Genomic DNA, 72,089 nt, shown 5'->3' on the forward strand with positions numbered 1-72,089 from the left:
CCCAGTACATAGGGAGCACCATAGAAATGATAGCTGCCGTTATTAATAGGAAGCCACTGAGATAGCTCAGGCAGAATTCATGAGTGATGCCTTTGTGAACAGGGATGGATAAGAAAAATGTGGGTATAGAACTAACCAGAGGTCAAAGACACGAGGCGGGGAAAATAAATATGAAAGAAAGAGCGTCTTGTTTTTGAACATCACTCGTTAAATTATTTCCATATAAAAACAGTACAAAAAGCATTATCATCTTCCCAGTCACCAAAAGAATCAGAATCAAAAGCCACTCAGAATCATCTTTGACTCTTAGTCCTCCTTTACTCCCCCCCAACCCCACCCCTCCAAAATCCAATAGAATCCTAAGTCCTGGCAATTCCATTTCCACAATCTCTTTCAAATCTGCTTCTTCCTTTCCATTCCCAGGGCAACCATATTAGTTCAAGCTCTCGCCTCGTTCTCATCCTAGGGTCCAAGAATGTCAGAGAGTCTGAAAACTAAGGTGAGGAAAAATAATTATATTTTTATTTTCATTAACTTTTGGTTTACTTTAGAATCTTATGTATTTTATGCCATTTCATGCTATTTTTCATGCTATTATGCTAAAAAGGTCCATGACTAAAAAAAAGGGAAGAACTCTTTTCCATAAGCATTTGCTTTGGTTGTTCCCAAACCCAGAGCAGACTCTTCCACCTCCCCAACCATGCACTGTCTGTTAAAGTCTGTCCTTCCTTCAAAATCCAGTTCAGATTCCAAGTTCCCCAGGAGCCTATCCTGGCTACACCATGTAAATGCTCTCTTTCCCTCTTCAAATTTCTCAAGATCCCCTAGGCTTTTTTGAGTTTCCCTCGTTCCATAGTTATTTGTGTGTTTTCCCCATTAGATTGTAAACACCCTTAGACTAGGGTCCTCATATCCATCTTGGTATGTTCACCACCTAGCAAATAAGTGCGAAGTAAATGTTTAGACTAATTTAAGAATATAACTGCACCTTTCTTCTGAGAAGCTGAAACAATGATGCCTAGGATTAAATGACTATTCTCTAACCAAACCCATCGCACAGACTGGAAACAATGCCCTGGAGGTTTTTAGCTCGTTCATCTCTTGAACTTATTGCCTTAACCTAATTATTTCATGCAATACTCTTTGCCATCTTCTCAATAGCCGCCTTTCCATACCGACATACCGACCCCTCCCCCATCTCCCAGTTCTGGAACCCTGATCAAGTCAATTCTGCCATTTTTCTTGGAAGAGGTTTGCCCGTCTACTGTCCTGTGGCCCCATTCTTCATCCTGGTCTTCATTCTACTAAGTGTATTTTCTACCTCGCTAGAATAGAATGCAAGCTCCTTGAGGGCCTATGGGCATTCTTTCTGTTCTTTCCCCTCAGCCTCTGCTTGGTCTTTACATTTGAATATGTGCTAGTGTAGAGGTCCTCGATTAACGTAACTGCAAATCTCCAACGTACAGGGTGGAACAGCTGTGGGAGTCAATAACACCCTCCCCAATTTTTTGCTCCCCACAATAGAAACTTTGAGAACCAAATTAGAGAGTGGGCAGATAAATAATAAAGTAAGAACAACCACACTTATATAGCACTTGATCTGTGTCAGGCATTGTGCAAAGTGCTTTATAATTATGATCTTATTTAAGCCTCACAACAACTCTGTGAGGTAAGTGCTATTACTGTCCCCATTTACAGATAAGGAAACTGAGGCAAACTGGGTGAAGTTACTTGCCCAGGGTCATATGGGTAGTAAGTGTCTGTGGCTGAATTTGAACTCAGGGGAAGATGAATCTTCTTGACTCCAGGCCTGGAACTCTATCCACTGAGCCATCTAGCTGCCCTGGGTATACAACTTGTAACTGTCAAAAGTAAGATTCAAACCCAGGACCTCCTGATTCTAGACCTAACCCTCTATCCGATACCTCTCACTGCCTCTAATATTATTGATAATTAGTTTGAGCAAATATAATCGAACTTCCATTAACAGGAAACAGTTGCTGAACACTTGCGTGTAAACTTGTGTATAAGCCCTATAGTCAACACCAAGGATACAAAAGCATATAGGATATAGTCCGTGCTCTCAGTGGACAGTCTAACAGGAGAGATGAACCGTAGCTCTAAAAATAATTAATAAAATCCTAGGATGACAGAAGTCATGTGTAGTGAGTAGTACAGGCAGTAGGTGACCGTGACTGAGGATGTTGAAGGAGGCATTGTGGGAAAAGTAGGATCTATCTGGACCTCCCAAAAAGGGTGAGCTGTAGACGAGCAGGATGTCTGGGACAGCTTTTCAAGCAGGAGGCTGAATATGGACAAAGGCATGGCATCCAAACAGAATAATGAGAAAGTTAACTAGTTTAGTTGGAGCAAAAAGTCCTTTTAAGAGAAAGACTAAAAAGGCAATTTCATGCCATGTTGCAGAGAGAGCTGTGAAGGTCAGGGTAAGTAAATTTAGATTTTGTCTTGCAGGCAACATGAAACCACTAAAGGTTTCTGGGAAGACAGCGACATTTACAAAGTGGCAAAAATGCTACTTAAGGGGCAGCTAGGTGGTACTGTGAGTAGAGCACCAGCCTTGGAGTCAGGAGGACCTGAGTTCAAAATCCAGCCTCAGACGCTTGATACTTACTAGCAAGTCACTTAACCCAGATTGCCTTGCTTTCCCCTCCAAAACCAAACAAAATAAATACAATGCCACTTAAATTAATCTGGTGGGAATATATTTCATTTTTGTTTTTAATTTATTTTTAGCATTCATTTTTTTTTAATTTTGAGTTCCAAATTTTCTCCCTCCAGTCCCTCCTCCACCTATTGAGAAGGCAAATAATATAAGATCAATTATACATGTGAGATCATGCCAAACATTTTTGTATTAGCCATGTTGGAAAAAAAAAAAAACAAATAAATAAAGTGAAAAAAGTCTGCTTCCAACTACGTTCAGAGTTAGCTCTCTCTGGAGATGCAGAGCATCGTGAGTCCTTCAGAATTGTCTTGGGTCATTGCATTGATTAGAGTAGCTAAGTCTTTCACAGTGAATCATCATTACAACATTGCTGCTCCTGTGCATGGCGTTCTCCTGGTTCTTCTTTCTTCACTTTATATCAGCTCATATAAGGCTTCCCAGGTTTTTCTGAAACCATCCTGCTCATTATTTCAACCAGCCTAATAATATTCTATCACAATCATAAAACATGACTTGTTCAACCATTCCCCAATTGATGGGCATCTCCTCAATTTCCAATTCTTTGCCACCACAAAAGGAGTTGCTGTTGTGGTATATGTGTCCTTTTCGTTTTCTTTGATCTCTTTGGGATACAGACCTAAAAGTGGTATTCCTGGGTCAAAGAGTTTATAGCCCTTTGTTCCAAATTGTTCTCCAAATGGCTGGACCAGTTCACAACTCCACCAACATTGAATTAGTTTTCCTATTTTTTCCACATCCCCTCCAGCATTCATTCTTTTCCTTTTCATCATATTAATGATCTGATAGGTGTGAAGCGGTATCTCAGAGTGGTTTTAATTTGCATTTCTCTAATTAATTTAGAGCATTTTATATGACTATTTTCTTTGATTTCTTCTTCCAAAAAAATGCTGTTTACATACTTTGACCATTTATCAGTTGGGGAATAGCTCTTATTTTTACTAATTTGGCTCAGTTCTTGATATATTTGAGAAATGAGGCAGAGCCTCATTTCGTTTAGGCTGCATTCAAATGAGGATATAAGGACTAAACCCATGGTAGGAAAAGAGACCTCAAGCTTTTATTTCTCCACTGTGGCCATGCAGTTTGAGAACCGATGCCCCTGCCATTACTGTTTTCTCTGCTGTGCCTATTCTCTCTTGCACTTAAATAAGAGATTGAAGATGGTAACGAGTTTTCAAAGTCCCAGAGAGCAAGCCACCAGGGGTCTGGAAGTTGAATCCATGCCAGAATATGCCAGAAGCCAGACAGTGAGAAGAGAGGTCTCAAACAATTTGCCTGACCCAGCCCAGTAGCAGCAGAGATGTAGTAGACTCATGCATCCATTGGCCATGATAGATTTGGAAATGAACTTGTGAAGGTGAATATTGTATAGAAACTATGTTACTTTTAAGCTCTCTCTCCTGAGGGACTGAAGTTATATAAGGGAGAGTATACTCCCAGTTGATGAAGTAACTGTTTGCACTTCTGGTCTTATATCTTTGAAATTAATACACTTTTATAAAAGCTGTTTGGGGTTTTTTTTCCAGAGAGCATATTGAATGCCTTAGGGGGTGGGGGGTAGGAGGGGGCAGGAATACCAGAGTTAAGGAAAGTACTGCAAAAGGATTTTAGATTTAGATCTGAAAGGGATCCTAGAGGCTTAGAAAGCCAATCTCCTCATTTTAGTGATGACAAAACTTTGGCTTATAGAGGCTAAGTAAGTGACTTGCCCAGGATCACATAGTTAATAAGTGTCTGAAGAAGGATTTGAAATGATTATTCTTGACTCCAAACATGTTATCAATGCACCATCTAACTAGGGAAGTCAAGGTGAAAGATGCAAGTGGATCCAGAGCTTGGAGAGCACTTGAGAGTACTGAGCATGTAAATGGTTAATTGAGATTAAAACAAGGCAAAAAAAAAAAGTTTTCAGAGGTTACAAGCTACAGGCTACCTTGACACACCATTCTCTTTCTCCAGAGTAAGCCTATGTCCTCTCCATTCTACTCATCTCCTTTTAAAACCCAGCAATTCAGCAAGTATTTGCCCTTCTGCAATTCTCCAAAGGAACTGATGGGTCACCTCCCTTCCACTGACCTTCCCCTTGTCCGACTCCATCAACATAGCTCCTTAGAAGCTAAGGGTTCTCTTCAGTTCCAGGAGAGATGTTAGAATCCAGTCAAAATGCTATCTTTGGAAGCAGTCTGTATCCACCCACTCTGTTTCCACATAAAACCAGCCCTGATAAACACTTGGGGATGAAATTCTAGTGCCGTTCATTGTAAAAATAATAAATTGAAATTACAGTGAAGCCAGAAGGAAAAACAACAGCAATTGTGTCTTCAGAGTTGCTCTAGTCTATTTCTTAAGTGTCTGTCATAAACTTATGAAAATTACTATTTTCACTATCCATAAATAGTTAATATTTACCTATAACATAGATATTACTGCATACCCTCGTTGTCAGAATGTGTAGTATTCAGAGTTTCTTCAAAATATCAAGGTGGCAATATTTTTGTTAATGTTTTTGAGATAAATTATTTTATAGATGTACTTAAAATTCACTTTTGCTATTCACCATCCTCTGTAGCAACCACAGTTCACTAGACTATGGTATCAGGAGGGCAACATAGCACCTTACATAGATGGCATCCCATCCAGTACAGATAGAGATATACAACAACTATTCCACTTGCATTTATTAAGCACCTACTTTGTACCAGTCACCGACGATACAGAGAAAGACAAAAGACAATCCCTGACCTCAAGGAGCTCAGAGTCTAATAGGGGAGACAATATGAAAATAAGATATAGACAAGATAAATTGAAAATAATCAGAAGGAAGGCACTAGCAATGGTGGGGGGGAGGTCAGGAAAGGCTTCTTGTAGAAGACAGGGTTTAGTCTGAAATTTGAAGGAAGCCAGGAAGCAGACATGAGGAGGGAGAGAATTCCAGGTGTGAGATTCAGTCACTGATACAGTGATATATTAGATGGATGGATGGATGGGTGGATAAGTGGACAGATTAGTTAGACAGACAGACTTGGATGCTTCATATTGACTGAAGAGATTGTCGTAACTTAGGGGTGGATGGTGTTTGTATTTTCTGCCACCCCTTAAGGACAATACGTTGTGCTAGGGAAGACCCTGGCTGGTACCCCCTGCTTGTGTAAACAAGTGTTTTGCGGAATGCTACTAAATAATGTTATACTTAAGGGTGTTGCTATGAATGTTATGGTTTAGTTTATTATTTATTATTCTGAGAAATGCTGTAAGATATACTGAATGATATGTTTTATTTAAGACTATGTGGCTACCTTATTAATACGTTATTATGTTATGGGATCTCAAAATATAGTGCCTCTATTTATTCCAGGATCCATGGCCATTTAGATTGTAAGGCCAAGGATCCTAGAGGGGTGAAATGTAAGGGCCAGCAAAGTGGGACTTTTTACTTTTTTTTTTCTTTCAGAGTGCTTCTCAGTACTAAGGCAATCAAGTGCCTTTGGTTGAGTCTTGTCTTTGTTTGTAGGAAAGCCCACACCCTTTTGCTAATTAAGTCACAAGAGGTGTGAAGCCCTTGAGAGGTGTGAAGCCCTAGGAACCTGAAGAAGTATATATATACTGGAGGTTAGCACTTTGTTTGGGGCTCACTCACTGGAAGAGTGTCATGTGATTTGACCAGACAAGATTCTGGGTAGCCATTGGAGCCCTCCCTGACCCCGGGCTTTGAAAACACAGATGTTAGTGCTTCTCTCTCTGGAAACTGTGTATGTATAGCTATGGCCAGACAGATAGAAGCCTGTCTGTTGATTTGTGTTATTTGCTCTGTTTATATAATTTCAGCTTGTAATTTCTGTTTGTGCTTTCTCTGAAGTTCAGGGTGCTGACTTTTCCCCCTGAACTAAGTGAATGATACATGCATGTTTAATTAAAGTGAGATTGTAAACCCCTTAAAGCGGCTTTCCTTAGAAAAGCATATCAAAGAACCTGTGCTAGCAGCCCTCCTGTATGCTGGTGTTATTAGCCTTACATAGCCACAGTAGTTACAAGTAACATTGTTTTTACAATGAGAAAAACAGATGAATACTTAAAGACCTATGCTCTCAAACCTTGCAAACCTTAAAGCAGTCTGCCATATGCATGCATTGAGGTTTAGTATCTGCCCACCCACCCAGGGCCAAAAACTGTTGCACTTTCATATTGTGTTGTGGTGGAACCATCTCAAAAAATTCAGAGTCAGACCACCTCTACTCCAAGTATAGGCATTTATAGAGATTGACACCTCTCATGAAGCAGGCTAAGTTCCAAGAGGAACCAGCAACTTCAGAGAAAGCAGGATGGATTTGTATAGGGTAAAGATGTTGATTACACAATCAAAATTTATGTAGAATATAGGAATATGATTAATATCAAAAAGGCAGGAGGAGTTTGTTAAGGGATTAAGTAATGGAGGAGGGGTCCCTTCTATGGTTCGGTGGTTAAACATTCCGGGCATGCTGCCCTGCAATTGACTAGCTATTGTGGTCCTGTCTGGTCAAGATAGATGGTGTGATTGTAGTTTGAGTACTAAAGCACACCCGTTCAAATATGTGGAATGGGTCTTGGAGGCAGTGGCTAGGTTCCCATCACGTGGACATGCTTGCTGTTTCTGTGGAAACTAAGAGTTCAAGGACACAGCTGTTGTTCTAGTGCGCAATGAGACATATAAAAAGAAGTTAGGACATGGCAGGGATGGGGAGTGGCTTGGATAGGTACAGTGGGCCTATACTGAAGTTAGAATATTGGGGCTGGGGGCAACTCTATTAGGACTCTGTCAGTACATACATCTTTAGTAATACAAGAGTTTACATTTATGCAGCTGTAAGGATTGCAAAGTGTTTTCCATCTGTTGTCATGGGTAACCCTTGAAACAACCCTGTGATATAAGCACTACTTTTATTCCTGTTTTCACAGATAAGGACATTGAGGCACAGAGTTACTGCCAGAGTAGAATTTCCCCAGTTACATACAATTAAGTATTTAAAGCAAGATGAGACTGTCCCTTATTAGACTGAGAAAAATAAAACTGACCTTCCTGGCCACCCAATGGTGTTGAATCTCCTTCACTTAGTACTGATCAACCAACACATCCCCCATCTTATGGCTAATGAAGTTCCATCGCCCGTTTCTCTAATCTCTTTTGTTTAGAGTCACCATTTGTGAAGACAGAAACCCCACTACAACTTCCTTTTCCCACACTCTCATCCCTTTCCATCTCAGTTGTACCTCTCCGTAAAAGCTAGGTTCCTCTGCTTTCCCCTTCCACTAAAATAAGAATAAGAATAAATAGCTAACATGTATATAGTGCTTACTATATTCTAGGCACTGTCCTCAGCAGTTTACAAATACTATCTCAATTGACCCTCAGAACAACCCTGAGAGGTGCTATCATTATCCCCATTTTTACAGAAAAGGAAACTGAGGTTTCTTATTCCCAGAATAAGTTTTCCCTGAGTCACATGTGATTAAGTATTTAAAGCAAGAAGAGACTGTCTCTTATCAATAGACTAAGAAAAATGATGCTTACTTTCCTAGCCACCAACTGGTGTTGAATCTCCTTCTTACTCTGTTTCACTCAGTGCTGACCAACTAGCACATCCTCTGTGGCTAACAAACTTCCATCTCCATCTCTAATAAAGCTCCAGATGAGTAAACTGAGGCACACAGAGGGTAAATAACTTGCCCAGGGTCACACAGCTAGTAAGTGTCTGAGGTCATATTTGAACTCAGGTCTTCCTTATTCCAGGCCCAGTTCACTATACCTAGAACCCACAACTTTGTTACTTAACCTTTCATCCTAGATCTCCTTCCATTTAAAGAAACTTGTATTCTTCCAGGAAACATCTCATCCCTTGCTGCTCTCTCTAGTACTAGCCACTTCTCTAATGCCTCTAACACATTGGGCTCTTTGATCCCTGCTGCCATTTTCTGATCCTCCATCTGTTGCCATAACTCAACAACTTCTTTTTGGTTCCCTCCATCCATATGTATCAACCCTGTCTGTGTCTTTTTGCTGTCATCTGTTGGCATCTAGATCATTTTCTTTTCTCAAGAAGTCCATACCTGAATCACAATATCTCTTGCTACCCCCAATCCTTGCCCTTCTCTTTTGATGATTTCTACACTCTAGTTCAGTGTTCAAATGCATTTTTCAGCAGTTGCATGTTACTACCTGACATAAAAACCCATTTTGTAACACTAACATTCGCCTAATGCTACCACATGGATATATTATATGTAATAAAAATAAAATCACCATAGAAACAAATTCTGGGGGACCCAAAGGACAAGAGCATTTATAATGGATTTTTAATGTTAACAATAGGGGCTCTATATGATCATAATAGTCTCCAATTAACTAATAAATCAACAAGCATTTATTAAGCACTTACTGTGTGCCAAACATAATAATAATTCATAGATTGCATTATGTATTGCATACTCCATTGTGATATGAATATAAATTAGTTATATTATATGTACATTGTATATAATAAAATAATAACTAATAATACTGGTAGAGTGCACACCACACTGGTGAAGCTGCACATATTCACATTTTTTAACTGCCTTCATATAGCAGCCAGAACCTGGAAGACGAAATAAGACCATAAAGATCATCTAGGAAAAAAAAAATACCAACAAACAAAGCTAAATGCTATGCAATATTATACTGTTTTATATTATGCTGCATTATATTATTACATTGTCTTGTATTGTGAAATATTATATCACATTATAGAATACTATATTATATTGCATTGTGTCACTTTTATTATGCTATATTATGTTAATTATATTATAACCAGCTAGGTGGTACAATGGATAGAGCCCTGGGTCTCAAGTCAGGAAGAATTGAGTGCAAATCTAGCCTTAGATACTTACCAGCTATGTGACCCTGGAAAAGTCACTTAACCTCTGGCTCAGTTTCCCCATCTACAAAATGGGTATGATAATAGCACCTACCTCCCAAGGCTGTTGTAAGGATCGAATGAGGCAATAACTGCAAAGCATTTAGCACAGTGTCTGGTATACAGTAAACACTACATAAATGTTAGCTATCATGTCCATGAAGAATTTTTAAAATTTATCTCCCCCACCACTTTTGAAGAGATGGGGTGGGGGAGGAGACACTATGGTATGGAATATTTCCTATACTCTCACAACTGATTATGTCAATTAGTGTTGGTGAATGATTTTCCCCCTCTTTTTCTTTTAATATTTGTTACAAATATTGATTCACTGGGTAGCTATGAGACAGAGATCTGTTCAGAAGTTAAGCTGATGTAAAAACAAAAGACATTAATAAAAATATTTTTTAAGAAAGTAAAGAAAAAACAAGTCATCTAGTCCAACTTCCTCAATCTACAGATATGAAAACTAAGGCCAAGAGAAATTCAGCCACTTGCCCAAGGTCACACAGCTAGTGGGACTAGAAGGAGCTCCTGATGCCTAATTCATCTCACTTTCTGTCCCATGTAGCTTTAACCACCACTCTGATGTTTACCCCGACTTCTATGTCCCCTTCTCTAACTGACGTTATCAACAAGTTCCTTTCAGAACATTATGGCGTTCTGGTAGGCTTGGAACCCTCATTCATTTTCAATCAACCTTTATCCACCATAGCTTCTGAAATGAACTGTTACTAATGACTAGTCATATGTCAGCCTAATGGATGGGATGCAGACTTCCATTAAAATAATGAAATTAGCTGGTTTGGAATCTGGTTACATTCACATGGCATGCAGCCTCAGGTAATTACAGCCCCTAGCTATTTCTCTTGAATTAAAGTCAGTTTATTTATTTAAGGATTTTATATGAGGCATCACAATGGAGCTCACATCATTATTTTCTTCTTAATGAGGATAAGGCTGCTCATCTAATTAGGGTAGGTATTGGATCTGTGATTTCATTAATATAGAGAACTCCCTCTACCAGTCCAAGTTGGCACCTTTTCTACAGCTTTGGTCTTAGACAGTTGTCTAAACTCTAGATCAATGAGACATTAAATTGACTTGCCCAGGGTCACACATACAGTATTGATCAAAGGTAAGACTTGGACCCAAGTTTTCTGGATTTTAAGACCCACTCCCTATCCCCAGATCTCTACTGATTGTGCCACATTGCCTCTTATACTTAGCTGATTAGAAAATATAATATAATACTGAATACTGTAGGATTCATTTGATGCATTGGTTAATTTTTCTGAGCTGCCTTTTTTTAAAAAAAATTTTCCTCTTTGTTATAAAGGATGGCTGTGGTGTTGGGGAGGGAGATTTTGGAAAATGAAGGCAGAATAAAAATAAAAGATATCAATTACCCCATTTCAGAAAAAAAAATTGAGCTAGCCATCAATGAACTCCCTAGGAAACGTCTCCAGGGCCACATGGTTTTACATGTGAATTCCATCAAACATTTACAGAACAATTAATACCCATACTTTATAGACTATTTGGGAAAATAGGCAAAGAAGGAGTCCTACAAATTCCTTTTTTGACACAAATATGGTGCTAATACCTAAACCAAGAAGAACCAAAATAGAGAAATAAAATTATAGACCAATTTCCCTAATGAATATTGATAGCAAAAAGATTGCAGCAACTTATAACAAGAATAATACACTATGACCAGGTAGGATTTATTCCAGGAATGCAAGGCTGGTTCAATATTAGGAAAACTATCAGCATGATTGATTATATCAACAATAAAACTAACAGAAACGATATGATTATCTCAACAGATACAGAAAAAGTTTTTGACAAAATACAACATCCATTCCTATTAAAAACATGAGAAAGCATAGGAATAAATAGAGTCTTCCTTAAAATTATAAGTAGCATCTACCTAAAACCATCAGCAAGGATTATATGTACTGAGGAGAAGTTAGATCCACTCCCAATAAGATCAGGGGTGAAATAAAGATGTCCACTATCACCTCTATTATTCAATTTGATACTAGAAATGTTAGCTTTAGCAATAAGAGAAGAAAAAGAAATTGAAGGAATTAGAATAGGCAAAGAAGAAACAAAGTTATCCCTTTTTGTAAATGATATGATGATTTATTTAGAGAATCAAGTAAAAAACTACTTGAAATAATAAACAACTTTACCAAAGTTGCAGGATATAAAATAAACCCACATAACTCCTCAGCATTCTTATATATTACGAACAAAGTCCAACAGCAAGAGATAGAAAGAAAAATTCCACTTACAGTTACTGTAGACACTATAAAATATTGGGGAGTCTACCTGCCAAGACACACACAGGGCATATATGAACATAATTACGAAACACTTTTCACACAAATAAAGTCAGATCTAAATAAATGGAAAAACATCAGTTACTCATGGTTAGGCCAAGCTAATATAATAAAAATGACAATTTTACCTAAATTAATTTACTTATTCAGTGCCATACAATCGAACTACCAAAAATTATTTTACAGGGCTGGATAAAATAATAACAAAATTCACCTGGAAGAACAAAGCGTCCAGAATATCAAGGGAAGTGATGAAAAGAAATGCTAGAAAAGGTTGCCTAGCCATACCAGATATGGAATTATACTATAAAGCAGCAGTCATCAAAACTACTTGGTACTGGCTAAGAAACAGAGTGGATCAGTGGAATAGTTAGCAACGCAAGACGCAGTAGTCAACGACTATAGCAATCTACCCTTTGATAAACACAAAGAATCCAGCTTCTGGGCTAAGAATTCACTTTTTCACAAAAGCTGCTGGGAAAACTGGAAATTACTATAACAGAAACTGGGCATAGACCCATATCTTACACAATATACCAAAATAAAGTCAAAACGGGCTCATGATTTAGGAATAAAGGCTAATACTATAAGCATTTTGGGAGAGCAAGAAATACTTTACCTGTCAGATTTATGGGAAAGGAAAAATTCATGACCCAACAAGAGATAGAGAGCATTACAAAATGCAAAATGGATAATTTTGATTATGTTAAATTGAAATGTTTTTGTATAAAAAAGCTAATGCAGCAAAGATTAGGAGGAAAGCAGAAAATGGGGAGAAAATCTTTACAACCAGTGTCTCTGATAAAGGCCTCATCTCTAAAATATACAGGAACTGAATCAAATTTATAGGAATACAAGTCATTCCCCAATTGAGAAATGGTCAAAGGATATGAATAGACAGCTTTCAGAGGAAAAAATTAAAGATATCTATAGGCATATCAAAAAATGCTCGAAATCACTACTGATTAGAGAAATGCAAATCAAAACAATTCTTAGGTATCACATCTCTCCTGTCAGATTGGCTAAAATGACAAAACAGGAAAATGATAAATGCTGGAGAGGATGTGGGAAAGTTGGAACTTTGTTACATTACTGGTGGAGTTGTGAACTGATCCAGCCATTCTGGAGAGCAATTTGGAACTACGCCCAAAGGGCTATAAAGATGGGCATACCCTTTGACCCAACAATACCACTTCAAGGGCTGTATCCCAAAGAGATCACACAAGTGGGAAAGGGACCCACACATACAAAAATATAGCAGCTCTTTTTTGTGGTACCAAAGAACTGGAAATCAAGGGGATGCCCATCAATTGGGGAATGGCTAAACAAGTTGTGGTATGTGAATGTAGTGGAATATTATTATGCTGTAAGAAATGTGGAAGACACGGACTTCATAATAACCTGGAAAAACCTACATGATATGATGCTGAGTGAGAGGAGCAGAACCAGGAGAACATTGTGCACAACCCCAAACATATTGTTCTATGATGACTAACTTTGATAGACTTGGCTCTTCTCAGTGATACAAGGTTCAAAGACAGCTCCAGAGGACCCATGATAGAAAGAGCTATCCACATTCAGATAAAGAGTTATGGAGTCTGGATGCAGATTGAGGCAAACCATTTGCTCTCTTTTTTTGGTTTTGTTTCTTCGTTCTCATGATTCCTTCCATTGGCTATAATTCTTCTTTACAACTTAACTTTTGTGTAAATAAGTTTAATGCAAAGCTATATGTAGAACATATATTGAATTCCATGCTGTCTTGGGGAGGTGGGGGGAGGGGAGGGAAGGGAAGAAAATTTGGAACTCAAAAACTTGTGCAACTGAGTGTTGTAAACTAAAAATTAAAAATCTAAAAAAAGAAAAGAAAGCAAAAAGAGATATCAATTAAAACCTTTTTGAATGACTTAAAAGCCCAAGCTGCCTGATTGTTTGCTGAAAAACATGTTGTATGTCTGTGATTTGGAGCCCAGATGCCCTTCACTAGAAAATCAACCCTGAGTTTTGAGGCTACGTCCAGCTGCCTTCCTTCTTCCTAGGCTAGGTCCTCATGGGACTCCCTGGCAGCTTGACAAAAGTATATGACTTCATTGTGCTTTATGTCTGGGACCTTTCTGCTGAATACATTATAACCTAGTGGCCTCTGAGGCTCTAAATCTATAATGCTATGGAGGTTAAAGGTCCCTTTTGTGTCTTGAAACATAGAAGGCAAGGGGTGTCTGGATGTGTGTGGATCGATGAGAGACAAGAATAGGCATTTCTAGTGTTTATTCCTTCCATCCATCTCCAAGGGACACTTTAATTCCTTCCAGAAAGGGAAGAAGAAAATTAGGGATGGAATCCATATGCTGTCCTCAGAGAGAATACCAGGCTAGAATTGTAACTATCTATTCCCCAAAGGGCAGCTAGGTGACAAAATAGAACACTGGGCCTGGAGGCAGGAAGATCTGAGTTCAAATCTAGCCTCAGACACTTGCTAGCTGTGTGACCCTGGGCAAGTCACTTAAACTTGTTTGCCTCAGTTTCTCATCTGTAAAGTGATCTGGGGAAGGAAATGGCCAACCACTCCAGTATAATTGCTAAGAACATCCCAAATGGAGTCACAAAGAATTGGACATGACTGAAACAATTGAACAACAATAACATTTCTCTTAAACGTTATTAGTCTAAGGGATGCAATTTTTAGGTTCAAGCTAATGGGGAAAGGAGGGTCCAAGCTTTATATCTAAGGCTTGACTTCCTTCCCACCAAATACTAGTAGCACACAGCAAATAGCAAAGAAACCTTTTTATCCAAGTCAACAGCAAAATAGAAATTAGAGAAAGTATATATAAGGATATGTTGTGGTTTCATGATGTGTTGTCGTGGAACCGTCTCAAAGAATTCAGAGTCAGACCAGCTCTAATCCAAGTATAGGCATTTATTGAGATTGATGCCTCTCATGAGGCAGGCTAAGTTCGAAGAGGAACCAGCAACTTCAGAGAAAGCAAGATGGATTTTGTGGGGTAAAGATGCAACTATATAACAGAAATTAGGAGTTTTAAAAAGGCAGGAGGGGTTTGTTAAGGGATTAGGTAATGGGGAGGGGGTCCCAGCTATAGCGGAACTGTGCGTGCTATTACCCACAATGCATACAGAAAAACCCATTGAGGGGGTATGTATGTGTGCATGATGATGATATTATAATAAGCCTCTCTATGTCATAAGTTTACTCTAGGTCAGTTCTTTAGTCTTACTGTGCAAATGCCACTTAGGGAAAATCCCTTCTATTGTTTTGGGGTCCAGATCATGCTTGGGCATCCTGGTGGTGATGCTTTCTGATTGGCTGAGTATTGTGGTCCTGTCTGAAATTAATGTGCTCCTGGTTGAGTGCATGGACACACCTGCTGTTTCTGTGGGAAATATGAGGAATAGGTCTGGGAACAGTGGCTAACTAGAGGCAGTGGTTGGGATACCATCACGTGGACGCCTGATGTTCTGTGAGAAATATGAGTTCACAGACACACTTGTTGTTCTAGTGAGCAGTGAGGTATGTACGAAGAAGTTAGGATATTGAATGGTAGGGAGGGGATGAGTGGCTAGGTAGGGGCAGTGAGCCTGCTGTTCAGTGGGGCCTATAAGGAAGTTAGAATATTGGAGCCAGGGGCAGCTTTATCAGGATTCCATTCTATATATATAGACCAGAGAATATGGATTGAAGGAGCTTTTCCATTGAGAGGGAGATAGCTCACCTAAAAGAGAGAGTCCCAGATCTCATCCAAGGGAGAATTTCCAGAAGTCTCCAATGCAACAAGCTAGGAATGGGACCACGATTGATGCCAGCTTCTTTCCAGAGTTATTCTCTCCCTGGAGTGACCTAACGATATTTTGGCATCACAAATCTTTAAGATCAAAGCTGGAAACCAGAAGAACCAAAAGACATTGATGAGACCAGATATCTCTGCTCCCCCGTATTCTTGCCAAATCTGCTCCTCATGAAGGCATATGGAATTGATCTCCACCAATGAGGAAGGAGTCCCATACCAATAGGTTTGGGGGCTCCAGTTTCTTTCAGCTATTGGAAGTCACCAGAAACACCACCTGAATCTTTGACTTACTTAGTGGTAGAGGAAACTGGTCAACAGAGTCAAATATGTTTTAGGTAAGAAAATGCAGAAAGCAGGCTAGTTTGGTAGTGTAAAACCTTCCCTAAAACTTCTCTTCTTTGCTTCTCCCTTCCCCCCAAAAAAGTTCCAAGTATGTTTAGGGCAATGACAACCTCCCAAGAAGACAGTGTTTTATTATTTTCACAGTTCTCCACATCCCAGCTCTGGGAGATAGCTAATTTGAATATTTTTATCCCCAGTCCTGGCATCTCTGAATTATATTGCCTGTTATACAGCACCATCACCATCAGGTAAGACTAGCTAATGTACCCAAAGGTTTGGGTTCACTCTCTTCTCAACCACATGCAGTTAAGTAGTATAAATATTATTTTTGCTATTTTTAATAGACTGGCAATTTTATCGGTGTGGAGAACTCTTGATGAGAAAATCCCTTCCACCAACGCAAATGAGAAACCTTCTGTAACTCAGGGTCTTTGTGAGCTTCCTAGGGCACGGAGAGATTTAGGAGTTTGCCACTGTCACACAGTGGTAGAACATGTCAGGGGTAGGATATGAATGAATAAACAAGTGCGTGAAAATGGAGCTATTCAGCACTTACTACAGACTGTGAGCCCCCTGAGAGCATGCACTTTCTATGCATCCCCAACACTTAGTGCAGTGCCTGGTGTGTAACATTTATTAGTGTTTATTGACTGACTTCCAGGCCCCATGCTAAATATGGGATGGAAATACAAAAAGGCAAAGGAATGCTTGCCCTAAAGGAACTTACAATCCGAAAGGACCTGGAAAAGTCACTTAACCTCTGTTTGCCTCAGTTTCTTCATCCGTAGAGTGGGGGTAATAATAGCACCTACTTCACAGGGTCATTGTGAGGTTCAAATGAGATAACAATTGTAAAGCACTTAGCACAGTACCTGGCACATGGTTAGTGCTGTATACATGTTAGCTATCATCATCATCATCACCATCATCATCATCACCATCATCATTATTAGGAGAAGACTACAGACATTGGGGAGTTGCCAGCAAGGAGACATATTATGTTAAGGGAACTCATAGAAAGATGATAAAGGCAATGATCGGCACATCTGTGCAAGGAATAAGAATATTCATTTAATTGTTCTGAGAGATAAAGTAGGTGAGTGGGTTAGATGGGGTACATGTACCATGACAAGGGACCAGCAGCATGGTGGGGCTGAGTCTGGCTAGAAATTGAGAAGTCTGACCGACATCAGATGAGACAATATTTGTACTTAGCACAGGGTTAAGTGCTAGCACACAGTAGGTACTTAATAAGTACTTGTTCCCTCCCCCTCCCAATAAGAAGCCCACAGACTCATGGTAGCAGCTCAAATGGCAGATTGGAGGTGGAGTCTGGAGGGAAGTAATATGGAATAAAAATGAACACAGGTCTTGAGGATACCAAGGATGACTGTCCATCCACTACCCCAGTCTGCCTCTGCTAAGGAGTATCCCACATTTATGACTGAGGGAATTGAGACCTAGGAATATTAATTGACTGGTTTATGATCATATTAGAGCAATTAGCGACCCTGTGGGTAGAACCCTGGGCCTTGAGTCAAGAAGACCTTTGTTCAAATCCTGCCTCTGATACTTGTGTAACCGAGGGCAAGGCGATTAACCTCTGTCTGTCTCAGTTTCCTTAAGTGTTTTGTTGGTCTTTCATTCTCAAGGAGGACCAATGACATCAGCAGGATGATGTCTTGACTTACAAGTATTTAAGTTAGGCAAGCTGTGCAGAGTCGTCAGCCTCATTCTCTCCTCCAGAGTCATCGGAGTCCCATGTCAACACAGGTCAAGACAATCCACAATGGTCCTGGAAACATCAGGAGACCTTGGCCTTTTTAAGCTAAGGTCTTTCCCAGATCTGTTTTATCTGAGACAATGCCCAATCGGTAGCTAAAAGCTAGATAAGAGTTGTGGCACAAGATGGCCTCGTTTTTGTGATTTCTTGAAATACAGCCAGTAATAGGTCCAGCCCAAACCTCACTTGCTCACTGTTTCAGTTTTGATGGCTCAGAGTGAGTGTAAATAGCCATTGTTTCCACTCTGGCCAGAACTCTGAGGGTCTTCCCCTCCCAGATTGATTCTTTTGTGAAAGCAAACTAGGTCTTAACTGTAAGAGGGGGATAATAAGAGCACTTACCTCCCAAGGTTGTTGTATCCAAATGGGATATCTGTAAAGTGCTTAGCACAGTGCCTGTACGTAGCTTAACAGATGCTTATTCCCTCCCTCATGGGAAGGGACTGGCCCTCTAAGGTCCCTTCTAGCTTTAAATCTCTGATCTTATGATCTCCAAAGTGAGGCTTAAAGCAATTAACTTTCCTATCATCTCATGACTACTAAGTGACAGATCTGGGATTCAAACCTGAGCTTCCTGTCTTCAGGTGCAGGGTTCAATTCATTACACCATATTTTGTGAATTTTGAGGATGAACTAGGTGTCACATAGGATGATTCTGGTTTTTGCCCAAAAAGACATTGCCGGTATGTGATGGCTGTTTTTAATCTTCTCATTACCCTGAGCAGAGAAAGGGGAGAGATCAAGATAGCCATATGATTATGGAGGAATACGAATAGAATACTGAAAGCCAGAAATCAGAAGAAAAAATAAAGAATGGAATGAAGGCCCTTCCCCATACTGATTGCTTGTATCAATATAGTCTCTAGCTTATTTTCAATGCCAGGTCTAAAAGGTAGTTCCCAAAACAAAACACAACATTCCTAAAGTAACCTGAGGAGAATACAATCAAATAATCATAGCATTTCCCAAAGCTATATTTCTTTCAATATAGCTCAAAGCAGCATTGGGATTTGTTTGTTCATTTAGGTGCAGATACATCACCCTGCTTTCTCTGATAAACCACTATCAACCTTTACCTCATCCACCTTGACTTGTTAAGTAGCTATCTTAATCAAATGAAAGTCTACATTTATACCCATTATATTTCATCTTATCCAGTTCAGCTGAATGTTCTATCCTGACTCTTTGGTCCACTGCATTAGGTGTTCCTCCAAATTTTACGTCATCTGCAAATTCGATCAGGATGCCATCCATAATTTTGTCCAAATCATCAATAGAAATGTTAAATAGTACAGATACCAAAAGTACTCTACTGCAGACCTCCTTTAAAACTGAAGTGCACTTTGAACTCTAAGGAAAAAAATCTCTAAATCAAAGCCTAGGCATGGCTTGTGACTAGCATCTCCCCAAAAAGTAGGTTAGAAAAAGCACCCAAAAATCCTTAAAAATTAGAATTGGGCAAGTGGAAGCTAATGACTCCATGAAACAAGAACGAATCCATGAAACCAAGAAACAATGAAAACAAAATCTAAAGAATGAAAAAATAAAAGAAAATGTGAAATATCTTCTTGCGGAAAACAACTAACCTGGAAAATAGATCCAGGAGAGTTAATTTAAGAGTTATTTGGTAGATGGCCACTTATTCTGCCTATGCTCAAGTTTGGCTCCACTTTCAGCTATGTACTTGTGTTTCCTGACATAGAGCCCAGGGGTACAGGAAGCATGCTACATTGGTCACCCACTGCATCCTGGGCCATTGCCAATCATCTTGACTTTTGTCCTGCAACTGAACTTCAATGACTCTGGAGGACAGAAGGAGGTCAACAACTTTATGCAACTCTACCTCACTTAAATCCAATTCTCACCAAGTCAAAACATCACCCATGTGTAGTAACAATCTTGCTAGCAGCTACTGTGGCTGTGTAAAGCCAACAACAAACAGCCCAGAGGGCTGCCAACACAGGTCCTTTTGATCTGCTTTACTAAGGAAAGTAACGTTAAGGGGTTAACAATCTCACTTAAATCCAACATACAAATATCATTCACTTAGTTCAGGAGGAAAAGCCAGCAACGTGAACTTCAGAGTAAATAGAAATTATAAACATACACAATATAAGCAGACCAAATCACAATTCATAGTGACCAGGAAAGCATCAACATCTGGGTTTTACAAGCCAGGGGCTCTTAAAATGGCTGCCCAGAGTCCCACGCCACTCTTCCAGTGACTGAGAGCCCTAGACAGAATACTAACCTTTGAGCTTTTATACTCTGTTCAGGGCTCAAAGGATTCACACCTAATCAGCAAATGGGTGTGAGCCTGGTGCTTTAAATTTAGTTAGCAAAAGAGTGTGTGCCTGGAGCTTTGCACCTAGCAAGACTTAATCAAAGACACTTAATTTAGCATTCTAAAACAGTAAGAAAGTCCCACCTTAATTACCACTACACCATGATGTCATTTGTCCTCTTCAAAAATGAAGGATAAACACAATAACAAGCCCCCATTTAAGTTCTGATCCTAAGAGAGTTTCCTCTTTTCCCAAACTGGGGAAGAAAAGAGCTCTATAGAGGTTGAAGAATATTGGACTTCCCATCAGAGTCCTAGCAGCATCCCCACATCAGCTAATCCCCACATTGCTGTGTTCATTGGAAGCCAAGGACAGAGAGCCCAGCAAAGAAACTGCCCCATGCCTGAGAGAAACTTCCAAAACACTCCCCAAGTTGGAGGGGGAAAATATTCTAGCAACTAAGATCTATACTCAATAAACTTAAGCCCACTTTCTTCTGGACTCCATATGTAATTGTGAGACTTTGGGAGGATATTTTATACCAACTTTTCTTCCTATACCAACTTAATACTCCTTCCTAAAATCTTAAGGCTGGCCAACTAAAATGATTCTCAATTGATAATTTTGATGTAAAAGGGGAAGCACACAAGAGGAGGCTCAAGCTGCTAGCATCAGAGAATCATCCTCCACTCCTCAGTGGAACCTCTAAAATCCTGTTAGGGAGGTGTTGCCTTGCTCCAGGACCCCAAGACGAATAAATGAAAGTGAGAATTAGGAAAAGGATCTGGGGTCCATGTGGAGCTTCACCTGGGATAAACATTGTACCTTTATGATAAGTATATACAAGATATATCTGAAGTGGATAAAATGTAACCTTAGAGAGAAAGGTACTAAAAGGCAACTAAGTGGTACAGTGGATAGAGTGTCAGGCCTGAAGTTAGGGGAACCTGGGTTCAGGTACAGCCTCATATTTGCTGGCTGTGTGATCTCAGGCAGGTCACTCAACTTCTCTTTACCTTGGGTTCTTCAACTGTAAAAATGGTGATGGTAAGGGCATTGTATTAGGAGGGCAGAGTTTATAATCTCAAAGAGGATCATAAACATGTCTGAAAGGTTCAGAACCACCGGATATAAGAAACTCTCAAAGTAGAAGGTAGAAGAATCAAAACATATATTTAGGCTCCACAGTAACCAACCCATGAACCAGCAACCCCATTTTGATATATTGATCAAAAGCTTCCAGGCCCAATAAGTACGCCTGGAAAGAGTAACCAGGAGGCATGATTGCGTAAAGCAAAATCATGCTTCCCCCTCTATGGTAAAAAGATTACCCACTGGCCTGAAGTCTTTGTTCAGCTTCCTCCCGTAGGTCAGCTCTGCTACTGGCAGCTCCTGCTTCAGCTGTGGCTGTGACTGTGGCTGTGGCTGTGGCTGTGGCTGTAGCTGCGGCTGTAGCTCTGGCTCCAACGGGAGCTGCTTTTAACCATCCAGCTTCTGCGGGGGTGTAAGGTACGCCGGGGAAAGCACAGGTTCTTTCAATCTGCTTAAGCAAGGGAAGCAAGGTGAAGGGGCCGACAAGCTTACTCCAGTCCAACATACAAACAGCATTCAGTTCAGGGGAAAAAGCCAAACTAGTCAAGGGCACTTGTTGACTAAGTGCTAAGGAGCCCATTTTTGGTTGCCAATACAGGCATCTACCTCCCAGAGCTGTTGTGAGGATCAAATGAAATAATATTTGTGAAGTGCTGTAATGCCCAGCACATATAAATATATAGCAACTATATAAATGCTAGCTAGTAGTAGTAGTAGTAGTAGTAGTAGTAGTAGTAGTAGTAGTAGTAGCATTTGTTAACAGCTTGAGGAGAGGGCGGGATACCAGGACAGGTCTCCTCAAGACCAGAGATTCTAAGAGGTGGCAAGTGAGGAGAGAGAGGAATCTAGATATAGGGGGATAGCCGCTACAAAGGCTATGATGGTAAAGGGGTGCTGTGTATGAGGTATAGCAAGAAGGCCAGTATAGTTCAAACATAGATTGCATGCCATGGAATAACATGTAAGAGTAGTTGAAAGGTAAGAAGGGGGCTTGTTGTGAATCCTAAACAGAGAACTTTGATCCTAGAGGTAATAGGGAGTTACTTCAGTTTGCTGGGTAGGGTAGCCTGACCTATGTTTTAGAAAAATCATTTTGGCAGCTATGTAGAGAACAAATTGAAGAGGGCGGAGACTTGAGGCAGGGAGATCATTTAGGAGTCTATTGCAATAGTTCAGGCAAAAGGTAATGCGGTTCTAGGCTAGGAAGATAGCATTGTGATCAGAGAGGAGAGATCATGAAAGGGAGATTCATACCAGGGGAGTTTCATCCTTCGTGAAACCTAAATTTGCCTACTTTTGACTTCTACCCACTATTGCTAATTCTGCCCTCTAGGGCCAAGTAGAACAATCTCTCTTACACTTGATAGGTCTTCAACTTCTCAAAGACAGCTATAAGATCCCTTTTAACTAATAATAACAGCTAACATTTATATAGCACTTACTACGTGCCAGGCACTGTGTAAGCAAGCACTTTATACAATTATCATTTCATTTGATCCTTGCAACAATCCTGGGAGATAGATGCTGTTGTTATCCCCATCTTAAAGAGGAGAAAACTGAGGTTTTGATGACCTGTCCAAGATCACACAGTTGGTGAGTGTCTGGGGCTGCATTTGAACTCGGGTCTTCCTGACTCCAGGCCTGGCACTCTATCCACTGTGCTACCTAGCTACCCCTAACCCTTTGCTCTCCTTCAGGTTAAAAATCTCTAGTTCCTTAAGCAAATTCTTATCTAGCAACTAAAATGACAATTTAGCCAATCAAAAAGCATTAATTAGTACACTGTGCTAAGTGTTTGTGATATAAATTTTGCAGTTAAAGGAGAGGCCTGCCTTAATAAGTGGATGCAGAAGGCTACAGAAGACACAAGTAACAACTCCAAAATTATGTAAGCTGTTTGCAAAAACAAATAGAGGAGGCATGCTACCAAAATTCCTTCTAAGTGACAAATATAGGGCTAGTCTCCAGACCATGGAAAGATAAAGCAGAGAAAGAAAACTTTTGACTAATAACTCCAATCAATATAGATATAAAAATATTGAATAAAATATTAATAAAGAGACTACAGCAATATATTTAAAAGATCATACATTATGACCAGGTTAAATTTGGTCCAGGAACTCAGGGATTGGTTCAACCTAAGAAAAATCATAAATATTCCAAAAATTCCTAAAGTCTGGACACATAGGCAAAAATGCTTATTTTCAAGAAATGAAAATGAATGAAATTTTTGACAACATTTTATTTAATTGGGATATTAACAGATAACATCTTCAATATGATTTCCATCATTTGTGATGCAAAGGTTGATGTGCTTTGCAAGATTCACATGAACTCGATGCATTAACTCCACATTTCCTATGTGTCCAGACTTTAGGAACACCCTGTATAACGGATCATATTAATAGCAAGAACAAAAGTCATGTTTATGTTGCTAGATAAATGAAAAGCTTCTGAAAAATGCTTATTCTGAAATTCTAAAAAGGATGATGATGATGATGATGATGGTGATGATGATAGCTAGCATTTGAACAGTGCTTTAAGCTTTGCAAAGCCCTTTAGAGTGTTATATCATTTTATTCTCAAAACAACCCTGGGAAGTAGGTGCTATCATTGTCTTCTTTTTACAGATGAAGAAACTGAGTCAAATAGACATTAAAGTGATTTGCCCAGAGTCACATAGCCAGTAAAAGTATAGGAGGCTGGATTTTAACTCTACATCCTCTGCTTTCCATATAATAAATTCCATTTACCCTAAACAAAAAGCTAATGTTTCCTATAATTGAGAAATGTTAGAGGCCTTTCCAATAAAATCTAAAGTAAAGCAAGAATGTTCATTGTCACTGCCATTATCTAACAAAGTTCTCAAAATGTTGCAATAAGCCAAGATAAAGTAAATGAGGGAATAGATAATGGAGAAGAAACAAAATTATCATTATTTGCAGATGATGTGATGGTTTACTTAGAGAACACTAGAGGTTTAACTAAAAATAAACTGAAATAAATAATAACCAATAAATTAGCAGGATATAAAATAAACACAAACATAATCAGCCTTTCTGTATATCACTAGCAAAACCCAGCAACAAGAAATACAAAAAGAAATTCCATTCAGAATCACCACATAATGTACAAAATACTTCTGAGTTCCCTTATCAAAACCCACTTAAGACCTCCAGACATATAACTACAAAGCATTCGTTATAGAAATAAAGATTTTTTTAAATAAAAAAAAGAATTATTGGACTACCTGAAAGCCATGATCAAAAAAAACAGCCTAGACATCATCTTTCAAAAAATTATCAAGGAAAACTGTCCTGATATTCTAGAAGCAGAGGGTAAAATAGAAATTAAAAGAATCCACTAATCACTTCCTGAAAGAGATCCTAAAATGAAAATTCCCAGGAATATTATAACCAAATTCCAGAGCCCCCAGGTCAAGGAGAAAATATTGCAAGTAGCCAGAAAGAAACAATTCAAATATTATGGAGCCACAGTCAGGACAACACAAGATTTAGCAGCTCCTAGCAGCTTGAAATATGATATTCCAAAAATCAAAGGAGCTAAGATAAAACCAAAAATCACCTACCCAGCAAAACTGAGTATAATTCATCAAGGTTAAAATTGGATATTTAATGAAATAGAGGACTTTCAAGCATTGCTGATAAAAAGACCAGAACTGATAGAAAAATTGACTTTCAAATATAAGACTCAAGAGAAGCATTAAAAACATAGACAGGAAAGAGAAATCATAAGGGATTCAATAAGTTTAGACTGTTTACATTCCTACATGGGAAGACTATACTTGTAACTCCTGAGAACTTTATCATTATTAGGGCAGTTAGAAGGAGCATACATAGACAGAGGGCACAGGTGTGAGTTGAATATGATGGGATGATGTCTAAAAAAATAATAAAATTAAGAGGTGAGAAAGAGGAGTGCACTAGAAGAAAGGGAGAGGGAGAGGTAGAATGGGGTAAGTTATCTCACATAAAAGAGCTTTTACAATGGAAGAGAAGGTAGAGGACATAGTGGAGAAGTGCTTGAACCTTACTCTCATCGGAATTGCCTTAAAGAGGGAATAACAGTCGGATATAGAAATCTATCTTATTCTACAGAAAAGTAGGAGGAGGAGAAGAGAAGTGGAGGGCCGATCAAAGGGAGGGCAAATTGGGGGAGGCAGTAGTCAGAAGCAAAACTCTTTTGAAGGTGGACAGGGTGAAAGGAGAGAGAAAGTAGGATAAACAGGGGGAAATAGGATGGAAAGAAACACACTGTTAGTAATCATAAGTGTGAAAAAATTCACAGCAAGTTTCTCTGATGAAGGCATTGTTTCTTAAACATATAGAGAACTGAGCCAATATCTATTCCACAAATGGTAAATGGTCAAAATTTATGAACAAGCAGTGAGATATGTAAATTAAAACAATTCTGAGATACCACTCCACACCTATCAGATGGGCTAATAAGACAGAAAAGGAAAATTACAAATGGTGGAAGAGATACAGAAAAATTGAGACACTATCTGTAACAAAGAGCTATAAAAATATGCCCTATAAAACTTTGACCCAGCAAGATCACTACTAGGTTTGTATCCCAAAGAGATAAAAGAATAAAAAGGAAAAGGACCTATATGTACAAAAATATTTGTAGCAGCTCTTTTTGTGGTGCCAAAGACCTGGAAATCAAGGGGATGTCCACCAATTGGGGAAGGGCTGAACAAGTTATGGTATGTGACTGTGATGGAATGTTATTGTGCTATAAGAAATGAGGAAGAGGATGCTCTCAGAAAAATCTGGAAAGACTTATATGAACTGAAGCAAACTGAAATGAACAGAGCTGTAAGATTGTAAGACAATCAGCTGTGAATGACTTAGCTATTCTCAGCAACTCATTGATGTAACACAATTTTGGAGAACTTATGATGAAAAATGCTATCCATCTCTAGAGAAAGAATTGATGGAGTCTGAATGCAGATTGAAAAATACTTTTTTTTACTTTATTTTGGGGTGGGGGGTTGGTCTGTATTTTATTTCACAACATGACTAATATGGAAATGTGTTTTGAATGACTGCACATGTATAATCTATACCAAATTGCTTGCCTTCTCAGTGAGTGAAAAGGGGAAGGATAAAATTTGGAACTCAATTTTTTAAAAGAAAGTTAAAAATTGTTTTTATATATAATTAGGGAAAATAAAATATAAATAAATATATCTTTAAAAAAGAAAAAAAAGATACCCAATGCACAAAGTAGATGTCAGATATTGGACAGCTATTTATTTTTTCCACCACAAAAAATTCTCAAAACATCAAATACTCATAAATGTGTGTTCACAAATATTTAAAATATAAACAGTAATCCATCATACCTATTATTCTTTCATTGGAATTAAATGAAACTTTGTAGGAAAGCTGAACAAATTTCACATTCAACCTGAAAATGTAATGTCTGAGCAACTCATAAGTTCCAAATTCCTCTGGATAGTCAGCAAATCGCTGAGGCTTTTTTAGTCCTTTTTGTTGTAGCATCTTCCTGGTAATAGTCATCTTCACTTCAAAGATATATAGCTAAAGTAAGCACCTTCTTCTCAGCAACCAACACTACCTCAGGAACTTCTGATCCTTCACACCACAAGATGTGATATGTCCATTTCTTGGGATAACTATTTGGAGACAATATAAACTAAAACAAACAAGTAACAACAACAAAATTTTGTTGTTCTTTGCTTTCCTTGCTAGTTTCAACTCATTTTGAGATTTAGCCTTACTGAAATTATTCTTTCAGAATTTTATTATACAGTTTTATTTGTCCTCTGTTAACTTCCTTTCCTTTCAGTATAGTACACATAATTTCTAAATAACTACAGAACTTTACTTGTTTTCTTAGCTCTCTTATAACTTTCTTAGCTCTTCAGTGAGTTCTCTGTGAATCTTTTCAAAAAACTCCTGTTTTTCCTTTTTAATGAAATTATTGGCATGTTTGTCTTCAGAATTTCATTCTTAAGAGCTTCCTATCCTTCCTGTGCTTACTTAACGTGTAGAATTTTAACTCATGAGATCCAATTTAGCCTTACTCTCAACCCTTTGAAATCTGTCTTCCCAAAACTTAGAAATTATATTATGTTATGTTATGTTATGTTATGTTATGTTATGTTATGTTATGTTATGTTATATCTGACTTTCCTCTCTTCTATCATAAATTCCTTGAGGCAAAGATCACTTACCTACAAGGTTCTCATTATTTCTACCTCAACAACTAGTTCCTCTTCCCATTGGTGAAAATCATATCCATGGAAACCAACAAAGTGTGGAAGACTTACATGAACTGATGCAAAGGAAAATGAGCAGAACCAGGAGAATATTGTACACTGATCAACAGTGAATGACATAGCTAGCTCAGCAATATAAGAATCTAAGACAACTACAAAGAACTTATGATGCAAAATGCTATCCATCTCCAGAAAAAAAGAACTGATGGAGCCTGAATGCAGATTGAAGCATACTTTTTTAACTTTATTATTCTTGGTTTGTTTGTTTTTTTTCCTTTTAGTCTTCATTTCCTTTTGTAACATGGATTACATGGAAATGTTTTGCATGACTGCACATATATTATCTATATCAAATTGCTTGCCTTCTCAGGGAGGGGGAAAGGGAGGAAAGGAGGGAGAGAATACAGATCATAACATTTTTAAATGGATATCAGAAATTTTTGTTTACATGTAACTGAGAAAAACAAAATTAAGTTAAATGTTAAAAAAAAGATGGCAGTGTAGCAGGAAGCAATACAACTACCTTTATCCCACAGGTACTCCAACAAAGACTGAAGTAGAGTACCAGCCTAAGTGCTGATCAGGAAATCCAAGAAGAAAACATAGTGGGTCAGTTTCTCCAACCCAATGTTACATATTTGGCCCATAAACAAGTGACAAGGGATCAACCTGCAATTCATATCAAGTCAAACAGCTGTTAGCTACATTATAACACTTTCACTAATTCCCCTTGCCTCCCCACCCATAAAAAGAAAGAAATCCTTGTAACAAAGAAGCCAAGCAAAATATACCCACACATCTGTCAATAACTGTATGTTCTCCGCCTAAGATCCATCACCCATTTGTCAAAGGGTGGGTGCATTATCTCTTTGCTGGTCCTCTAAAGTTGTGTTCCCAATGGTTTTTCTTTACAATGTTGTTGCTTCTGTATAAATTGTTCTCCAAGTTCTGCTCACTTCACTCTGTATCAGTTCATACAAGTCTTCCCAGGCTTCTTTGAAATCATTCTTTTCATCCTTTCAAGGTATAATTTCATCCAGATTGCTTTCCAGTTCTCCTGTGGAGTACTTAACCCAATAACTGCTGTCTTTGAATTCACTGAACATTGTTTGACTATGTTCATTTCCTTCTGTATGTTGTGAACCTAATCTGTTCAAATGATCAACTTTTCTATTTTTTAGCCAGGACCAAATAGTTTTGATGATTACAGCTTTACAGCATAATTTGAGATCTGGTACTGTGAGACCCATTTTCTTCCCACATTTTCATTACTTCTCTTAAGAATCTTGACCTTTTGTTCCTCCAGAATTTTGTTATTATTATCTTTTAACAGATACCATCTTTTTAACCATCTGTTCACCTCATAAATCAACTTTTCTCTTCAGTATCCCTTGTATTCAGTGGGCAGCAGTGATAAAAAATATTATTCATCCCCCTATGGTTTTCAGTTTCTTGCCCAAGAACACATAATATTTGGCAATGCTTTCTCAGTTCCCTCTGGCAGTATAATTTGTTTCTATGTGAATCACAAGAAGTGGGTAGTAGTCATCTGTCTCACCAGTCTTGTGAGATTCTCTTTTATGGATACATACCCTTGAAAGATGACACACCTCTCTACTATTATCAGGTCAACAAATAACTCTCTCACATCCCATCAGCAGGAAATCAGCAAACACCAGTGGTCTTATTTAATTTCCCTAACCTGCTGGTACTCATAGTGTGGTTCTCACACCCATGGGGGTACCTGAGACCCTTTCAGGGGGTCCTCAAGGTCAAAACTATTTTTGTAATAATACTAAGATACTATTTACCTTTTTGAATATTCCTCCCTTTTTAAACTACATATCTGTGGGAGTATTTCTTTGCTTCAGATGTTCACTAGGGCTTCTTCTTCCCCTCACGTGACATTCTTCCATACTCCAACCTCTAGATACCAACCAGGATTCCCTGCTCACTCTTTCAATCCTTTCTCTCCCTGGTTTTCACACTGGAAAATCTTTTTTCCATTTTGGGAGGGACATTTTATTGTCCCTCAAAATTCTGAGTATGGAGTGGCCACCATGAATCTCCTCTCTTCTAGGAGGAGGAGCAGCCTAAATTTTCTGCATAAAAAACAATCACGTAGGCCTTGACAAAGATATAAACATTTCCCATTCAATGCAAGTCACCGCAAAAATCCTCCCTGATTTCCATAGTTACAAGTAGTTTTTACCTTTTTGTCACCCCCATTATACCTTTACTTCCTTTTAAGCCCTTTTATTCCATTTTTCTCTCTTTAGCCACTTGTCCCCTTAACAGCTTGAGATCTACATGCAATTTTCTTTTTTTTCTTATCAAACTCTTACAGCTATTTTATTGTCTTTTATATTTACCTCACCTTACCAACTACTTTCTCTTTCTCTTTGAAGTCTTTTCTTTTTCCTCAATCTTTTTCCTCTTTCCAATTCATTCCTCCTTTAGCTCGAATTGCAGTATATAGAACACTACACCTGGTGTCAGGAAAATCTCTGGGCAAGTCACATAGCCTCTCTCTCTCTCCTCTCTCTCTCTCTCTCTCTCTCTCTCTCTCTCTCTCTCTCTCTCTCTGTGTGTGTGTGTGTGTTTGTGTCTGTCTGTCTGTCTCTCTCTGTCTCTCTCTCTCTCTCTCTGTCTCTCTCCTCTCTTTGTCTCCATCTCTCTCTCTGTCTCTCTGTCTGTCTCTCCGTCTTTCTCTCTCTGTGTCTCTCTCTCTGTCTCTCTCTCTCTCTCTCTCTCTGTCTCTCCTCTCTCTCTCTCTCCCTCTCTCTGTCTCTTCTCTGTCTCTCTGTATTTCTCTCTGTCTCTCCCCCCCCTCTCTCTCTCTGTCTCTCTGTCTCTCTGTCTCTCTGTCTCTCTCCCTTCTCCTCTCTCTGTCTCTCTCTCTGTCTCTCTCTCTCTCTCAGCCACCATTCTCTTGCCTGCAAAATGGTGATCATAATGGCACCTACCTCCCAGAGTTGTGAGAGTAAAATGAGATCATATTTGTCAAGTACTTTTCAAAGCTTAAAACTCTAGATAAATGCCATTATCACTATTTATTATTATTATCCCATTTTTCCTCAAGTGCTTCCAAATTCCTCAGATGTTTCTCCTTCACTCAATGTTAGTCTTTGGCCTCCTCAACAATCCAAAGCCCTCCACAATGTTCTTCTTCTTATTCACCTTTAGTCCATCTTTCTTCTCCTATTCCTCCCATGGAAGATGGAAGCTGTCTGTCTACACTCTGCACTGGCACATTTGGTGATCTCATCCAACAACAACAGCAAGCATATAGAAAGCACTTTACATATGTTAACTCCTTGGAATCCGACATTAATTCTGGAAAACAGGTGCTATTGTAATCCCATTTTCCAGATGAGGAAACTGGGGAGTGTAGAGGCTAATTGACTTAATGTCATACAACTTTCAAGCATCTGGGACAAGATTTTAAACTCAGTTCTTCCTGATTCCAAGTTCTCCTGCTATTCACTGTGACACCTAATTGCCCTATTATTTACCATTTATTTGGCTTCAATCATCACTTCAAAAAACATGACTATCAAATCTATGTATCCAGCCCTAATCTGCCCTCTGAGCTCTATTTCCAGATCTCCAACTGATGCTGGACAGCTCCACCCGAATCTACCACCAGCACTTCAGATTCAAATGTTTAGAACTGATGCATCCCCCTCCCACAAAAGCTAAGTCTCCTCCATAGTTTCCTGTTTCTATTGATGGCAACATCATCCTTCCAGTAATCAGGCTCAATTCTGACTTACCGGTGACCTTCCCACTCCTTCACCGCACCCCCCATCGGTTGCCAAGGTTCATTGATCTTACTTCTACAAAATCCCCTACTTTATAAACAAGTAACAGTTGCATGGTATTTTAAGTTTTGAGAAGTAGTTTGGTTATATATGTATATACATACACATATATGTGTACATATAGAAATATGTATATATACATATACATCTATGGCCTGTATATAATGCATATGTGTGTATATATGTATGTGTGTGAATAATTCATATGAGTGTGCGTTATCCCAAATGTCTTGGTGAAGTTTTAAGTTTTATTTTCTCATTTGAACTTCACAACGTCCCTGTGAAGTAAGTACTATCACTCACTTAACAGATGAGGAAATTGAGACTGAGAGACATTAATTGACTTGCCCAATGTCAGAGGCAGGATTGGAAATAAAATCTCCAAACTCCAGACCCATTTTTTAAAAACTGTATCATGTTGCCTCTTTAACATCCCAGATTTTTTCTGCCTCTGTATTCTAGGCCCACACCTCCACTTACAAATCAATTCGGACACTTTTGCCTGAACAACTGAAATAGCCTCATAACTGATCTTCCTGGCTCCATTCTCCTTTCTTTTGAAGCCATTCAGTGGTGTTTGGGCAAATATTTAATGATGAAAGAAAAAGAAAGAAAGAAAGAAGGAAAGAGAAATAAGGGAAGGAAGGAAAGAAGGAAGGAAGAAAAAAGGAAGGAAGAAAGGAAGAAAAGAAAGAGAAAGAAAGAAAGAAAGAAAGAAAGAAAGAAAGAAAGAAAGAAAGAGAAAGAAGGAAGGAAGGAAAGAAGGAAGGAAGAAGGAAGGAAGAAGAGAGGAAGGAAGGAAGGAGGGGGGGAGGGAAGGAGAGAAGGAAGGCAAAAGGGGAGAAAGGAAGGAAGGAAATGTGTATCTGATACACTTTTAAGTTTAATTTGCACTATTACCATTTGCTCCATCACTTTCTTACATCTAAACCATCAATAAGATAATAAACCCAGCACTGATTTCCTAGGTATAAATGCTCACGCTGAAAATTTAGCAGTTGGCTCTTGCTAGCTCTGTGAGCTGGCTCCAGCAATCCTCTAAAGTCATCCTTCACACAAGTATCAAAGTATTCTTCCTAATGTACAGGTCAGACCATGTCACATTCCTATTCAAAAACCTTCAGTAGCTTCCTATTGCCTCTAAGGCAAAACACAAGCTCTTCAGCTTGGCCTTGAAGGCTCTCCACATTCTAGTTCCCATTTACTTTTTCAAATGTATTTACCACTGTAGCATTCTTCCATAGAGTCCTTATGGCATACTTTGTAGAGCAGTGGTATCAAACTCAGATAGAAACAAAGTCCTGCAGAACACATAGTATAGACTTAGAAAATAATCTAACATGATCTATATTTTGTTGTATTTTTAGGCCAACTAGGTGGCACAGTAGATGGAGTGCCAGGACTGGAGACATGAAGACTCATCTTCATCAGTCCAAATCTAGCCTCAGATACTTGCTAGCTGGGTGATCCTGAACAAGTCACTTCACCCTGTTTGGCTCAGTTTCCTCATCTGTAAAATGAGCTGGAGAAGGAAATGGCAAACCACTCCAGTATCTCTGCCAAGAAAATCCCAAATGGGGTCATGAAGTGTTGGACAAGACTGAATAGCACCATTTTATTTTCATGTATTTTTAAGCATTTCCCCATTACATTTTAATCTGGTTCAGGCCAAACTCCAGGGTGTTGCAGTCTGAAAACCTGGGTTCAACCCCTATCTGAAACACAAAGCTATGTGACAAAGGTGAGGTCATAGGGTCATAAGACCATGGATTTGAGCTAGAAGGAATTTTGGAGGTCCTCTAATACCACCTCCCCATGAGATGGTTGTGATTATCAAATGAAATATAGGAAGCATTCTGCAAACTTTAAAGCACTATGTAAATTTGAGTTATTGTTATCATTATGGCTACCCATCTTGCTCCCATCTTTTTTCAATAATGGTCAAACAAGTTGCTATCCTATTATAATTCCTTTACATGTTGGACTGTCTGTGAATTAGACCACTTTTGTGGCTCATCCATGTTTGCAGAGCTCATTAGGAACAGAACCAGAGCCAAAATCTAAGTTTCCTGATGCCTATTCCATTCTTTCCACCAAATCATGTTGCCTCTTAAATCCCTTCTTCTGTTTTCAAACCCAAGTCACCCTCTCATCATCATGACCTCCTCCATAAGCTGGCACTGCTGACTGGCTGACTATCACTTTTGTCAAAGAGATGTGCTTTGGGGACATTAGGAATAGCTATAATGAGTAACTTGAATATTGCCCAAAATGGAGAGTTTAAGGGACAATGCATTTTTTTTAACAGTTGGAAGAATAGAGCAGTGACACTGAAAATTAGGAATTTCCAATGTTTCTTGGCTTTTAGTAGGACTTACCTTTGACAGCAGCAGTCCTGAACATAATTCCATTAGTTCCCATACTTCTGTGATTTCCAAGGGCCAGTTCCCTTCCATGCGAGCCTAAGTGCTAGTCATTTTGTCAACTAATTAGGTATTTATTGAGTGCCTGTCAAGTAGAAGACATTACCTAAGTCACAGTCCCTTCCTTCTAGGAGCTCACATCGTATCTAGGAAGATAAGATGTATACATATGAAAAGACAACTAATAACACAGAAGACAAAGAAAGGGTACAGACAGGCATGTTTTAAGAATTGAGAGGAAGGTGTGATCACTATGGATTAAAATAGTCCAGGAGGACTTCAGAAAGTTTTGGTGTGAACTTTAAGAGTTAGGAGGCTTTTTAAAAAAAATTTTTTTTCTTTTCTAGGGTAAGCCCAGTTCTTTCTCTTTTTTAACCCATATTTAAAATTTTTAATTTAATTTTATTATTATAACATATAGTATGTAATGTATTATATTATGTATGATATTATATATTATATTTTAATTACATATAAAAACAATTTTAACATTATTTTTTAAATTTTGAGTTCCAAACTCTCTCCCTCCATTCCTTCCTTTCTCTGCCTTGAGAAAGCATGCATTTTGATATAGATTATGCATGTTCAGTCATGCAAAACATGTTTCCCTATTAGCCATGTTGCAGAAGAAAACGTAGACAAAAAAACAATAAAAATAAAGAAAGTTTTTAAAAGTATGCTTTGATCTCATTCAGACTTCAACAGTTCTTTCACTGGAGGTGGACAGCATTTTTCATAAGTCCTTCAGAATTGTCTCGGATCAATTATATTGCTGAAGAATGGTTGAGTCATTCCCAGTTGACCATCACACAATATTGTTGTTACAATATTCTTCTGATTCTGCTCATTTCACTTTTCATCAATTTCATATATGTCTCCCAGGTTTTTCTAAAATCATCTTGATCATCATTTCCTATAGCACGATAGGATTCCATCACAATCATACACCACAACCTGTTTAGCCATCGATGGGTATCCTCTTGATTTCCAATTCTTTACCACCACCCAAGAGCTGCTATAGATATTTTATAGGCCCTTTTCCCTTTTATAAATCTCTTTGGTATTGTTTTTCATTCTTCATACTCAAAGAGGATCAATGACGTCACAATATTGGCATCAAGGTACAGCGTATTTAACCATGGCTGATCAGTCCAATAGGAGATCTACCATGGGTTAGGTATAAATAGTCCATTTGACCATTTGGGATAGAGATTTCTCTAGATTTGCACATCTTACATTTCCTTTGTGCTACTGTGGTTCTGTTTTGCTCATGGAGCACAGCACCTTCTTCGACGTGGGCATGCCATACAGGGCAGCCCTGTGCCAGCACCTCCCATGTCTTAACAGTCAATACCAAAGTTCTTCAGTGAAATTTTGAGAGTATCCTTGTACTGCTTCTTCTGACCACCATGTGAGTGCTTTCCCTGTGTGAGCTCTCCATAAAATAATCTTTTAGGTAAAGATATGTTTGGCATTTGGGCTACATGGCCAGCCCATCAATGTTGTACTCTCTGCAACAGAGTTTGAATGCTTAGCAGTTCAGCTCAAGAGATGACCTCAGCGTCCAGTACCTTATCTTGCCAGGTAAGCCTCAGAATCTTCCTGGAACAATTCAAATGGAAGCAGTTCAATTTTCTGGCATGGTGCTGGTAGACTGTCTGGGTTTCACAAGCATACAACAATGAAGTCAGCACAGCAGCTCTGTAGATCTTCAAGTTGTTAGGCAACCTAATAGCTCTTCTCTTCCACGCTTTCTTTCGGAGCCTCCCAAACACTAAGCTAGCTCTGGCAATGCATGCATCAACCTTATAGTCTTTGTTGACATCCCTAGAAAGTATATTGACAAGGTAAATATTGCTGGGTCAAAGGGTCACAGTTTTATAGCCCTTTGGACATACTTCCAAATTGCTCTCCAGAATGGTTGAATCAGTTCTCAACTCCACTAACAGTCCATTAGTGTCCCAATTTTTCCACATCCCTTCCAACATTGTCATTTTCCCTTTCAGTCATATAAATCAATCTGACAGCTATGAGGTGGTACTTCAAAGTTGTCTGAATTTGCATTTCAGTTCAGAGGCTTTTGACAAGGGTAAGGGGTGTGGAGAGAGGGGGAGAATTTGGACAAGTCGTTTAATTTCTCTAGTAAATAAAGGAATTGAACTAGATGGTCTCTAAGGTCCCTTTCAGCTAAAAATCTATAATTCTACAATCCTATAATCCTAAATATGTCTCAGAAGGATTATGAAGTTTAAAGGCAGATAAGAACTTCGCAATCACTTAGTTCAACTCCCTCATGGATGAAACTAAAGCCCAGAGAAGGAAGCAGGCTTAGATAAACAGGATACACAGGTAGAAATTTTTCAGAATTGTCTTGAATCACTGTGTTTCTGAGAATAGCCAAGTCATTCACAATTGATCATCATACAGTATCATTGTTACTATGTGCAATATTCTCCTGGTTCTGCTCACTTTACTTTGCATCAGTTCATATAAGTCTTTCTAGGTTTTTCTGAAATCACCCCGCTTATGATTTCTTAGAGCCCAATAGTATACTATCCCAATCATATGCCACAAGTTGTTCAGCCATTCCCCAATTGATAGGCATCTACAGTGGGATAGAAAATAGATAAATGGGCTTAGATAAAATGGGATGGAAAGATTACATAAGCAGGTTTAGATAAAATGGGCTTAGAGATAGCAAGCAGCACTGCTGCAGAAGCTTGAGGTATAGAGAAAAGAATGCTGCTCTTGGTGTCAGCAGACCAGCAACCAAGGCCCAGCTCTGACCCTTGCTCACCATCTAAGTCCTCTCTCAATTTCAATTTCTTCATCTATAACTGTCCAAATCAAATAAATTTAGAGCAACTAGGTGGTACAGTGGCTAGACCCCCAGATTTGAAGTCAGGCAGACCTGAGTTCAAATTTAACCTGTATGGGCCTGGGTAAGTCACTTCCCTCTGTTTGCCTCATGTTCCTCAATTGTAAAATGGGGGTGATAATAGCACCGGCCTTGCAAGGCTATTGTGAGAATTGAATGAGATATTAAGTATGAAGCACTTAACTCAATGCCTGGCACATAGTAAGTGCTAAATCATATTAGCTATAATTGAATTGAAAAGAGGCAATACTCCTTCTCGTGAGGTTATCATGAACAAAGGGTCTGACTAACTTTAAAGCCTGGAGAAGGGCATCTAGGTAGTATAGTAGATAGAGTGCTGGGACTGGAGTCAAGAAGACCTGAGTTCAAATCCACCCTCAGACAATTTCTAGCTGTGTGACCCCGGGCAATTCACTTAATGCTGTTTGCCTCAGTTTCTTCATCTGTAAAATAAGTTGGAGAAGGAAATGGCAAACCACTCAAGTATCTTTGCTGAAAAAATAAAAGAAAGAAAAAATCAAAATGGGGCCATGAAGAGTCTTACACAACTGAAACAATTCCACAACAAAAACTATAGAAATCTGAGTTGTTGCGTTGAATGTGCTCAGGAAAAAAGAGTAGGAGATAAGACTGGAAAGGCAGGGCAGACCCATCCAAATCTTCCAGATCACAAAGGTATATGCCCTCATATGGAAAGTATGGAATTTTTCAAGTAGGAGGGCAGAAAGCATCCCTGTCACAGTAAGGATATTCAGGAATTACATTGTTTGAGGAGGCAGAGGAGTGCAGTGGGAACCACAGTGGTTTTAGACTCAGAGGACGTGACTCCAAGTCCCAACTCTGCCCCTTGCTATCTATGGGATCTTTGGCAAGTCACTGAACTCATTTAACCTCTCTTTACACATCATATAAATTATATAAATATATTATATAGATTATATAATACATATGTTATATAACTTCAGTTTTATAATTCTGCAAAATGGGGAGAAGTGGTTTAGCCTAGGACTTCAAGAGGCCCTCCTAGCTCTAAGTCTCTGATTTGCAGTGAAGAGCTAGGCCATCAGAATGGAGCAGAACCTGACAAATGTAGCTAGCCTTTGGCATGACTGGAGCACAGCTGATTTCTCTGCCATGTTGCCAGCCACTACTGCCATTCTTCTGTTCTGCATCCCATCTCCTCTTTTAGTATAATCACCCTAGGAACCCTGGGAGCTCATCCCCAGATGCTTAGCAAAACCTCACCCTGCTGCCACATACGTATTCATTTTGTGTTGCCCAGGGACAATCAGTAGAGGTCTCCGGGAATCGTATTTTTTAAGTGTCCTGGAGAAGGTCTAGGCTTCAGGTCCCAAATGAACTTATTTCACAACCTTTTGCAGAAATGTGGCTTCACTAGGCCTTCCTCTCCCCTACCTCACAGGAAAGCTCTCAAGTTTCTAATCAGACACACGCCACCCAAGGGGACTGGTTACCCTGTTCCTGAAGGAGCAATATAAAAGTAGTTTATAAAAGAGGCAAGAAGTTACTCTGATTTAAAGAGCAAAAGAAGTAGGGTAAAGCATTCTTGGTCAATACATAGTATCATCTACTATGTGCCAGGCACTGTGCCAAGACCTGAAGTTACAAAAAGGACAAAAACAGTCAAGAAGCTCAAGTTCACCTGGGAGAAACAACACGCAAATAACTGGCGGCCTGTAAGAGAGATACAAAGTTAATAAGAGGTCATTGAAAGGGTGAGGCACTAGAACCTGAGACAGGGCTAGGAGAGGGGGGGTGGGTAAAATTTCTCATAGAGGGTGGGACTTGTCAGCTTAGTCTTGAAGAAAACCAGGAAACCAAGAAGCAAAGGTGAGAGGGCAAGGCATTCCAGGCATGAGGCACAGCCAGTGCAAATGCTCAGAGATGAGAGACAGAATGTCATCATCGAGAAACTGCAAGGGAAGGCCAGTGTGTCTGGATTATAAAGTATGAAAGGGAGTAAAAATGTAAGAAAAAATGGAAAGGTAGAAAGGAGCCAAGTTATAATGAGCTTTAAAAGTCAAAGGATTTTATATTTGATCATAGAAGCAATAGGAAGCCATTGGAGCTTGCTGGACCAGAAGTTTCCCTGACCTGGCCTGCACGCTTCAAGAAATTTTTCTAATGTATCCATCTTGGGAGGTGGGGAGGGGAGATGGGAAAATGGTATAAACCTGTGATTTCACACAGATCAGCAATTGCTCTGCAACTTCAAAAGTTTCCTAGGGGCACTGACCTACCCTGCGCTACACAACCAGGGTATGTCAGTGGCAGAACTTTAACCCAGTTCTTCCTGACTCAAAGGCTAGGTTTCTCTGCTCTCTATCAAGCTGTCTCTCCACACCCCTGTGCAGCTAATCAAATGTCATTTCCTTCCTTGCTTTCACCACCAATCCACACAGAAAACAACCCCCAGCAAGTTTGGTGAGACAGTTAAAGTGGTCAAATAAATCCAACAAAGAGCAGAACCATTTACTTAATTAACATTCACTACCATCTGTACTTACAAAGGCATATCCAATGTCCAACAGGCCCAGAGCTCACCTCTCAAATGGATGGTATTTAGCTACTGTCCTATGACTGATCTGGGGAGAAGGCAGACACATAGGGGAAAGCTCATCAGCCGAAGTCTTTTCATATGTCTCTGTCCCTTGCTGTTTTCAGGTTAATGGGAGTGAAAGGCTAAATGAAGGTTTGATCAATGAAAGCAACATTGATATTGATAAAAAAAAAATCCAGCTTTGCTTTCCTTAAATTGCTAAGTGCATGTAAATACTGAAGATTGATCTTTGCAAATACTGGCTAAAGGGAACATAACTAAGTCGGTTTCATTTTCTATTATTGCTTTCTCCAGAAAACCCTGAAGAGCTAAAAGTTTAACCAATGTACATGATACAGAGAGAGAAATCCAGAAATATCACCCAATTCAACAGCTGCTTCTATGTGGTATGAAGGCAGGTAGAGGCTGGCCTTTGCTGATTGACTATGTCAAATAGAGCTATTTGGTGAGCAAACTAAACTCTGGCCCATCTTTCCCTATTTCTACTGTATACCCTTGTCAAAACATTTAACACTTTTGGGTCTTAGTTTTTCAATCAATAGAGTGCAGGTAACATGGAATGACTATTAATTGAAAATTAATAAAACCATGATTAGCCAATATTAACTAAGCATAGAATCCATATAGAATCCAGTTTAGAGAGGCTTCTGAGTATCACAATTTCCAAATTCAATGCAATTAGTCTTGACAGAGAATACCCAGGTTCCCAGCCTCTGAGGGCTTGCTGCATGGGTTTCTGGGAAATGTAGTCCTTCGTTAGGTCTTCCCAAGCTGGAAGGAACAGAAAATTATCACTGGGGAGAGAGACAGAGACAGAAAGAAGGGAGAGAAGGAAGAAGGGAAAGATGAGAGACACAGAGACAGAGGCAGAGACAGAAAGAGGGGAGAGAAGGAAGGAGGAAAAGAGGAGAGACAAAGACGGAAACAGAAAGAGGAGAGGAAAGGAAAGAGAGAAAGGAGACAGACAGACAGACAGACAGACAGACAGACAGACACAGGATACTTGCGGAGGGGAAAGAAAGGAGACAGGGCAAGTTTGGCAATGTACTATTGCTATCACCTACTCAAACCCCAGAAAAACGAATGTGTCTAGGGAAGACTGTTTTTGAAATCTCTAAAATGTCAACGAACTGCTTTGATTCCTCAACCTTTGCCCTATGTCTATAGCTGGCAGGCATTTATTCCAAGATTTTCCTTTGTTCTTCAGGTCATTCGTAATTCTTGATTTGCATAGTGGTCTTACAAAAAGCTAACACTTTATTATGATTAGTTCTAATTTCTTTGTGATTTGTATTAGTCCCAAATTGCAAACAGAAGTCTTCCAAAGGAGTGAGCCAGTGAATGGTTTGTGGTATAGAGATTAAACAGGACAGTGATTTGAATGTCAATCCAAACATTAAGCTTTTTCTACACCACTACACCCCCACACACACTCTGGAAATTGAGCCAATTAAGATGGAACTGAGCTGGAATCACAATTCTACTATTTAATTCTTATATAACCTTGGTTCCATGGAAAAAGTACTGACCTTACTTTCAATCCCTCTCTGTCAATTACTTCCTTTGTGACCTTAGGCAAGTTAGTTAACTTCTTTAGGTCTTAGTCTCATTATCTATAAAATGAGGGGTTTGGATTACATGACCTCTAAGGTCCCTTCTAGCTCGAGCATAAGCACATAAAAAAATGGAAAAGATCTGTCATGATTTCTGTAGCAATCTAATTTCTCTAGAGTCATCACATTTAGATTCTAACATCACAGTCCCCAATGTGTTTTATGAGGAAGTAGAAATGGCATTTTTAGATGGAAAGAACAGCTATACTAGATCAAGTATAGATGGAAGAGGTCCCTGCAAGTGACAATACAATTTTGGGGTCTTTGAAAAATAGATTCCCAAAGTCTCTGAAAGAAGAGTAAGATGCAAAACAAATTGGGGGGGTGGGGGTGGGGGATCACAGACATTACTCATACTAAAACAAAAAAGCAATTGAGAAGATAATTAACTACTAATCCATACCCCTACTTTCTCATTTCTAAAAAATTCTTCATAAGACTAGCTTACGCGTATTTTGAGGGCATCCCAGATGCAAATATACAAAGAAAACAAATACACAAAGTCAAATCTTCACAAACTGTATTCTTCAGCAGACCAAATTTTTACAATCACACAATTTATTGAAAAGCAGCAAGGACAATAATATCCCATGACTTTTACTGTTTGTTGACTATAAATAAAAGTGTTTGACTCAGTAGAACAAAATTAAGCTTGAAAGTCTCTCCTCCAGCCTATCTTCCATGCATGTCAAAAACATAAAAAACTTCTCTATAAAGGTAACCATAGGATTAGCCTTTATGATCCTCTCAATTTTATTAATTTAGTGAAGAATAAAACAAGAGCATTTGCCAAAAGTGCTTGCCACTGTCTTCAATGGTTGTCCAATGCACAGTCCAAATGAAAATGGCTTCCTCTCAATGCTCCCATTTACAGAAGACATTGTACTAATCCCATCAAGCCCCAAATATGCCAGAGCCTCCTAAATGAGATCTAAAACCCTCAAAAGGCTTTGTATTAACAGTCCACACAACGGGGGAAAAACGAGTGAATGAAGAATGCCTATTGTCCATATATTGGCTGGAGAAACAGCCCATTTAATTGATCTATCAGAACATATATCTTAGACACGTATTGTGGATGGGTAATAAATCAGGGGCCAGAATTGAATAGGAAGAAGAAAGTGGACTGCTTTTTATTTGGGAAATTGCACAATGTTTTCAGTCTTCTCTCTGAAACCAAAATCCATCTTTTTTGACACCAAGTGATGCTATGTGGCAGTGAATACAAGAGTGTGAGGAATCAAAATCATGGGTCACCCAAAGAACAATGGAGAGACATGGGAGGGGCTTAAATGGGCACATAACTAATAATACAAGAATCATTTTACTTACATGATGCAAACAAAAATAATCAGTATTAAAAAAATTGTCATTGAGATAAATGGTGGGGAAAGGGGGTGACCAGAGTAAAAGATAATAATAGATGGATAGTGTATTGCTCTGTAGGGAACAAAACTAATATCAAAAGACCTAGAGAAAGGCTCAGAACATGTTAAGTAGAACTTCTGTAGAAGTGTGTTATTTTTTCTAAGAAGAACTTAACAACTTTTTTCTATATAAAACCATGAATATTTAAGTGGTATCACTTGCTGTTTTTTTTAAGTATATAATAAATTCTACACATTACTTTCAAACCTGTCCTGATTGTCTGTACTTCCTTCTGAACTTTATTTGGTTCTGTTTTGCAGTGGTCCTTTTTTGTATCACTTTTGTTATTTCCCTCCTTACCACCACCACCAGCCCCATTAAAAAGCAAAAGAAAGGAAGGGAAAAAATCCTTGTAATAAATAATCATGATTAAACAAAACAAAGTCACAGAGTGGCCATTTCAAAAAATTATGTCTCTGATCCTTGTATCTATCACCTCTGTCAATAGATGGCACTGGAGACGTGGTTGGTCATTGCTTTGATCTGAGTTCTTAAGTCTTTCAAAATTGTTTTTCTCTACAATTTTCCCAACATCTTTGCTCTCCTGAGTCTCCCCCCTTCACTCTGCCTTAAAATAGATTGGAGCAAGTGGAAGCTAGTGACTTTATGAGAAATCAAGATATCATAAAACAGAACCAAAGGAATGAAAAAAAGGAAGACAATGTGAAATATCTCATTGGAAAAACCACTGACCTGGAAAATAGATCCAGGAGAGACAATTTAACAATTATTGGACTACCTGAAAGCCATGATCAAAAAAAGAGCCTAGATATCATCTTTCAAGAAATTATCAAGGAGAACTGTCCTGATATTCTAGAGTCACAGGGCAAAATAGAAATTGAAAGAATCCACCAATCACCTCCTCAAATAGATCCCAAAAAGAAATCTCCTAGGAATATTGTGGCCAATTCCAAAGCTCCCAGATCAAGGAGAAAATACTGCAAGCAGCCAGAAAGAAACCATTTGAGTATTGTGGAAACACAATCAGAATAACCTAAGATCTAGCAGCTTCTACATTAAGAGATTGAAGGACTTGGAATACGATATTCCGGAGGTCAATGGAGCTAGGATTAAAACCAAGAATCACCTACCCAGCAAAACTGAGTATCATGCTCCAAGGCAAAATATGGATTTTCAATAAAATAGAGGACTTTCAAGCTTTCTCGGTGAAAAGACCAGAGCTAAATAGAAAATCTGACTTTCAAAAACAGGAATCAAGAAAAGCATGAAAAGGTAATCAAGAAAAAGAACAAGAAAAAGAAATTGCAAGGGACTTACTAAAGGTGAACTGTTTTGTTTACATTCCTACATGGAAAGATTAGAAGTATGATTCATGAGACCTCAGTATTAAGGTAGCTGAAGGGAATATGGATATATATATATATATATATATATATATATATATACATATATATATGTATTTATATATGTTTATGTATATACATGTATATGTGAGTGTATATACATGTATATGTGTGTGTGTGTGTGTGTGTGTGAGAGAGAGAGAGAGAGAGAGAGAGACAGAGAGCGGGCACAGGGTGAGTTGAAGATGAAGGGAAGATATATAAAAGAAATAAAATCAAATTAAGGGATGAGAGAGGAATATATTGAGAGAGGGAGATAGGGAGAGATAGAATGGGGTAAATTATCTTGCATAAAAGTGGCAAGAAAAAGCAGTTATGTAGGAAAAGAAGAGAAGGCAGTTGAGGGGGAATGAGTGAATCTTGCTCTCATCAGATTTGACCTGAGGAGGGAATACCATACATGTTCAATTGGGTATCTTACCCCACAGGAAAAAAGGAGGAAGAAGATAAAAAAAGAGGGGGATGATAGAAGGGAGGGAAGATGGGGGTGGAGGTTATCAAAAACAAACACTTTCGAAAGGGGACAGGGTCAAGGGAGAAAATTCAATAAAGGGGGATAGGTTAGGAAGGAGCAAAATATAGTTAGTCTTTCACAACATGAGTATTGTGGAAGGGTTATACATAATGATACGCATGTGGCCTGTGTTGAATTGCTTGACTTCTTAGGGTAGGTGGGTGGGAAGCAAAGAGGGGAGAGAATTTGGAACTCAAAGTTTTAAAAAGAGATGTTCAAAAACAAAAAAAAGTTTTTGCATGCAACTAGAAAATAAGATACATAGGCAATGGGGCATAGAAATTTATCTTGCCCTACAAGAAAGGAAGGGAAAGGGAGATGGGAGGGAAGGGGGGTGACAGAAGGGAGGGCTGACTGGGGAACAGGGCAACCAGAATATGTACCATCTTGGAGTGGGGGGGAGGGTAGAAATGGGGAGAAAATTTGTAGTTCAAACTCTTGTGAAAATCAATGCTGAAAAATAAATATATTAAATTAAAAAAATGTAAAAAAAAATAAGGAGATATAAGTAAAAAAAAAAAAAAGAAGTAATCTAAGATGCTCCCCCACAAAATTCTAGTAATTTCTTTTCCTCTCCCTGACCCCTTTCAGTCCCAACTTCAAAATCAGGGAGTTTTATTTGATTGTGACTATTTCCTCCCTCTTAATACCCTCCATTCCTATCCCCAGCTGTTTCCAGGATGAGTTTTATGTAGTTCTGCACTAAACTATTTATGTCTGTGTTCAACTCTACTTTGTGTGCTTCAAACAAGGAGGTTTATTTTATGTACACTCCTTCCACCCCTTCCCCCATATTTGTGCATTTTTCTTCTCATGCACTTCAATTGTGAGAAGTAGTAAATTCTATATCCTTCTTCCTCCTTTAACCTTCCCTTCTCTTTCCCATCTTCAAACCCTCAATCCAATCCAACCCCATGTCTTCTGTTTTTCTTAAATCCCTCAAGATCTCTTGAAGACATTAAAATTCTGAAGAGACATTGCTTTCCTTCCCTCTTTTAGAATGTTAGCAAAAGATCATCATACAGCTCCATACAATTATGTACATAAATTTATCATTCTGGTTTTTCTGATCAATAAAAATTTATTAAGGACTTACTGTGTGCTAGGCACATAGTGTGCCAGTACTGAGCTCTTGGATTACAAATACATGCAAAAAAATAGGCCCTTCCTTCAAGAAGCTTACGTTTTGATAGGGGAAGACAATATATAAAAGGACACAAAAATGGGGAAAAGAAGGTACCAGGCTCAAGATATGATACAGGAGACATACTGGAGAAGACTGAAGTGAGTCTGATAAGATGAAGAGAGATGTGGCCTGGGTGCCCTCTTTAAATGGAGGTTCTAGGAGGAACCAACTAAGCACAGAGCTTAACTGAAGAGGTCAGAGGGTACTTCTGAAGTGTGACTTTAAAGTTGCAGTGGGACAGTGAATTCAAAGGGTCAAAATTAACTGTGTACTGGACTAGTTTTACAGTGGGTGAAGCTTTATTGTCATAAAAGCAAATGGAACCAAGCAGTGTCAAGAGATTTGTTGGTTGGGTGGAAGGGGAATGGGGACTTGCTTATTTTATCAGTCAGAGCTGAAGAGGGAGAGACTTAGGGAAATTTGCTATGATGTAATCTTTTTGCTATGCAAGCAAAAAGAAGACTTGTGCCTGTGGTGACTATCTTGAAACAGCTATACATTCACTCCAGAGAGTCCCTTCATTATCATGTTTATGAGATGTTAATGGGGGCTTTGACAACACATAAGTTACTATCTTGGTAGTGAGAAGTCTCATTGCGTTTGCCCAGTCTTGGGAAAGTCCATTGACCACAAGGTTGCACCCTACACAGTGGTGACTTTGCCTGCTCAGCATATGGGAGAAGGGATAGGGCCTCATTGCTCGGGGGGAAGGTAGGACCTTGCTGCTCCCACTCCATTTTCGTGTGTTGTGGGAATTAAGACCAAGGCCAGAGTGTTTTAACAATCCGGCTAGCAGCTTCTGTGGGGGCGTAAGATCCACCCACAGCCAGCACCCAGGAGGCGGCCAGCATGCCGGGAAAGCACAGGTTCTTTTTATCTGCTTAAAGAAGGAAAGCACGGTGAAGGGGTTGACCAGCTTTCTTTAATCCAGCATTCAGTTAGTTCAGGGGAGCATACAGACAAGCATCAACAGACAGACCAAATACAGACTACATTCAGTTAGTTCAGGGGAAAAAACAGCCAGCACCCTGAACTTTAGGACATTCATTTAGTTCGGGGGAAAAACAACCAGCATCCCGAACTTCAGAATAAAACACAAGCAAATTACAAATTACAAATATCAACAGACAGACCCAATACAGTTCATAGTTACCAACATCTAGGTTCAGTCTGAGAGCTCGGGCTGGCCCAGAGTCATGCTCGCCACTGCTGCTGCGCCAACCGGAAAAGGAAAAAGGGATCTTCAAGCTGTCTTCTCCCCTCTTATAGAGTTTTTGACATCATCAAGTGCCGCCTGAATGACCAGGGTTTGAGTTGGCCCCTCCCTTCATCCAGCCCCATGAATCATCACACAGGAAGTTCTCTAATCCCAGTCATGGGTCTCTGGGCTTCCTGCCCTGGAAGAGGAGCAGCAGACCCAGCACCCAGCAAGGCTCAATGAGATAAACTGAGTCACTCAAAGAAAACAAAGGCCACTCTGGCCATACCAAGTCATCACTGGCTGCTTCAAACCGATAAGTGGCAAAGGCAGGGCACATCAAAGCAAGGCAGCATGGAAGGAGGCAGCTGTGCCATCAAGGAAAATGGGGTAAGCAGAAGCTGTGAGGACTTTGATTCAAGAGACGCACCTGGCAACGAAAGAAAAGAGACAATGAAGGGGGGCAGACCAAGGGAAAGGGGCAAAATGTTTCTCCTCATTGGCCAATCCAGGTTTTAGGCCTTTCTCAGGTCTTGGGGGTTCAAAATGGTTTGGGGAGGGTGTCTACAAAATGATCTTCCAGGATGAAGAGGTTGCTGGCCCACGATGGACAAGTCCAGATTGCAGCCTTAAAATTACTAGAATTTACCGAAGAAGTTGATTTCGGAGATGCCACCCAGGAAATATAACAATGCAGCATATGTGTCAGCTTGGACAATATTTAAAAGTGCAATGTGTTTTATTTCAAAGTTCCTACTCAACTCCAACCCAATATCTCTTTTTTTTAATTAGGAGAAGTTTCTGGAGGTGGAGCCAAGATGGCAGAGTAAAAGCAGGGACTCACTTGACATCCTCCCCAACCCCTCCAAATACCTGTAAAAAATTACTCTAAACAAATTATAGAGCAGCAGAACCCACAAAAAGGCAGAGTGAAACAAACTTCCAACCTAAGTCAACCTGTATGATTGACAGAAAAGGTCTGCTGGTAGAGGAGCACAATCACGCTGGCATAGACAGCCCCAGTAAACCTGGATCGGGCCTCAGGGCACTGAATCACTGGCAGCTGTGATAGTTTCCAGACTCCTCAACCCACAAATGCCAAAGACAACTTCAAAGGTCAGTAGGAAAGGTCTGTCGGACCCGGGTGAGGGAGCAGCACAGACCAGCCTCAGCCCCAACACAGGCCCAGGGTGGCAGCAATAGCTGTACCAGTAGTAGTGGCAGCAGCAGCAGCAGCTGCTTCCAGAGCTCTCAGCCCACAAATGGTAAAGGGATCAAACAACTTATCAGAACACAGGACTCTGTCGTTTTGCCCATACTTGTCTTTGGGTTACGGTCCTGGGTGGTAGTCTCAGGGCGAGGAGGAGCACTAGCACAGCAGATCTTACAGCAGCAGTGGAGGGTGGACCCTCTTCACAGCTCAGAGCAGAAAAGAGTGACTGTGGCCACTCACTGACCAGAGCACAGGCCAGAAGAGGAGTAAACACCTCTGCTTAGATCATACCAACTTAGAAGAACTGAAAACTTACAGGTCCCTAAAAGTATCTCTATAAACAGCTGCACAAAACCCCTCAAGCTTGAGATAGTATGCCCTCCACACTGGAAGTAGAGCCCTTCCTTAACAAAGAGTTAAAAAGACAGGTAATTGACTGTGAAAATGAGCAATCAGTGGAAAAAAAACTCAGACTATAGAACCTTACTCTGGTGACAAGAAAGATCAAAACGCATGCTCAGAAGAAGACAACAAAGTCAAAGCTCCTATATCCAGGCCATGGAAGGGCTCAAAAAGGATTTGGAAAATCAAATAAGAGAAGTAGAGGAAAAAATGGGAAGAGAAAGGAGAGTGATGCGAGAAAATCATGAAAAAAATGAGTCAACAGCTATTTAACTCGAAAGTAGTCTGGGCCAAAATAATAAAAGTGACAGCATTACCTAAACTAGTTTATGTATTCGATGTCATCCCAATTAAATTACCAAAAAATTATTCTACTGAATTAGAAAAAAAATGCTAACTGCATTTCAACAGAATTCATTTCCTTTGTAATCCTATGCACTTTATTTTAGATATTTAAAAACATGATTCCAAGGAGGGCTCATAGGGTTCTTCAGAGTACCAAAGCGGTCTGTGACACAAAAAGGGTTACAAATCCCTGTCCTAGGCACACAGGTCAGATATACTTTGTCAATGTTGTGGACTTAAGGACTGCATTTCCTTGCCAGCTATCTCTTCCTCTTCACATAAGAGAGAAAATGTTTGTCTGAAATGTGTGAGACTCCAATTAAAAGTATGCTCTTGTCTCAAATGCTGGTGACCTGTGGCAAATACACAGGATGGGCTGCAATACCTCAACTGTGACATCAATCTGGAAGGGTTAAGTTACACTGTGGAAATTAATACAAAGATGTTTAAAATATTTAAGTTGTCTAACCTTTCCATTTTGTTTCCAAATGAGCAAGAAAGGGGGTCTCAGGCAATTTGACAGAAGTGAAAGAGAATATGCTTAAGAAACTAACTCACATTCCTGAGCCCTGAACCTACTTAGCATAAGTCATCAAATTGGCCTCAAATTTTTCTCCTGAAAAAAGTGGGAGCCCAGCCCCACCTTTGGGCATTTTGTTGACTTAGTTTTAAATCACCATTTTCATTCTATAGTCTTTTGTTCCTCTCCCAACTCAAACTTCTAGGAGCATTTTCTTTTCTTTTTCTCTCTTTCTTTTTTTTTTAACTGAGTCTTTCTCTCTAGCCCAGGCAGGAAGTATAGCAGCCTCTTACAGGCTCAATCCTTTGATTAATGCAGCCAGATGGCTTAATAGAGAGAGTGCTGGGCCTGGAGTCAGGAAGACCTCAGTTCAAATCCAGCCATATCTTAGTAGCTGTGTGTCCCTTGGGCAAGTCACTTAACCCTGTTTGCCTCAGTTTCCTCATCTGGAGAAGGAAATGTCAAACCACTCCAGTATCTTTGCCAAAAAAAACCCAAAATGGGTCATTAAGAGTCAGACACAACTGAAGACAACTTTTTTCTAACCCAAATTCTAGGATCCCTTTTTTTCTTTTTTCTTTCTTTCTTTTTTTTTTTTGAAACTGCATTTCCCTATCTAGCTCAGGAAGGAATGTAGCAACCACTCACAGGCCCAACTCCACATTCCCACTACTGATCAACACAGAATCTTTAACCTACTCTGTTTCCAACTTGCACTAATTCATCTCTCCTTAGGGAGTCTTGGTGGCCCTCTGCTCCCAAGGTCTCTGATGGTGCCAGATTTGGTGGGGGCATCCAACTGACTTTGGTCCTACTACAGCTTCGACCTCCTGAGCTCACATGATCCACCAGCCTCCCCAGAAGCAGGGATTTCAGTTATGCACCACCACATCCAACTTGAAGTGTGTTTCTTGTCTTTTTTGGGGGTTTTTAAGATGATTCTTTTTTATTGTTGTTTGGTCATTTCAGTCATGACCCCACATGTGGTTTTCTTGGTAGAGATACTGGAGTGGTTTGCCATTTCCTTCTCCAGCTCATTTTATAGATGAGGAAACTGAGGCAAACAGGGTGAAGTGACTGGCCCAGGGTCACCCAGCTACTAAGTGTTTGAGGCTGAATTCGAACTCAGAAAAGATGAGTCTTCCTGTCTCCAGACCCAACACACTATCCACTGTGCCACCTAGCTGCCTTAAGATTATTCTTAGGACTATATTTAAAAGCGATCCCATTTGTTCCTCCCTCAGTAATGGAAAAAAAATTATCATTTCAGTTCTTAGCACAGTGCCTGGCACATAGTAGGTGCTAAATAAATGTTGATTGATTGACTGATTGAGGTTATGTGTAGGTAAGCATAGATTTTCTGGCACATCACATTGTGTTTTAGACATGAGCTTTATTTGAGCAAATCAAACTTGGAGTGAGGACAGGAAAGAAACATGCCAACAATTCATTCCTTATGGAGCCAACTAATGTACGTGAGCTACTCAGAAATCCCTTTGTCGAACAGGGAGTTGAAATTTGTAGCAACTGGCAAGATCACAGAAAGTATGTGAAGTTTCATCCCATGAGAAAGGCTTAACCTAATGCCTTAGGAGAGATCTATGCATTTTACTTTATTAGCAAAAGTTGGGATATTCCCAACCTCATCATCACTTGACTTACCAAAACAGAAGAAGACATATTATTCCGTCTGGCGGTGTAAGACCAGCACTAAAGTACTGGCAGCAGTCAGACCAGTTTTATCCACTTGAAAAACAGCTGTGCAAGTTAGTTTCAGGCAGCTAGGTGGCCTGCAGTCAGGAAGACTCATCTTCCTAAGTTCAAATCCAGTCTCAGACACTACTAGCTGTGTGACCTTGGGCAAGTCACTTAACCCTATTTGCCTCAGTTTCTTCATCTGTAAAATGAATTAAGGAAATGGCAAAGTAGTCCAATATCTCTGCCAAGAAAACACCAAATGGGGTCATGAAGAGTCAGACACAACTGAAACAACTAGACAATAGCAACAATTTGGTCATTATAGTTTCATAGAATTCAGTTTCTACTGTTTTGCTGGGTTTTTTCTATTTACATTGGTGTAGTCAGCACGTATTTTGGTTTCCTTGTTCTTCACACCTTCAGTTGCTGAGTTACCTCTTACTACTTTTCATGCTTCCCCGTCTTCATGGCCTTCGCCATATTAAGTTGTTGGGGTTCTTGATCCTTCTGCCTCTATTCCTAGATTACCTTAGTCAGCTACCATGCCTGTGCTTCTAACCATGGTTACCTACTGACCCCTTGCTCAGATTGTGGCTCTCTGGCTTCTCCACATCTTTTCCTGTTCTTCATATCAGACTTTTTGGTCTGGCTTGTTCTAATTGGTTTCCTGACCCCCTTGCCTGGATCTCACCTTCAGTGCTTAAATGCCCCCAGAACTACCAGTCAGCATTCATGGAATCACAGGTCTAGAGGTGGAAGGGACCTAGGAGGCCATCTACTCCAAGCCCCTCATTCTACAGAAAAAGAAAATTAAGTGATTTTTGCCCAAGGTCACATAGGTAGTACCCAAAGTGGGATTTGAACCCACTTCCTCTGACTCTAAAGTCAGTGATCTTTCTACTTTACTAGTTTGCCTCTCAATGGCCACTAGATGGCACAGTATACAAAGCACTGGACCTGGAATCCAGAAGATCTGAGTTCAAATCTGGCTTCAAACACTTACTAGCTGTGTGACCCTACTTACCTCAGTTCTTCCTCTATAAAATGGGGACACACTGAAGAAGGAAATGGCAAACTACTCCAGTGTCTTTCTCAGAAAAACTCCATAAACAAGTCCATGGGGTCATGAAGAGTCAGGAATGACTGAACAACATGCTACCTCTCCATCATCTCAAGTCCAACCTGTGGCTTGTCTCTCCTGACCTCATCTGATGGTTGCTGTCTTATTGCTACCCTCGTCACTGCATGACAGTGCTAGGATAATGGCAGCACAAAGCGTCAATAATCTGTCACCATCTGTGTTATTATTGCCCCAGAACAACGTAAACTTACTGTGGATATGCTAGCGGAGGGGGAAAAGACTGATTGTCAGGAAGAGATGCCTTGTGTTTATGTAGTTCTCCTAAGAACGATACTGCTCTTTAAACATGCTTTTAGGATAACAATTCTATCATTTTATCCCCATAGTTGGCCTGGGATGAAAGTAGAGCAGCAATTATTAGAGGCAGCTGGATGATCCAGTGGTTAGAGCACTTGGCCTGGAGTCAGGAAGAGCTGAGCTCAGGGTCACATAGGTAGTGAGTGTCTGGGGTCAGATTTGAGCTCGGGTCATTCCTGTATCATTCAACTGCTGTCTGCCTCTGTTTTCTCAAATTTCCCGTAATAGGGATAATAAGAATACCTACCTCCCAGGGTTGTTATGAGGATCGAGTGTAAAGCATTTAGCAAAGTGCTTGGGACATAGTGGGTACCTAATAAATGTTTGTTTCCTTCCTTGTTATCTTATAAAGATGCCAAGTCATTTACTGTAGAAGATTCTTTTGAAATAACCTAAAACAAAGTCCCTGACCCCAAGGAATTTAAAATCAGTCAGGAGACATACACAGAGTAGTCAAGTGATAGCTCAAAGTCACGTAATAGGTTAATGATGGTGTTGGAATGGGATGAAATCATAGATTAGGAAGAGACAGCAGAGATGATACAACCCAACCCTCCATTTTGGAGATGAAGACATTGAGGTCTAAGTAGGTTGTGTCTTGTCCCAAATTACCCAGCTAGTTAGTAATCAATACTAGAGCAAGGATTACTCCCAGGTCAATACTACCACAATGGAACCACAAAATGTTAGAAGAGGAAAAGACTCTAGGGATTATGTGATCATCTTGGTTGTTTAGTTGTGTCCTACTCTTCATGACCCCATTTGGAGTTTTCTTGGCAGAGATACTGGAATGCTTTGCCATTTCCTTCTCCAGCTCATTTTACAGATAAGGAAACTGAGACAAACAGGGTTAAATGACTTGCCCAGGGTCAAACAGCTAGTAAGTGTCTAACTCAGGTCTTCCGGACTGCAGGCCAGGCACTCTATCTACTACACCTCCTAGCTGACCCAGAGTCATAATTAGAGTGAGACAATTAGACTGCTCCAAGACACCTGAATTTAGAGGGCAATAAATGTAAATGAGGCTAATGTCATTTGAAGTCCTTCCGCAGAATAGAAACAAAACAGTTTAGAATCTAGTAACCAAGAAGGATTACTTAAAATAGGAAGCATCTGGATGGTGAACTTGGTTGGACCCAGGCCTATCTTCCTTCTCCAATCCCTACCTAGTTGCCCAGTGTCAATGAATGACCTGAGGTTTCTGCATCCCTTAACAAATCAGAGTCCTGCAGCCCCCTCTCCTCTTCCTCTCTGCCCCCAAATTAGCACGTTTCCTCTTTTCCCTTGGAGTAGTTTGTAGTACTTGCCCCAGGCATAAAAATTTTCTAGCCATGGCTCTGCTGTGCTCTCACCATTTCATTCACTTTCACCCTCCTTACACTCATTGAATCCTCTCTTTTGAACCTGTTTTTATCCACTTTCCCCCAATCTTTCTCCATCATACATATCAAACCCCTCTCACATGGAGATCACTCATTCACGTCACTGTTCTCTCCTTGCAACACTGACTTGGTCATTTTGACTTGAAATGGGCGGTATCATTTATCATTTCATTTCATTCATCATTTCCTGTCTGTGAGCTAGTGCCAGCCCTGGGAATCTTTTCTGACACCCTTAGAATGATGAAGGAATGTTCATACAGATGATTTTTCCTCCTTTCCAGCATCCTCAACTTCTGGCATCCCCCCTTTAAATTGGCGTTGCCAAGACGGATGCTATGGCTTTGTAAGCAGAATGGCCTTTGTTTTCTTTGAGTGACTCAGTCTATCTCATTGAGCCTTGCTGGGTGCTTGGTGGGGTAGGGCTAACTCCAGGGAGGGCCTATGTTGGATTAAAGTAAGCTTGTTGGCCCCTCACCTTGCTTCCCTTGGTTAAGCAGATCGAAAGAACCTGTGCTTTCCCGGTCAACCCCTTCACCTTGCTTAAGCAGATCGAAAGATGAGCTTTCCTGGCGTACCGGCAGAAGCTGTGGGTGGGACTTACACCCCCACAGAAGTTGCTAGCCAGACTGTTAAAAACAGCTTCCGCTGGAGCCAGAGACAGCTACAGCCAAAGCCGAAGCAGGAGCTGCCAGTAGCAGAGCTGACCTACGTGTGGACCGAGGAGTGCTGAGCAAGGATTTGAGGCCAGTGAGTAAATCTTTTTACCATAGAGGGGAAGCATGTATGTGATTTTGCTTTATACCATCATGCTTCTCTGTGGCCTCCTGGTTACTCTTGTGAGGTGGACTTATTGGGCTTGGAGGCTTTTGATCAATATATCAAAATGGGGATGCTGGTTCATGTGTTTGTTACTGTGGAGCTTAAATACATGCTTTGATTCTTCTGCCTCCCACTTTGAGAATTCCTTATATCCTGCAGTCCTGAACCTTTCAGACATATATGTGATCCTCTTTGAAATTATAAATTCTGCCTTCATATTACAGGCTTACTCTCAACCATGCCATAGAAGGGACTCCACTGGGTCTTTCCACTCCTTTTGCCCATCCAACTCCTTCCAAGCATGAAAAGAGTACTGGACTTGCAGTCTGGAGAGACCTAGGCTAGAATCCCTCCTCTGATACTTACCAGCTCTAAGACCCTTGGCAGGCCATGTAACTTCTCAGATACACAGGTTCTTCATGTGTAAAATGCAGGGAATCAGAACTTGCAATGGAACAGTTGTGGGGTTCAAAAGAAATAAGTGTATAAAGCAATATGCGAACATTAAAGCCTACATAAATGTCATCTGTTGTTGTAACTCATCCCTTGAAAGCCAAAGCAAGGCTCACCTCACTCCAAGGGTCATTAATGGGCAACTCCAACCATTAGTGAACTCTCCCTTCTATGACCAAGAGCATTTAACAATTAGTTTAGAATTTGAATACATGCTACTTCATATTAGTGTTTTCATTTACTCAAATCCTGTCTCTCCAGTGAACAAAACTTCTCAAGAGACAATTATCTTTTTTAATATAAATTTATTTATTTTCAGTTTTCAACATTTACTTCCACAAGATTTTTAATTCCAATTTTTTCCCCATTTCTTCTTCCCTCACCCCAGGAAAGCATGCATTTTGATTACCCCTTTCTCCAAACTGTCCTCCCTTCTATTACCTCCCTCCCTGTTCTTATCTCCTTCCCTTCTATTTTCCTGTAAGGCAAGATAGATTTCTATACCCCATTTCCTGTATATCTTATTTCCCAGTTGCACATAAAAACAATTTTTAACATTCAAGTACTCTTTTCTGCCTTGGAACTGCAGGGAGGGTTCCCTCTCCACAGCTGCCACTACCTCTGCCACACCAGCACTCCACCTCACCCCAGGACCACCACCCAGGACTGCCAGCCAGATCAGCTACTAGGTTCTCTCACCATCTGTAGGCTGAGAGCTCCAGAAGCAGCAGCCACTGAGGCAGTAGCTGCCACTGCCCTAGGGCTGGGGCTGGGGCTAGACCACAGCTCCCCTCTCACACAGGTGAGAATTTTCCCACTGACCTTCGAGGCTGTCTTTGACATTTGTGGGTTGAGAAGTCTGGAAACCACCACAGCAGCCAGTGGTTCAGTGCCCTGAGGCCTGCTCCAGTTCCATCAACACAACCTGGCTGAGCTATGCTCTGCTCCAAGCATGGTACGGTAGATCCTTCCTGTCAACCTTCCAGATTGTCTAGGGCTGGAAATCTGCTTCACTCTGTCATTTTGTGGCTTTCTGCTGCTCTAGAATTTGTTTAGAGTCATTTTTACAGGTATTTCGAGGGGTGTGAGGGGAGAGCTGAATCAGGTGCCTGCTTCTACTCTACCATCATGGCTGCACCCCAAGACCATTATTTTAAAGGCAGCTGGTGGCAAAGTGAATGGACTGCTGGGCCTGGTGTCAGGAAATTCATTTCATTTCAGTCCTATCCAAATCTTTGTGACACCTTTTGAGGTTTTCTTGGCAAAGATACTGGAATGGTTTGTCATTTCCTTCACTAGTTCATGTGACAAATGAGAAAACTGAGGCAAACAGGGTTAAGTGGCTTGCCCAAGATTTTAACTCAGGAATACGAGTCTTCCTCAAAGAGCTTAACACGGTGTTTTTATACATCGGTCATTCAGTAAATATTTGTTGACTTGAATGAGATATAAGGAAGCACCTTTTCCATTTAATCAACTTTTTATATTCTGGGAGACTGATTGGGAGAAGGTCCCACCCACCCCCAAGTCATAAGCGCCACGTAGTTTCCTAGTAGCTATGGTCCCCAACAGGAATTTCCCAAAGGTACTAGAATATTCAGTGTGGCTTCCAAAACAGATGAGGTATAAGCGGTAAATCATAGAAGATTAACTTGGCAAAGTGTTTTTTCTCCATTCTGTTGCAGCTGTTCATATTTCCTGTAGCAATGAAGACGGATTCCCAGTTGCCTCTTGCCTGGATGACTCAGCACAACCACAAGGGGGTGGGAGGCAGGGGGCTAGGAAAAAGGCATATGGCGGCAACAAATCTTACATTTTAGAGAAAGGAGCAAGCCAAAGGAGCAAAGTCCTTTGTTTCCTTATGCCTGCCTTGCATCCTCTCTGTTGTCTCTCCCTGCTATTCACAAACTCACTCAGATCACCCCCTTTCTAAACAAACACACAACAACCTTTGCTTGATTCTAACTTCCCCTTGAGATATTGTCTCAAAGTGTGCTGGAAAACATTTAACAACTGGCTGTTTAGGAAAAATAATGTACATACAACACACTTTTAAATTTAATCTTCATTATTAAGATTTTCTCCATCACTTTCTTAAGTCTAGACAATCAACAAAACAATAAATCAAGCTCTGATTTGTATTGCTTGCTAATTTCCAACATAGAAATGCTCACAATGAAAATTTAACAGTAAGTTTTCTTGAGCCAGTTAGAGTAGCCTCCAGCATACCTATGCATATGTCTCTCCTCCCTTTAATATTAAAATTACTAAAAAAAAAAAAGTCACCTACACTCATCACTTCTGCTTGCACTCCTTCCATTCACTTCTCAACCTTTTATTGGCTTCCAACCACATCATTTGACTGAAACTGCTCTCTCCAACATTACTAAAGATCTCTTAATTGTCAAATCTATTGGTCTTTTCTCCATTCTCACCCATCTTGACATTTCTAGAGCATTCAAATGTCATCTTCTACCACCTTGTAGATACCTTCTCTTTGCTGTATTTTGTTTTGGTTTTTTGGGTTTTGTTTTTGTATTTGTTTTCTTTTTCCTCCTACCTGTCTGAGTACTTTTTAAGAGTTCTTCACTGGATCATCATACATGTTCCATCCCCTAACAATGAGTGTATGCCAAGGCTCTATCTTGGACCTTCTTTCTTCTCTCTCTTAATCTCATTAGTTTCCTTGAGCTCAAATGATGATCTATGCAGATGACCTCCACTGAGCCTTCATTGCAATAAGGCAATCTTTTTATTCCTCCCTAACTGCTTCTTTATATGACTCCCCACAGAAGTAAGTCCAAACTTTCTCTTCTCTTATATCTTCTCCTCCCACTCTCTTATCAGTGTTTCATGTGTTCAGGGAGGACTGGCACCTCTGGTGAAAGAGCTTGCAAAGCCCTTTTCAGGCTGCTCATCTACCTTTGGTGCCGCCTGACTCACCCAACTCTTACCTGTGACTCCAAGAAGGCTTAGCATGCACAGTGGCCACACCTTGGTGGACTGCCTTGGCATATGGGCTAAACCATATTGGGGGTAACTCACAGGCCTCAAACCTGGCAGTGAGTTAGGGAGATGTCTACCCCAACCATGTGAAAACTTCCCTGGCAGAATAGGTGGATGAGAGTTATTTGTTTCAATGGCCATGAAGGCAGCTGACACAGGAGATGGGAAGCCTTTAGAGCTTGGCCAGGCCTTGAACACACCAACGTCATCCACTGCATCCTGGGCCATCACCAGTAGTCTTGATTTTTGTCCTACCACTGGACTTCAATGACTTAGGAAGAGACAGTGAAGCTGATGACTTTGTGCAACTCTGCCTCACTTTAATCCAATTCACACACAAGTCAAGATGTCACCAGTGATGTCATTGGTCCTCTTCAAAACTTAAGGATGAACAATAACAGTGCTTCATGGTATTGTAAGAAAAGTAACGTGAGTGTTAAAACTTAGAATGAACTGAAGATGGACAGAAAATTGAAGGATAATTTTTTCTAATATTTTAGTACTCCACTCTTACTTATACGGTGCTGAAGGAAGTCACACAACTATGCTGAGTCCTCTATAGATTTATGTTTTTTAGTATCAAATGGGCCCTCACAACAGCAAGGCAATTTTTTTACTCTTCCCTAACTGATTTTCCATTACAACTTTCAAAACAGATGTTTGAAAATTTGTCTTCTCTCTTCAAATCTCCCATAATGCCCCCAATCTCATTCTACCTGTTGGGTGCCCAAAGTCTCATATTACTGAAAAATGGAAGCATTTTAGAATTGCAAAGAGTTTCTTCTTTTCTGATCTTCTTTATCTCACAAGCCGTCTTCCTTATCTAATAGCCCACTGACAATAATCCTTCATCCAGTCTCACCAAGGTCAAGTCCTCTACCTCTGCCCTTGACCGCTTACCTTCTCCAGCACATTGTCCCCTCAAGCATTTGTTCCATTCCCCAGCCCCCCTTAATCTTCAGTCTCTTCTTATCTACTGGCTCCTTCCCTGCTACCTACAAACAAACTCAAGCCTCCTCCATCTCTAAAAAATCTCATTAGGTTTCATCATGCCCCCTATCAACCTTGAAAGAGCCATTTACATTGGCCACCTCCAATTCCTTTTCTCTCACTATCTTCTAAAGCCACTGAAATTTGGCTTCTGTTTCCAAATCTTAATTGAAACTGCTCTCTCCAAAGTTATTAATGATCTCTTAGTCAACAGATCAAAAGGCCTTCTCTTCATCTTCATCTTTCTTGAGCCTTTTGTATCACTTGACACTGTTGACTGTTGGATTCTTTCCTCAAGTTTTTGCTACACCACTCTCTCCCAGCTCTCCTCCTTACCTGCCTGACCATTCCTTCTAAGTCTCCTTTGTTAGTGTATCATCCATGCCATGCCAACTAACTGTAGATGTTCTCCAAGACTCAGTCCTGGGCCCTCTTTCTTCTCTATACTCTCTCACTGGATGACCTCATCAGCTCCCATTAGTTCAATTACTAACTCTATGCAGATAGCTTCCAGTTCTATATATCCAGCCCTAGACTCTCTCTGAGCTTCAGCCCCATTTTGAATTGGGTGGCATGTAGGCATCTCAAATTCAATGTGTCCAAAACAGAGCTAATTATCTTTTCTCCAAAACTCACTCTTCTTTCAAACTTCATTGTAACTGTTAAAAGCACCATCATTCTTCTGGTCCCCGGTGTTTATAAGCTAGGTGTTATCTTTTACTGCTTGCTCTCTCACCTTGAAAATCCAATCAGTTCCAAATCTTTTCATTCTCATCTCTATATCCTCTGTCAAAGTCAACCCCTTCTCTCTGCTTACACATCAGATATAAACTGCTCCATTTGGCATTTAAATGTCTGCTCTTTTCCTATTTTTCCAATCTTTTTACATATTACTCCCCTACACACATGCTGTAGTCCAGCCATACATTTCCCATCTCCTGGATTGCTGTTCTACCTTCACCTCCAGCTCTTGCAATCTCTGGTTTCCTCCAAGACTCAGCTCAAAATTCACCTTGTGCCTGAGGCCTTTCCTCCTTTCCGCCAACCATCAGAGCTTTCCTCTCTAAGATTACCTTCTATCTATTCTGTATCTATCTTGCGTATACCTATTCATGTACTTATTATCTCCCACAATTAAATGTAAATTCCTTGAAAGTAAGATGTTTCACTTTTTGTCTTAGTAGCCTTAACAAAGACCCTGGCACATAAGTAGTTAATAAATGCTTATTGATTGACCCACTAATTCTGTGGTGAGTGAAAGATGAAATGACTGAGGAAATAAAGGTTCAAGCTTCTAAGCATCTAAGCTTGAACTTCTAATCAATTTATTGTGCCAATTGCATAACAAATCGGAGTCAGACTTCCTTGGCACAGGGTTGGACCCTCAAGTACAGGGGGAGACAGATTTTTATACATTAAAAACAATCAAATAAGACCAATTAATTCAAAGAAAACAATTAACCAGGATACAAAATTAGGTAATTTGGTTTCTAATTAGGGGAAAGACTTTCTAATTTGAAAGGGGGAGAGCAAACAGGTGCAATTCCCTGAAATCAGAAAAAGAGGTGTCTCCTTCCCCCTAGTGTTGGTATTCAATCAAAGAAACAAGGAAATAATAATCGATTGACATTACAGGGCCAGTTCTTGAGATGTACAATTGTGAGAAAACTCCTCACATCAGTCTTTGGATCTGACCAGGTTTCTGCTCATCATCTGGTCCTTAGTTAAGAGCCTCTAAGCAGCCGGTAGAAGTGGTCCAGCTTACCAGCCACACAGGGCGAGGTTCAAACAATGAAGTAAAGTTTTCTCTCAACTCCCACGATTGAATAAATTTTCTTACAACACAAAAATTATACTATACCCATCACTGAATGGAACTGAGCTAGCTCTAGAATTGAGTCACCAAATGGAGTCAGTGTTGTTCACTCAATTCCCATTACCACTGAGTGTTCTAATTCTCTCAATTCTGTGATGTCATTGAGATGATTATTCCTTCCAGTGATGCAGATCACAACCCATATATACACCTTATCACACTGAGTGAGTCTCTTCTCAGTCTTCCTGGAAATCTTTCAGAGGCAGTCCAGTATAGTTCCAGTATGCTGGAAACTTTTTTCTAGGTCTCTTAGCATGGCATGTGCCCCAGTGGAGCACCCAGGATCTCCATCTGGTCTCTCTGGCTCTTGCTACATAAGTGGTCCATCTTCCGTTTCTTACGTTTTTTAGATACTTTTTTTAGATTCTTATGGCATTTCTTGCATACAAGTCATTGTCAGCATTATGAAGTAGCCTACTTATGCCTACCACGTGTATCTCTGTTGCCTTTTTAGTGGCTTAGAATTTTGATTCTTTGCAGATTATGGTATTTCATGAAGCACTTCCATAAAACATCCCTCTCAGAATCCTAGTATTAAAAAGACCAGTGTTTTTGTTTGTTTCAAAACCTCAGTCATTGAAAGTAGTGTACATTTTCCCAAATGCAGTGCAGTTCATTCCCTTCTTGTTTTTTTGTCGGTCTAGCCCATTGTCCATATGTAGTGATGTCTGAGATGAATGTGCGGATGGACCACCTCAATGAGCTTTCTATCCATTTCCAGGAAATAAGCATTCTTCATCCATTTCATTTTTCCAATGTGGATTGTTAGGCCAAATTCATATGATTGTCTGCAATTCCCACTAATGAGACTGTAATGTTCTGGAGCTTGAAACAGTCAGCACAATTATCCACAAATGGAAACAACTGGAGGACCTCCCCATTTACATGAAATTTCTTTCCCAGTTGGTCTCTGGGCTGGACTTCTTCCAGAACAGTTGCAAGCATTTTTGGCAAGGCTGTCTCCCTGTTTTATGCCTTATTTGGTATTAAAGGATCAGCAAACAAAGTTATATTTCTTGTGTCTATCAAGGGATCTCGTATAATCATAACATATGCGTAGAATGTACCACCTTCCAGAATAATCTTTAAGGTTACATTTTGTTCTACCTAATTGAATGCTTTCATTTTTATTGTTGTTGCTTTTGTCATGTCTGACTCTTCGTGACCCCTTTCGAGGTTTTCTGGGCAAAGATACAGAAGTAGTTTGCCATTTCCTTTTCCAGCTTATTTTGCAGTTGAGGAAACTGAGGCAAACACGGTTAAGTGACTTGCCCAGGGCCACACAGTTACTAAGTGTCTGAGGCCAGATTTGGAGTCTTCCTGACTCCAGACTCAGCTCTCTATTCACTGTGCCACCCAGATGCCCTTTTGTTTTTATAGTCACCAAAAAATAATCAACCAATAAACATTTATTAAACAACTACTATGTGCAAGGCATTATATGTAGCCCTGGGGATATAAAAAGAAGCACAAGATAGTCCTAGCCCCCAAGGAGCTAATTAGCACTATAAGCAGAATGAAACCTGACATTCGCTGCTCAGTTCTTTCAGTTGAACTCTCAAACAACATCAAAAATTTTTAGTGTTAAACTATACGGGAGGAAAAGAAGAAGATACAACCACCGTTCAGCATTTTTGCCAAGATAACAGAGGTTGGATGAAAGGCCAAACAGTCAACTCTCATTTTCTTCTTTTTTTCTGGCAAAGAAAATGGCCTATATACTAGAGAAGGAAGAATCAAAATGGCTAATGGAAATGGAGACCAAATGTAAGAGATAAAAAAGTAAGATGACTTCAAAGCGCCAGAGCATGGAAACTATATCCCAGGGTAGTGAGAACACTAGCAGTTCGGATTGCCAGATCGCTGCTGGACCAATGCTATGTGAAGAGAACAGAAAAGGTGCTACAGGGCTAGAGCAAATGTTCTCACCATCGAAAGAAGGAAAGAGGGTAGAGTCAATAAACAACAGTTCAGTTGCACTTGAATTCAGCTGCTAGTAAAATGCTCCAAAGGACATGTGAAGGAAGACATCATCTGCAACCAAAGAAAGAACCAATAAATAGAAGAATGCATAGAATGGTTTTACATATATATATATGCATATATATATATATATATATATATATATATATATATATACATATTTGTGTCTAATGGTAGCCATCTTGGGGGTGACAGAAGGTGAGGGAAGAAAAAAAGAGGAGGGGGCAAGAAATTTACATGATAACTTTATTATATATTTAAAAGGAATAGCAAGTTGTACATAATAGATTTGCAGTTTCATGTGTCTCATCTTTTTACTATACTATGTTACAGAAATGCTAGTTTTATTCCATAAATTGAAATAAAATAATATTAAAGGGATGGTTTATGAATATATAGAAAGGAAAGCAGACACTCATTTATTAAGAACTGCTTATGTCAGACTGAAAACATTTCCTCTTTTGACAGAGTTGCTAGATTGGTATATCAAAAAAAAAAGCTGCACAATAGTGATTCTGAATTTTTTTGCTTATAGTAGAGTAGAATTCTTTGCTATCCATGCCATGATAGCAATCAGGAGATTTGTTTATGAGGAGGTGTTTATGAGTGTTAAGTTTCATATAATTCATGGCACATTAATGCCTTGCAGCATGTCCTTTGAGAACTGCTTTAGAAATAATCTATCTAGATTTTAGTAAAGTGATATTACTTTGTGTTATTTTTATGGTCAAAATAAAGAAATGCAGGCTAATCAACAGTACAGTTAGTTGGATAAAGAACTGGTTGAATGAGAGCTAAATAAACAGGCATTAATAACTTGATTGATATCGCCTTGGAGGAAGGTCTCTAATGGAGTGTCCAAAGAATCTCTTTTTAGCTTTCCTTGCTGTCCTAAGCTCATTCTGAGTTTTTAGAGCTCTGACACTCTTCTGACAAGACTGCCATACTTTTCTATTCATCTTCCATTATCTGCCTTTGACCCCATCTCCTGAATTTGCCTTTGTATTTAAGTTCGTTGATGAGTTCCCCATGTGTCCCCATTAATATGTTTGGCAGCTTCCCCTTTTCCTCCTCTTCAGAATGCTCTTTATTGTTTCAGAATTTCATTCTCAAGCATTTCCCATGAATCCTAGGCTGAATTCCCCTGTAGATATTTGGACCATGGGATCCTATCCTCTATTCGGATATTTTCAAATCTGTTCCGCAAAATCTAAGGTACATGTCAGATTATGCCTGTAATTCCCACTCCTCTATCATGAATTCTAAGATGAAGTGGTCACTTCTCCCCCAAGGTGGCTCCTGTTTCTATTTCAACAACCTTTTGATTCCTCTTTGTTGGTTGTATTAGGGTCAGGAATGATAGATCTCTTTGCTACTCCCTCTGCCTTGCTGAGACAGCTAGGTGGTATAGTGGATGGAGTGCTGGGCCTAGGGTCAGGAAGATTCATCTCCTTGAGTTCAAATCTGGCCTCAGACACTGATTAGCTGTGTGACCCTAGGCAAGTCACTTAATTCAGTTTTCTTATCTGTAAAATAAGTTGGAAAAAGTAATTGCAAACCACTCTAACTTCTCTGCCAAGAAAACTCTAAATGGGGTCACAAAGAGTTGGACACAACTGAACAATAACAATCGCCTTGTTGAATAAGTCCAAGAGTGTTGGTATAGGGGCAATATGCACAGCAGAAATTCTGCAAAAGGGTCTGAGCCAAGATGGCAGCTGGAAAACAGGGACTTTCTTGAACTCTCCTCCAAATCCCTCCAAACACCTATAAAAAATGGCTCTGAACAAATTCTAGAGCTACATAACCCACAAAATAACAGAAGGAAACAACTCTCGAGCCCAAGACAGCCTGGATAGCTGCTGGGAAGGGTCTATCACACCATCCTGGGAGCAGAGAATAGCCCAGCGTGGGCCATGCCAAGACAGACCAGACCAAGAGTAGGGTGTCAGAGCCATGAATCACTGAGCTGTGGCAGTTACCAGACTTCTCGACCCACAAACACCAAAGACAACAGAGCAGGTTAGTGGGAAAACTGCTGGATCTGGGTAAGAAAAGTGTGTGGTCCGGCCCTAGCCCCAGGGCAGGGGAAGTGGCATGGCAACAGCAGCAGGAAGCTCCTGCAGCTGCTTCTAGAGCTCCAGAGGAGGCTGCTTCTGGCCCAGGCCCACACAGTGGGAGGGATCAAGCAGCAGATCAGAGCAGAAGTGCAGGGATTGCTTTGCTGGTGCAGAGGCAGGGTTCTCCTGCTTTGCCCTGCTTGGAACTGAGTCATGGTCCTGGTTGGCAGTTCTTGGCGGAGGGGGCAGGGGGAGAGTTCTTGTGTAGCAGAGCTTGCAGTGACTGTGGAGTAGAAGTAGCTCTGAAAACAGCAGCGCAAGGCCCCTGAAGCTTGGGACAAAGTACCCTCTAATCTACGAGCAGTCATACCCTGACAAAAAGCTCAAGGGTCAAGGAGTTCACTGGGAACATGACCAGGCAGCATAAAAGGACTCAGACTCAGACTATAGAATCTTTTTTTGGTGACAAAGAAGATCAAAACACACCGCCAGAAAAAGTCAACAAAGTCAAAGAACCTACAACAAAAGACTCCCAGAAAAAATACGAATTGGTCTCAGGCCATGGAAGAGCTCAAAAAGGATTTGGAAAATCAAGTAAGAGAAGTAGAGGAAAAATTGGGAAGAGAAATGAGAGTGATGCAAGAAAATCATGAAAAACAAGTCAACAACTTGCTAAAAGAGACCCAAAAAAACACTGAAGAAAGTAACACCTTAAAAAATAGACTAACCCAAATGTCAAGAGCTCCAAAAAGCCAATGAGGAGAAGAATGCCTTAAAAGGCAGAATTAGCCAAACGGAAAAGAAGATCCAAAAGACTACTGAAGAAAATAACACTTTAAAAATTAGACTGAAGCAAGTGGAAGCTAGTGACTTTATGAGAAATCAAGAAATTATAAAACAGAACCAAAAGAATGAAAAAATAGAAGACAATGTGAACTATCTCATTGGAAAAACCACTGACCTGGAAAATATATCCAGAAGAGATAATTTAAAAATTATTGGACTACCTGAAAGCCATGATCAAAAAAAAAGAGCCTAGGCATCATCTTTCAAGAAATTACTAAGGAAAACTACCCTGATATTCTAGAATCAGATGGTAAAATAGAAATTGAAAGAATACACTGATCACCTCTGGAAAAAGATCCCAAAAAGAAAACTCCTAGGAATATTGTAGCCAAATTCCTGAGTTCCCAGGTCAAGGAGAAAATATTACAAGTAGCCAGAAAGAAATAATTTGAGTATCATGGAAACACAATCAGGACAACACAAGATCTAGCAGCTTCTACATTAAGGGATTGAAGGTCTTGGAATATGATATTCCAGAGGTCAAAGGAGCTAGGATTAAAACCAAGAATCACCTACCCAGCAAAACTGAGTATAATACTCTAAGTCAAAATATGGATTTTCAAAAAAATAAAGGACTTGAAAGTTTTCTCGATGAAAAGACCAGAGTTGAATAGAAAATTTGACTTTCATATGCAAGAATCGAGAGAAGAATGAAAAGGTAAACAGGAAAGAGAAATCATAAGGGACTTACTAAAGTTGAACCACTTTGTTTACATTCATACATGGAAAGATGGTATTTGTAACTCATGAGACCTTTCTCAGTATTAAGGTAGTGGAAGGGAATATACATATATAATATATAGACAGAGGGCACAGGGTGAGTTGAATATGAAGGGATAATATCTAAAAAATTAAATAAAATCAAGGGAATTTTGAGAGAGGAATATATTGGGAGAAGCAGAAAGGGAGAGATAGAATGGGGTAAATTATCTCGCATAAAAGTGGCAAGAAAAAGCAGTTTTATTGGAAGGGAAGAGAGGGCAGGTAAAAGGGAATGAGTGAATCTTACTCTCATTGGATTTGACTTAAGGAGGGAATAACATACACACTCAATTGGGTATCTCACCCCACAGGAAAGTAGGGGGAAAGGGTATAAGAGAGGGGGGGATGATAGAAGTGAGGGCAGATTGGGGGAGGAGGTAGTCAAAAACAAACACTTTTGAAAAGGGACAGGGTCAAGGGAGAAAATTGAATAAAGGGGGACAGGATAGGATGGAGGGAAATATAATTAGTCTTTTACAACATGACTATTATGGAAGAATTTTGAATAATGACACATGTGTGGCCTATGTTGAATTGCTTGCCTTCTCAAGGAGGGTGGGTGGGGAGGGAAGAGGGGAGAGAATTTGGAACTCAAAGTTCTAAAAACAAATGATCAAAAAAAGTTGTTTTTACATGCAACTGGGAAATAAGATATATAGGCAATGGGGTACAGAAATCTAGCTTGTCCTATAAGAAAGTAAGGGGAAAGGAGATGTGGGGGGGAGTGGGGTGACAGAAGGGAGGGCAGACTGGGGAAAGGGGAAACCAGAATATATGCCATCTTGGAGTGGGGGGCAGGGTAGAAATGGGGAGAAAATTTGTAACTCAAAATCTTGTGGAAATCAATGCTGAAAACCAAAAATATTAAATTATAAAAATATGAAAAAGAAAAAAAATTTATAAAAGGAAAAAAGAAATTCCGCAAAAGAAACATCAAAACTTCAATGGAAATAGGTTCAAAACCCATCTTTCATGCTGACCACCTATAAGATGTCAGGCTGGTCACAGCCTCCCTGGCCTCAGTTTCCTGATCTGTAAAATAAGAGGTTTGGACCAGACGGCTGCTGAAATCCCTTAAAGCTCTTGATCTACAATCCCCTTATCATTTCACATTTTCTTTTTGTTGTTGTCATCATTGTTCTGAAAAGGGTGACCTCTGTAAGTCAAGAGCTTTGGGAGTTCCTTTGCTCCCACCCACAACACCTGGGGTACTGTTGAGGGAACATTTCAACCTGTTGTAATTCTGCGCTCTTCTAATGAACTTTGCCTCTCAGTGTTGTTTCCATGACCTGACAACATGGTAAGAATGAAGAAATGTACTGGCAGCTTCAATGTGAAATTCCCACAGAAGTCAAAAGTCCATCTACAGGAGCTTTTTTTTGCACACAATTAATTATGAATAGTATGTCTTCTTATGTATATGAAATCTTGTGTCCACTGTGTCCCTGGATCCTGGTCATTGACTATAGGCTCTGAGATCTCTCACCAAACTCAGATCAAAAATTGGCAAGAATCTGGTGTTTGAGAAATTTGGTATGCTGGGGGATGACTCCTTATCAATCAAACAAGCCTTTATTAAGTGCCTACTGTATGAGATCACTGAGAGAGATAATATAGACAGAGAGGAGAAGGAGGCCATTGGGGTCTCAATGGTCAGAGTGTTGGACTGAAGTCAGGAAGACCCGAGTTTGAATATAGCTTCAAACACCTACTAGCTGTTGGACTCAGAAGAAATCACTTAGCCACTGTCAGACTCAGTTCTTCATCTGTAAAATGGAGATAATAATAGTATTAACCTCACAAGGTTATTGTAAGGACCTGATGAAATAACATATGTAAAAGATGTGAGGATCAATGAAATATTTCTAAAACATTCAGCACAGTGACTGGCACATAGTAAGTACTTCATAAATACCTGTGTTCTTCCTTATTTCCTTTCTTCCTTCTTACTACCAATGAGTTTCTCATGTTCTATATCATAGACTCACAGAATCTTGGAATTCGAAAAGACTTATTAAGGTTATTAAGGAGAACCTTTTCACTGAAAATGAAAACGCTCTTCTTGGCAGAAATGGGGACCCATGGGCATGGAATACCATGTATTCCACTGACCCTTTCAGGCCCCTTTCTTATTGAGTAGTTTAGTGCTAAAGAAGATGAGGGGACTAAAATTTTGTATAAAGGAAAAGAGTTTAGTCAATTCGTAGAGAATGTAAGATATTGTCCCAGTTATAGGTAAACATTTTGACATTTGAAAGGAGTAGACAAAGAACTTTGATTTAGCTCAAAGAAAAAACTGCTTGTGGCAGCAAGATAGTGCAGTGGATAGAGCACTGGCCCTGAGGTCAAGAGGACCTTAGTTCAAATGAAGCCTCAGGCACTTACTGTCTGCGAGACCCTGAGCAAGTCACTTCACCCTGTTTGCTTCAGTTTTCTCATCTGTAAAATGAACCAGAGAAGGACGTAGTGAAACACTCCAGTATCTTTGCCAAGAAAACCCCAAATGAGGTCAGTCACAAAGAGTCAGATGTGACTGAACAGCACTAACAAAAACCTCACAGGGTTGTTGAGAGGATCACATTAAATAACATAGGCGAAGTGTTTTGCAAACCTTTAAGCATTCTATAAACATTAGCTGTTATTGCTATATTGTTATAACTATAATTACTGATAGCGCCTACCTCACGGGCTTGTATAAGACTCACATGACAGCCTACGGGTAGATAGGTGGTACAATGGAGAGAGAGAAGGTCAGCCTTGGAGTCAGGAATCTCTGCTTCAGACACGTTTCAGTTTCTTCATGTGCAAAATGGAGAATGTATCTCACAGGGTTGTTGTGTGGCTCAAATAAGATAATATATGCTAAGTGCTTCCCAAACCTTAAGGCACTACATCAATTCTCGCCATTAATTCATGGAAAGCACTTTGCAAACTTGGTACAAAGTCCTATGTCAAGGTCAGCCGTTGTTGTAGCACTTCATAACTGTTTATTGTCTAGGGGACCGAATTAAATGTAAACCACAAGACCAGGATGGGAAGAGGGAAAATGGAAGCCCAGTCATTGATTATTCCCTCTTCCTTCTGCTCGCCAAGGTGGAAGCATTTTCCATCAGCTGGGGGCCTGTCAGCAGCTCTGTTATTTGCAGGTAACTAGACATCCCCAGCTGAGCTCACTCTCCCTCAGAGATCAGAACCTACAGGTCCTTATTTGCTGACTGATAACCAACCTCAGGAACCCTCAGAATATCTTTCTCCCCTACCACCCCCACCTGCCTGGTGATCTAAGGGGCTCAGCTCTCCTAAGACCACCGTTATCTCTCCCCGAATATTATCACTAGGAAATATCAGAAAGCCAGTGCTGACGGCCACGTAAGGGTCATCATTTACCCAAACCATTCTGCCCGGCAGACAGGCAGCTAGTGGCTCCTATTTCAAAGCAGGCAATGTTCTTGTGACTAAGAAGTGCAACTTGCAGGGTGGTGAAATGGGGAGGCTTCCTAAGCCTTGCATGGGATTCTGACAGAACTGATTTATTTTCTTTTGTTCTGTTTTCCAAATGGGTTCAGGCAGGATTTACACTGTGGTAGGTGGCTGGGTCATCTCGGTCCTGTCAGGCCGGGATGTCCAGGGTCTCCTTTGTTCCCCTGGCCTCACGGGAGGCACTTTCCAAACTAATACTACTCTGATGCTCCAGCGGGCCTCTGAGCACAACCTAAGTCCTCCATAAGGGACGTACCTAGTGTGTTGAGGTATTATCTGAAATTCTACCATTGGAAAGCCATGTCTTCTAAGTTCCATCTTCAAACATCCTCTCTTAAAATGTAGTTCCCCCTTTAGAGAGCCAAGTACATTCATTTGCTGTCAATCATTCACATATCAGTATAAATCGGTTTATAAGATATGGTGATGAGGCTCCTAGGTCCCATGGTAGATCAATGTGAGGTCAGGAAGTTCTGAGTTCAAATCCTACCTCAGACACTTACTAGCTGTGTGATTCTGGGCTAATCATTTTGGCTCTCTCTGCCTCTACTTCCTCTTCTATAAAATGGGGATATTATCATTATTGTTATTATTATTAGCAATTACCTCATAAATATTTTGTGAGCATCAGATGAGATAACGTAAAGTGCTTCGCGAATATCAGAGCTCTATGTAAATATTAGTTACTATTGTGAACCTTAGCAGAAATACAAGGGGTATGAAAGTCTGGCCACCGGGGTTCAAAAGCCAGCTTTTCTAAAACAACAAACAAAAATCAGCTTTTCTACAGACTCTATAACCTTGGGTGAATCCTGTACCTACTCTGAGGTTCCAGGCAGCATGGTTCAGTGTGTAGGGAATGGGACCTGGAATCCAGAAGGCCCAAGTTCAAATCCCACCTCACATTCTTCCTAGCCTTGTGACCCTAGATTTAACCTCTCTGTGCCACAGTTTCTTCATATCTAAAATGAGCAGGGGCGATGCTGGATTCAATGAAGTCTAAGGTCCCTTCCAGCTTGAAATCTATGATCCCATCTGCAAAATAAGGGCGTTGGGCTACATGATGTCTATGGTCCCTTCGAGGTTTCCTAGGACTTCTGAGTTCCTTTCCACTCATGGGATCATATGGACCAACTGGTTCCCGTGGTGAATCAAACTTCACTTTTTCTAATTCTCTGACCAAGTCACCAGAGGGTCTGCAGCTCAGAAATTATCCTACCACCAAGAATAGTTCACCCACATTGTTGCTGTTCTTCAGTCATTTTCAGTCATGTCCAACTCTTCATGACTCCATTAGGGGTTTTCTTGGGAAAGATACTGGACTGCTTTGCCATTTTTTTCACCAGCTCATTTTACCAATAAGGAAACTGAGGTAAACAGGGTTAAGTGACTTGCCCAGAGTCACTCGGCTAGTAAGTATCTGAAGCCCAATTTGAACTCAGGAAGATGAGTCTTCCTGACTCAAGGACTGGCATTCTATCCACTGTGTCACCTAGCTGCCCAATTTGCCTACAAAATTTTGATCAAAGAGGAAACCTAGTATAGAGACAGTCGTACTAGCTACTATGCAACCTAACTGCCTCACAACCATATCTGATTAATCAAGTCACACTGACATGTGATGTATTGAAAATAGATTAAGGTACTTCACCCTACCAGGGGGAACAATATTTTTTAAAAGGACATTGTAATAAGAAGCCAAGAAGATCTGGGCTCAAATCCTACCTCTTATGCCAACTGACTGCATGGCTTTGGGCAAGTCACTTAACCTCTAGGTGCTCTGGGCCACTCTCTAAGAGTGTAAATTACAACAAATTTTTGCTAAACAAAACAGATTTCCTCAATGATTGTATATCAATATTATGTGTGTGTGTGTGCGTGTAACATATATACACACACATATATATATGTATGTATACATAGTATATATGTGTGTATGTGTATACAAACATATATACGTATATATGTCTCATTCTTAACCCTAAATCCATCACCTCTCTGTAATAGAGAGCATTTTCATTATCAGTCAATTTGTCTTTCTTTTTTTTCCATTGGAGTGTGGGATAAGAAGAAGAGAAAATAAATTTCTGTTCTTTTTTTAAAAAAATAAGAGAGGTGTGGGGTGGGCGGTGATACAAGTGTGAAATGTTGCATGCATTTTCAGATAAGGTTACAAGAGACTTCTTTCAAAGTAAGAGCAATCTAAATGTGTTTGATGGAAAAACAAAACACACCAATAAA

Source organism: Trichosurus vulpecula, chromosome 1, assembly GCF_011100635.1.
Source record: "Trichosurus vulpecula isolate mTriVul1 chromosome 1, mTriVul1.pri, whole genome shotgun sequence".
NCBI classification, from domain to species: Eukaryota; Metazoa; Chordata; class Mammalia; order Diprotodontia; family Phalangeridae; genus Trichosurus; species Trichosurus vulpecula.